The following is a 72,089-nucleotide window of genomic DNA, read 5'->3' as shown; positions in this document are numbered from 1 at the left end:
TATCAACAGTATTTTGTGATTTATTTTTACTTCGTTATCTTTCCCATCTTTTTTTTGTGTAACATATTTCTTTTCCTTTTCCTAACAATGCTTAATAAAGAAAAAAGAAAAAAGAGTGGAATGGGGTTGCAGGTTGTTAAATTATTCGTTTTTCCTTTTTAAGAGAAGCTGGCAGGCAAATTATGCATATTGGGAAAAAAAATCAACATTGGAATAAAATAAAGTTATGCATTCTAGGTTTGGTCTTCTATTGTATTAAATAGAAAGCATAATTTTAAAGGAAATGCTGAGAAAAGGGGAGAAACATCCCAAAAATATGTGCTTGCTGCATGAGAAATTGTCTAATCAGTGTCATTTTCTGATGCTGCAACAGTACCACAACAGCAATTTTGACAACTTATGATTTTTACTTTTTATCAGGTTATAATTTTCATGGATTTCTAAAAACTGAAAGATTGCTTGCCTCCCTATCCACATTTATTTCTCTGTTTGCTATGTGAATATTTCCAAACATATAAAACATTTATTTATTATTCCAAGTGAAAATATTAAGTATTATTTCATAACTTTTTCTTCCCTTGCCCTTCCAATTTTTGAAAGATAAAAATATCTATAGGTAGAGGAAGGAACCCCTTTTTCTCTTTAAAATTCAGGTTTTCTCCCCCAAGGCTTTCATATCTCCAGGCAAGATCTTAGCACAATAAAGACGGGGCCTAACAGGAAGTTGCTACTAGGCATTGGGTTGACCCCTTTGATTGCATGTCTAATTACTAACATAGCTGCTAATTAGATAAAAGGTTTGGGTAAGTTAGAAAGATCCAGAGATGCCTTCCAATCCAAAATAAGGGTGGGGAGAAAATAAGGTTTAGGTGTCTTCTACAATATGTTTAATATGGTTGATTTTGGATCTCAGTACACTGAGCTCTTAAAAAGACCCCCCCAAAGAGTTTGCTTGCAGAATGAGATCGATGAAAAATCTGTCAAGAGAAGATTGTTGGATAATAATCCACAGAGTTGAGAATGGGTGCAGAAGACAGCCTATTCAGGTTGGCTCAAAATGGGCTTGCCACAGGAGACTTATTTTCAAACATTGACAAAGTGCCACTTCCTCGCTCTTATCTGCGGCTGCCTTTTCCTTCACAATCTCTTCTGGGAATGGGTATGGGTCATTCCTTATTTGGAGATGAAAAGAGTCAATTTCTACAATTTCAGGGTCAGGTCTATTCAGAGTCTCCAGGCCTTAGTTTGGGGGCTGTCTTCCTATCTGTCTTCCTTAGTTTTTCTTCTTTGGCATTATCTTCCTGACAAAGTTTCTTGCCATTCAGAAGTAAATGAAGTCAAATAAAGGAGGGAATGCCTGATGCTTTTAGGAAGGAAAGGAATTCAGTTGTGGTGGGACTGGGAAGGAAGAAGACAATTAGTCTAGGGAAGGAGATATGACTGCTAACAGAATTTACCAACCCAGAGCCAGGGCAACTCTTTCATCAATATTAGGCTATTAATATTATTTATTCCTTTAAAACGTTTCTAAACTGCCTTCATTAAGGGTCAAATACAATGTAAAAAACATCAAATGATAAAAAGACAGAAAATGCATAAAATAATGTTCTTCTCAAACAGCTAAAGATAAAATAACCCTAAAGGCCCTGAATAAATTTGCTAACTGGAGGGATGTGAATAAGCACCTACAGACACACAAACCTGGGTAGATGATAGCACAAAGAGCCACAACCCAGCAGCTTCACGAAGTCTTGAAAGAAGAAATAGAGGTTTGTCTGGAGATTTGTGGAGTAACTTACTGGAAAGGCCAAAGTTGGCTATACTGTTATAGCTAAATGCAACTGGTGGGTGGTAAGAGCTTTTCATCATGCTAGGATGAACTCATATAACCATGAAAAAGCCCTGGGTGGCCAGATTCGCATATAATATTATGCCATAGACCATGCTGAAAACCCACAATGACTGATTTTATATATCCTGCTAAACAAAAGTAGACCAAAGCTTTAGAGTGCCTCGGGTTTGATTTCAATATGAATCAATGCATCTATTGCAGGGCTATCAAACTCCCGGCCAATGGACCGGATGCGTCATGTGCTGGCCACACCCAGTGCTGGTTTAGGGAAGGGGGAAAAAGTCTTGATACGTCACGTGATGCCACCGTGACGCCACAAGTTTGACACCCCTGATCAGTTGGCTATTGAAATAGTAGGAAATATATAAACTTCTCATGATTGAAAAGAAACAGGATTTGGTTTCAGTTTATTTCTTTTCTAGTTTTTTTCTCTGTGTTTGCTAGCACAAAATTATTAGTATCATCTATTGCCACAGTACATATTGAAACACCATGATCTCAAAGGTGGAAGCTTAGTCCTTCACATTCAGGAGCTCAGTAGGTATAAAAATATTTGTGGTAAACCTGATTGACTTTTTGAAATTGGCTTTCATCACCTGTCCTTGAGTTGGCCTATATTGCAACTATTGCCTTTGTTTCAAGTCACTGCTAGTCTCCTGACTTCCTTTTAAGGTTACAGTCTAACCAATTTTGCAGATCTATGGCTGTCCTTGCACAGTATCAGGATAAAAGAGAAAATACAATTTCACATCAGCCCAGCTTAGTATCAGCCCACCCATCATATTTTACTTATGATCATACGGACAAGTTGGACAAAGATAAATTACCAGGCCATGTTTGTGCCATGCTTGGGAAGAGGAGGAGGACCTTAGTTTGACTTCCATTTTGGGGGATTCAGTTCTGGGGAAGTCCCAAAAGTCTTTCATAATGTCCTATTCTGGCAAGCATTGGTCAGTGGGTGGGTGATATATTGTGTTTCATGGATTCCTGCTATTGATTAGAGTATGGCATCTTGGTGATTTACAGACATTCTGATGATAGAGTTTGCATCCGAAAAGTCTGATCCTATTTTGCCAGTAATATCCCAAGCCACATTTTGTTCTACTGTCCCAACATTGACTCATGTTTCAGCCTATCCAAGAAACAAAAAGAGAAACCATAGACTATTTTGAGAGAATTTTCTGGGAAGATTTAAGATTAATCAGGGAGTATGCCAAAACTTATTCTTGGACACAATCATTTACTTTATTCTCCATTAACAAAACATTATAATTCATTATTATAGAGAAAAGGCCAAGTGCCAATATGTCCTGAGACTAAAGTTCACAGAGCACCTGTGGAAAATTTAGTCTTGGTTAATTGAAACTTCTAAGTGTAACATGAAATTTCCTGGTGCACTGCTAGGGTCAAGAATGGGAAGCAAATAGATAGAAATCTGATAGATTGCAGGATAGTTGAATTAGAACAACAGGGGACTTTCTCTCTCCATTGTATAATGATCATAAATCATATTGTAGTCTATAATAAAAATAATGCTGGAACTTTGTACTTTGATATGGCCCAAGGGCTAATCAATAAAGATGACATTATTATTATTATTATTATTATTATTATTATTATTATTATTATTATTATTATTATTATTATATTGTAGTCTATAACTTGCATTATGTTGAGCCATAGTTTGATACCTTATAATTGGCTGATTACAGATATACTGAGTAGTAAATCACATCAGTAATGAGTGTGGGGATCCAGCAATTGTCTGCCATGACCTGTGTTGTATGTTATTCTTTAAACTTTAGCCACCACAATCTTAACTGTAAAATATAAAAATGATTTGTCTGGATTATCCGTTACTCATATTTGTCTTTCCACATACAGTTTCTTCCAATGTGTAGGGTTAGCAATGGCACAAGGCAGTTGCCTCTGACTTCTGGGATGTCACCATGTTATAATACCTCTTTATGTTGGGTGGAAACTTGCAGTTCCAGTTAAAAGAAGAAGGAAGTAGATCCTGTCAGCCTGAAGCCTTCTTATCCAGAATAGGGATCTCTCCCTCTCCCCCTCCCTCTCCCTCTCTCTCTGTATATATATATATATATATGTGTGTGTGTGTGTGTGTATGTGTGTGTGTGGGTGTGTGTGTATGTATGTATGTATGTATGTATGTATGTATGTATGTATGTATGTTTTATTAAGTACTTACATGTATGGCATTCAGCTTTGTTCGGGTATTTTCCCACATCATTGTAGTTGTGCATCTACCATCATCAGGCTTCTGTATAGTGTTCCTCTATACATATACATACATACATACATACATACATACATACATACATACATACATACATATATCAAGTATGATTAGACATACAAGGAATTTGTCTTGGTGCGTATGAAAAGAAAGGAAAGACCAGTTGGAAGTTGGGTTTCAGAAGAAACAAATGAGCAATACTGTGAAAGTGCCACTTATGTTCAAAGAAAGGACTCTGGAAAAATCCCAGGACCAAGGGAATGGGTAGGAAGTGCTCTTATGCCTCCTTTCAGATTTTCAAGGCTGAGGGAAAGGTATGTGTTTGTGTGGAGAACACAGATCAACATTTTGGCCAGAGCTTCAATATGCCTCAACCAATTTTTTCATTGACAAACCTGCTGTGGATACTTTTAGGTAGAGCATTTTATCTTCACAGCTAGGGTGAGGGATTTGGTGCATGTGTGCTCTATTCCAGAAGGAAAAAAGGACCCTGGGAGATTTCCACAGGAATCCCAGCTTCATCTCTGACTTGGTCAGGAGTGCAAGTTCTCCCCCTACTGTCTTGTCTTGAAACAATTTGGCCTTACCATTTCAGAGCTTATTCTCTCTCCCAGCAAAAAAACAAAAAACAAAAACCAGTCTGGAGTCCATCCACTAACAGATAAAGTCTCAGCACTGTCATTTCAGAATAGCAGGTAGCTATGCTTAGCCAATCTTGAGTGATGAAAAACTAAATTGAGTTGAACCTGGGGAGTAGCGTGAGAGACCATCAGGAAATTAGGGGTTGGTTTGGAAGGTTGGGGGAGTCAGTTTGGTGTGGTGATTAAGGTATTAGGCTAGAAACAGGAGACAGAATTCCCTGGATCCTCTTAGGCACAAAGCCAGTACTTTCTCTTAGCCCTGGGAAGGAGGCTGTTATGTCTGTGGAACTGGTTGGAGTTCCCAACCAGGTCCGCTGTTTGAGCGGGAGCACCAGCAGCTCCCATTGGTTGGCCCCGTTTGACAGCCGGCTATATAAGCCGGCTGTCGAGCAGAGCCAGCCCGTTGTCGCCCGCTGGTCTGCGAGTTAGCTAGCAGACGCGACAACTCTTTATTCATAGCAATAAAGCCTGTTACTTGTACGCTCTGGTCTCATGCCTCGTCCTTACCATCGCTCTACAACAGAGGCAATGGCAAACCACTTCAAGAAAATGCAGAGACTTCTTCAAGCATTGCCAGAAGTCAACACTTAGTCAAAGATTTCTACACACATACTGTGGAAGGTTGGGAGGAAAACTATTTCTGTCCTATAGTCAAATAAACCAGTTGCCTGCAAATCTGAGATGACTTAATATTTTCTATTCTTTGCTTTCAATAGAGTTATACCCTTCCTGGAATCTTTATGTACTGCCACCTTTCTGAGTGAGATAGGATCCCAGAAGACTCTGATAGCTCCTTGATAGCTTCTTTCAACCCAAGTGGCCTCTCTAAGCCCACCATTAATTTACCAGGAACTGTATTATTTATTTATTTATGAAATTGATTTGCTGCCTATCTACAAGAGAAATAAAAATGAAGTTAAAATGAAGCTTTATCAGAAATTAATAGAGTAATTAGCATTCCAATTGTAATTAAAGCTAATGGTAGTGATGGCTGTGGTGATTGTAACTATTTTCCTTTCATTGATCCACACTCTCTCTTTTGACAATTAGGATTCTGGCAGTCACCTTCTGGAGCTGTTTCTGGAGACCATCAAAATAGGAAGTCTAAAACCAGTTCTGCTCAGCTAAACTGTGAAATGAAGGGCCAAATGAAAAATGGCAGTCATGTAGGTGTGTCTCATCCCATGCAATGAGGTTGCTGCTTTTGCAAGAACTTTCCATGCAGTTGGCCTCTTCTTCTAGATATTTATCACTGATAAGTATCTACTTATCAGGGGCTTCTTTCCTATATACAAAATCACTAAACTTAATAAGATAAACTGAATGGGGAAAAGAAGGAAGAGACAGCACTCTGCAGCAGAGAGTTTATCCAAGCCTTTGAAGCAGCAGAAAATGGAAGATTATATTGCGAACAGACAGTCTGTTCCAGTGAGTAACTCATTCACAGGCACCTTGTCAGACAAACTTAATTTATGTGATTCATTGGAATGGGACTTACAAACCAACTGGAAGATAAGCAGTGTGTAGAGCTGTCCTCCTCCCTCTTGTTCTTGGAGCCCAGCAGCAGCCTTCTTTGCTCAGGGGGGAGATGTAACAAATTTAAAGAAGGAAAATGTGACAGACTTCCTCTCTAGACAATGTTTGCTTACAGCTCAAACTGTAAACTCAATATACAATCTTTTGTCAATTGTCATAAATAAGGTTGATTGCCTGAAAGAATCTTTTGCAGCGTTTGTTAGGAGCCACTCAAATACTGTAGAAGGACTTGGGAGGATAACCATGGATAGATATGGGACAGCTAACTCAGAAAATGAAACTAGCAAAGGACCTCATTTTCCTCCCCAAAATTTGAACACATATAGAGAAAACACTCAATCAGGTAAAGGCCTAAGAGATGACCAACATAACTACGGTCTGCAAACTAACCAGGTTACCTTGCAAATTTATGACACGAGAGTAAATAGAGGGCGTTGGAGTAATAGAAAAGCTATTAGGCTGTCCCTGAGCCAGCTGCTCCATTGTGAGCTAGCTGCTCCATAACTAGAACATACTGGTAGAAGGTAGAAGGATACAAACTATTCAAAAAAAAACCCAGACCCCATAAAAAGGAGGTGGACTTGCACTGTATGTAAAGGACCACTATATTGCTACAGAAATGCATGAAACCAAAGATGAAAACCTCCTAGAATGCATATGGGTCAATATAAAAGAAAAAAAGAATGACATGGCCATAGGTGTATATTATAGGCCACCCAATCAAGCAGAAAAAATAGATGTCCCTTTTGCCAGTCAAATAACAAACATATGCAGGAAAGACACAACAATAGTTATGAGAGACTTCAATTATCCTGATATCAATTGGAAAACTAATTTTGCACCAAGTGAGAAATCAAATAAGTTCCTAACCAACCTAGCTGACAACTTTGTTGTCCAAAAGGTAGAGGGTGAAACTAGAGGGACAGCCATACTGGACTTAATTCTTACAAACAGAGAAGAAGTGATAGAGGGAGTTGAAACTGAAGAAACCTTGGGTGAGAGTGCTGCTACAAAAAAAGCCCAAGTGGGTAGACCTCACTGGTTTGATTTGGGATGCCAGCAACTGAAAAAGAAATTGAAGGCAGCCATGAGGCTTGCCCAGAGGAGCCCTACTGCCTATATACAAGCTAAGAAGTTGCACACAAGAAGGGAATATAAAAAAACTATAACATTAAAGAAAAAAAGTTTTGCCATTTCAATCTTGTCAGAACTTGAGTTGGCTGCCAGAAGTCATAACTCAGTATTATTTTGGCATTCTGTAGCAGGTATCCTGAAGGAACGGAGATTTGCATTTGACATACCAATCTCTGCTGAGGATTGGGAGAATTATTATCAGTGCTTGTTTGCCTCCACTGAACTGGCAAAGAAATTATTTTTAAACAGTGATTTAATAAACCCTAAAACTCCCCCCACCCCCTGGCCACCAGTCTCAGAAAAGGAGATATAGTCCATCATTAAAAGTTTAAAGAGCAATAAAGCCCCAGGAGAGGATTTTCTACCAGCAGAACTATTTAAGAAATTTCCCAACTGGTGCGGCCCTATATTAGCAGGCCTTTTTACACACATAAATAACACCTGAAATATACCAGATGGGTGGAAGATGGCAATAGTTGTCCCCATATATAAAAAGGGAATAAAAAGGATCCTGGTAATTATAGGCCCATGAGCCTGATTGACATTGTAGCAAAAATATATGCTAGGTACCTTTTGAACAGAACTAAACTCTGGGTAGAGGAAAACAACATCCTCACAGAAGAACAAGCAGGTTTTAGACAAGGCAGATCTACTATTTATAACTGCTTTGTCTTGAATCATCTAATTGCCAAATATGCCTATAAGAGAAGACCCCTGTTTGCTGCTTTCATAGACCTTACAGCAGCATTTGATATGATAAATAGAGACGTACCATGGAGTAAACTGACATCTCTTAAAATAGAACCTAGACTCCTGGCTTTGATTAAAGCCCTTTATATAAGTACCTGTTTGAGGGTGCGGTATGGGGTTAACGGGCCCTGACTAACAGGATTTGCACAAATAAAGGGATAAGGCAAGGGTGTATCCTGGCCCCATTATTATTTAATTTATACATCAATGACTTGCCAGGGTTAATGAAGGATACCATGGTACACATGCTGATGATCTTAAAAACTTACTGTAACAGCTTGCTTTATGCTGATGATATGATTTTATTATCATACACACAAGTAGGATTACGTAGCCTATTAAGAAGATTTAGCTCTTATTGCCAGGATAACTCTCTAATCATTAGTAAATCTAAATCAAAAATAATGGTGTTTGGAAGAAGCCATCAGAGACATAGGTGGCAATTGGATGGTGAACCAATTGAACAGGTTAATTCCTTTTTATATTTGGGCGTAACTTTTTCCAAGACTGGATCTTGGGCCTGCCATCATCAACAGAGTACATTTAGAGCAAAAGCCTATTTGAATTTATTGCTCAAGCTAAAAAAACCATAGTTATCCAGGGTCCCTAGTCCCATTAATCAAGGTTTATAAGGCTAAGGTTACCACAATGCTCTTGTATGGAGCAGAAATTTGGAGTCTTTACTCAATCACAGTCCGAGAACAAACACAATCCCAGCATTTGAGATGTATTTTGGGTGTAGACCCAAGAACATCTGCTGCAGCAGTTAGAGCTGAATTGGGAATTTATACAATTCAGGCATTATCTAAAATTAGAGCTTATAACTACTGGTGCAAAGTTAATGAAATGAAGACTGATAGACTACCCAAATTATGCCTACTAGAGCAAATAAAACTACAATCACAAATCTCCTGGATCATTAAACTAACAAATTTTGTAAGAAGCTGTGGTCTTCCTATCTCTTGTGTAACAGGAGAACAATCTAAAAAAAAGAGTTGCCCAAAGAATTAAGGATATAGATGCAAAAACTGATATAGCTATCCTTAGTAAGGTAGGTAACTTGAAATGGTTGAGTAAATACAAATGTACTTTCCAAGTAGATAGCTACTTGAAGTCACAACTCCCAAAACATCTCAGGGAGCTATTCATGAGAGCGAGATTTGAACAGCTTGACACAATGGTTAGATATGGGAGATTTCATGCAATACCGTACAAAGAATGTTTCTGCATTTGCCAAGCGGCAGAGGTAGAGGACCTGCCTCACATCCTATTTGACTGTTGCCTGTATAAGAGAATGAGAGACAGGTATCTTGGTCTATATATCAGACAAATGACCTATTGGGATACTCATATCAAAATAACTTACCTTATGTCTAGCCAGAACTTGAAAATAACATTTAAAGTAGCACAGTATTTAAACAAAATGATTCAGTTGAGATCTGCATATGTAGGATTGATTGGGGTAGATTGCAAGAGTGACTCCGAAATATAATGTTATTATATTTTATCTATATTTTAAATTATTGTACATTATTACAATTTTATTTTGGATTGTATTTTATTACTATTTCATCTTAAATTGTATTTTGTCTAGATTCCATTTTAAATTGTATTTTATCAAGTTCCATTTTAAATAGTATTTTATCAAATTTCATTTTGAATTGCTTTTATTAAATTTTAGTAACAAATTGTTGCTGGAACTTTGCACTTTGATATGGCCCAAGGGCTAATCAATAAAGACTTATTATTATTATTATTATTATCACTTTACAATATACATGTGATACTGTCCCAGATGTCTTCTAGAATTGCTATTGAGAGAAATCACATGCTAAGGCTTTCCTTTTTTTATAATTGTTTTATTACTGTTTAATTTCAGTCAGTCCCTTGGATTTCAGTCTCTCAAGACTAATTAAGTTCATAGCTTTCTATTATTCCAAATATTTGTCAACTTCTTTCAGAAAGTTTTCTCATTAACTTCCTGATTGTTTTTCTAACATAATTGTCTGGCAAGAGAGTAGGTCACTTAGGAAATCTAATAACAAATGAGGTTGATTAAAGAGTAACTCCTTAAGGATCTAATTAATAGAGTCTACTGTAGTCCCAGCACCAAGAGATATTTTACTGTTTGCAGCAATTCTAGATAAAACAAAAATCATCTCTGAAGTTCATCTGGTCCTGTAAAATTTGTTGATCCAGAAATTCTAAAAAAAGCAATTAAAAAGTTCTACGCAAAAGTGTTCAGAAAAGAAAGTACCAAAATTCTATGTCGTTTTCTTGAGGACACTGACCATGGTTTCAGCAAGATGGTTATTCCTTCATCTCCCAGAGCTCTAAACCCATTGGGGACCACTGTCATGCAGTCTCCTCATGAGGAGCAACTGCTGGAGTGCTAGTGGGCCACTTCAAGTCCTCTCCTTGTCCAGAATGGGATTATATAGAGCTGGTCAATATGCTGGTTCTTCATTCTGCTAACTTTAACATTAACCTTAAACTGTCTACTGTGGATCTCACTCCATTCCTAAGAGGTCTGTAAGGGGGCGTGCATAAGCGTACCAGCACACCTATTGTCCCTGTCCTACTGTTCCCATTTATCCATATTCATTTATGATGTATATACTTACATCTGTTTATACTTATATGTTTATATGTTATGTTCATATACTTGTTTTCTCATACATGCTTGACAAAATAAATAAGTAAGTAGGTAAGTAAATAAGTAAGTAAGTGAGTAAGTAAGTGTTGGAGATGGAGCCATCTTCTGTTTGTCATTTCTTCCTCAGAAGTTCTGCTTAGCAAAATAAGTTTTAAATACAGGTTTAAGGCCCTAAAATTATTTTGGAATGAACAGCAAAAGGGTAATTAGAACTTTGATTTTGGAAAGTTCATTCAATTTATATTTGTCACCAATCTCAACAAGTGACTTTGAAAACTGTTTGAAAACTGACTAAGGGTTCTGATGAATGTGAAATAACAGTTTGGAATTAATTATAAGAATCCTTCTTGTGGGCAAATGCTTCTGTTTTGAATTCCCTTTTAAAAAAAGGATAGGATGAGACTCTGAAGGTTGGACACTAGAGGGAACCAAAAGGTACCAAATTACACTTAAAGGAGAATAACATTTAAATTTGACTTACAGATACAGAATGGAGAAATATATTTTAACACTGGGCATATTGAAGGATGTTTTTTGAACAATGGAACCACAGTTTAATTTTAAGAGTGCCTACCTCTATAGACAGGACAGAAATATCACTTTATGACAAAGTAACTATTCAATTGAGTTCAGCACCTAGTGACATCATATTTATGCAATTTTGTTGGCAACAATCAAAATTGTTCAACAATCAAAATTGTTCATTCAACCTGAAGTGATTCATTGTTGTTACTTTACAGCTTGTTGTTTTAACTTCCTGGTCTAGCATACAACCTTAACATGTTTTGGTGGTCTCTCATCAGTGGGTCAGCCAGGTCTGATCTGGCTTAGCTTTCTCAACTGGGTTAAGATCAACTAAATATTGCAGAACTCAGAGATGCTCTTGCCCAAACCTTTTTAAAAGTCAACATAAAACATTTTGAATTGATCCAGGGAATGGATTAGAAGTCAGAAACAAACTTTTTAAAAACATTTGTTTTGTTAAAAGAATCCAAGACAAAGAAAACATCCCATTTCCTAAAATATTTTGGAGTTTCAGCTAGTGCTGAAGAGTGTGAACCCCATATTATAATGGGTACTCCTTTTTCTGGACCAAATTAAATGTGCTGAATAGTTTCTTAGGATAAACTTATCTGGATAACCCCTTTATTCCATATAAACCAGCAACTCTTAACCCTGGTCTCTTAATTGGGACATATCGAGCATCTTGTTTAAGCAAGCCTTCGACTGATAGATCTGATTTGCCTTCTCTGCTCTGCTCTTCTGTTCTGTTTCTTTTTTCTTTTTTTAACAGATTGACAAACATTTTTTTAAATGCAAACAAAAGCAAAAGCCAAGCAACTTTTTAGCTGTCTTTTGTATTGAGCACCCATGATTAAGGAAAAGTTAGTTGAAAATTGTTTAAAAATTATAGAAACTGAGGTCTCATTTTCTTTATGGAGTATCAAGATTATTTCCAAAAATGGGATGAAAGCATCCACTTGGAGAATATCAATATCAATTTTAGCAATTCATACCTCCTTTGATATTCCAACCTCAAGCCAAACGTTGAAAATATCTTCCTTGGGATGTCAACACATTGAGGATTAATTCAGATTGTCACAGTGGGCTCTCCTGTCCCTTATCCGACTTCTGAGTGAGGAGAAAAAGTAGCACAATAAAGTGATTTTTCCTTTCTATTGCCAGGCATATTCTTTTTTTAGTCCTGCATTTCCATTTAGCTAGTGAACTCTCCATTTCTAATCCTATTCAGAAAATAAATTCCATGTCAGAAGATGCTTAAAATAGGAAGAGATCGTATTGTTTGAATATCAAAAGATTCATAGTATTGTATGCGCCCTTCAGTTTTATACTCACAAGTATCAAACGGAAGTTATTTAGGCTGAGAGACAATGGCAAGCTTCATACATCATGGTAAGACACCATTTGATTAGGTTTATGCTAAGCCAGAATCCACATTTTGGACAGCACATTTATCTTAGTCTCTCACCAGCTGACTAGGAGGTAGGGATTTCAGACAGTGTAATCTGATTCTGTGTATGGGCTGTGTGTGTATGTGTATTCACTTCTTGTCTGAATTATTCTCTCTTGACACTAAATTAAATCCCCAATTCAAATTGATCATATCACGGGGCTACCATATATGGAATGCAAGATGGGAAGGCTCTATTATTGCAATTTAAAAGCATTGTACAGCTGCTTCGTACCATGCTCTTCTCTACCTTCTATTAAAATCCAGGTCAGATTTCCCTATATATTACTGTTAAGCCACATATCCTGCATTCAGTGTATGGCAGAGAAGAAACTTCAGTTTAAATAGGTTACAGAGAACCATGCTGTGAAGTACTCCTCTACTCACAATAGAATCTATGCCTTCAGCCTCAAAATTTTGGGTTCGGACAATCTGGAACTGCGCTGCCTGGGGTCCAATCTAAGCATAGTATACAAAATTGTCTGCTACAATGGTTTGCCTGTCAACGACTTCTTCAGCTTCAACCACAATAATATACTGGCAAACAATCGATACAAACTCAAAGTAAACTGCTTCAAACTCGATTGCAGAAAATATGACTTCAGCAACAGAGTGGTCAATGCCTGGAAAGCTCTACCCGACTCCGTTGTTACAGCCTCAAACTCTCCCAGCTCCAACCTCAAACTGTCTACCGGGGACCTCGCCCCATTCCTAAGAGGTCCTTAAAGGGGGTGTGCATAAGTGCACCCCCTGTCTTACTGTCCCCATTTATCTGTATTTATTTCCTTTGTTCATGTTTATGTTCATATCTATACTTGTTATAATAAAATAAAACAAAGTTGGAATCCAAAAAATGTGGGAGTACCTTGAACCCTAAATCTGGATGGTTCTAAGAAGTCAACAAGATATCCTCTTTATTGTATAACAAGAATTTGAGTAGAAACAATGGCTTTTAGGGGAGACTGTCCAATGACGATATAAGGCCATTCCAATAATCTAGCTGAACAATCATAAATTAATTTAGAATCTTCTGAATCCATCTCCTTAACTGAGTTCCTCACATCTCTTCTGACGAAGGGATGAACATCTTTCAAAAATAAAGCAAAAACCCAGATTCATTTGAGAGAAGTTCTGTATACAGTATTGTTCTATACTGCAACTATAAAGCACATACACTCAAGGGGGCACTGTTGTTCTGTTCTGTTCAAATCTTGTTGAAATCTCATTTTGATTAAAATGGACCACTGCTAAGGGTTATTTGAATTTCAGAGGACAGAGAAGATAGAGATGAAAGGTCTGAGATATACTTGATTCTTTTAAAAAGTATTGCCCATGTCCAACAGAATTAGGGTTAACAAGATGGGCAGCACATGAATCTGATAAATAAATATTAAACAAGTCCCACTGGAGCTATGTCCCTTCTTGTATCCATGTGCAGTTTCATTGGGGAAAAAAAGAGATCTCTGAGCTGAGAGCTATTTCTTGAAGTGGGAGAAGCTCATTCAATGATCAAAGTATAGCTACATGGGGTCCAATTTTCCGTTTGCAGAATCAATCATTTGGAGCTTGAGATGGTGATGATGATTTGAAAAATGCTATTTGTATTACATAATACTGAATGAGATAAAGCATGCTGGGCTACTGTGAGCTATCCAGAAAGAATAGCCTGGCTCAGAAATTGAATTATAGTTCATTTAAAATGTGACTTATGGCCCTATTTTCATAGTTATGACCTTTGCAGCATCCCCATGATCATGTGATCAAAATTCAGATGCTGTTGTGGTTAGCCGCCAGCAGGTGTGGACGGCTGAGGAGAGTGAGGACTCAGATGAGGGACCTGTCAGGGCTCCAACAAATCCCCCTCATTCAAAGCAAAAGTCTCTAGCTGCATCTCAGAAAAAGTAAATTGGTTTATTAGAAATTGCCACGTTGGCGCGTGGCTGGGTGCAGCCGGTACCAAATCACATCATACATTTCCCCCTTGACCCTGGTCTTTCCCCCACCCCCTGGATGTGACTTGTCCAATAGGACACATCAGTCTCCAAGAGCCATCCATCACGCTCTCTAATAACCTTCTTACGCTCTGACACTTAGGGCTGCTGAGTTGATTATCTAGGCATCTCAAAAATGCCTTGTTTCCCCTCATTCCCTTTTTCTGGCAGCTAAATAGACCAAAGGAGTATCTTTTTAGTTGACAGGGCGAGGAGTGGACTGCTGCCTTTAGAGAGTATGGGGGCTAGCAGCAGTGATGAGGAGGTTCCTGAGGAGCCTGTGCCAAGTGCACGTGCGCGCAGGATTGCTCGTAGGAAAGAGTAGTTACAACAACATGGGTGACTCAGGAGAAAGGCTGCAAGGTAATGGCCCCTCCTTCAAGAAGATAAAAGCCGTGAAACTAACCTTTGCAGAAGGCAAAGACATTTTGAAACTACAGTCTCGTGGACCTTCCAGTATCCTGAGTTTGTATTTGAAGATTCTTATCTTGCAAATTATTTCTTGTTTGTTATCTTTTGGCAAGTCTCGCACAGTTTGACAAGGCTTGTGCTTATCACAGCTAATTATTTTGTAAAAGGTTTCTGTTCTTTTTGAATTGTGTTTGATTTGTTGGAAAAGGGTGTGGGTCAGAACAGATGCTTGGTGACTGGTTCATATTTATTTATTTTTAAATATATATTTTATTGATACATTTTGCTTTAATAAACATAAAAAACGCAATATCTATATGAAGATTGTGTTGTCTGAGTAGTTAGTTTTAAACAGCAAAAAGACGACAAGCATAATAATTAATATAATTATATATATAATTAATATTAATTATATATAATTAATAATTATATATAATATACATATATCATTGATAGTAATCACATAATAATAGTAGCACTGGCTTATCTATACAAGAAAACTTTCATTATATAATTAACCATTCTCTTAATCTTTTTAATTTCTAGCTTCTGTTTCTGTTAGCTAGTCATTGGTAAAACAGGTCCCATGTTAAAAAGTATTCCATTTCTTCTTTCTCCTTTATTTTTAATGTCAATCTGTCCATCTCTGCACATTCTAATATATATTTTTATAACACTTTCATCTAAAGGGATATCTTCATTTTTCCATCGTAGTGCAAAGACAATTCTTGCTGCTGTTAACACATGTAAAATTAGATAGGTATTCCTTTTATTATATTGTTCTGGTAAAATATCCAACAAGAATATTTCTGGTTTGGAGTTCCGGTTTGCAGTGCTTCGTGGTAGGCAGGAATCCGCGATCGTGCGCAGTTTCTGCCTGCGCTCACCACTGGAGTGTCCCGAGCCAGCCGGCTTCGGGGCTAAGCCACCCCCGTAGAGGTGGTGAAGATAGGGGAGACCTGGCAGGGGTCGAGTGGAATTGCATCTCTCCTCCTCAGCCAGCTAAACTTCCTTTTCCAAAGGCGGTAAGAGCGGCAGTCAGAAATTGCCGCCTCAAAGAAGCACGCAGCCGGAAAAGAAAGTGCAGGAGGAAGTTAAGGAGTGAAAGTTTTTGGCTGACCGGGACAAAAAAGCAACAACTAAGGTACCCTGGAATTTAAATTTTGCAAAAGATACATCGTTCCCAAAGAAGACTTGGAAGCAGCGAATGAAAGTAAAAGGGGAAAGTTTTTTTTTTAAACTCTCCTTCCCAATGTTGTCAGTGAATAGAAATGATTGAGAAATCGGAAAAACCCACTTTGGCATTAATAGGTAATTAAAGTGGATAATTAAATGTCAAGGGGATAATAAGGATTTCTGAACACTAAATATATATATATCTTTTTTGCTGTAAGTGGGAAGGGAGAGGAAAAGAAATAAGAGCAGGATTCAGAAGGAGGAGATTGCCTAGAACTTAAAAGAATCTGATTAAATACTAACAAGACTTCTAAAAGATACATTTTAACTGGAATTTTGTAACTAAGCAGTAACCCCAGGAAGAGAAAGTGAAAAAAGAAGAAAGTGTCAAAAGAAACAGCTTGTGTGTATTTGGATTGTTTGGTGACTTTGGGACTTTTGGAAATTATATTTGAATGACTAAAAACACTTGGGTGGTTGTTTGAAAAAAATTTTTTTTTTTAACAATGGCATCACTTGTGGATGAACTGAAAATGGAATTTAAAAAATACAAAGAGGAACAAGAAGGGAAGGGCTCTCTTGGCTCTCTTTTTCAATTCTTAGAAATGGCGATCTGTACCTATGAGAGACTACAAGAAAGGACTGCGCAACAAGAGGATTGGGACAAAGAAGAAGCCATCTTTAATGAACAAGTAACTTTACTTGGGGAAGAAAGGGGAAAGGAGGAAAAGAAAATGGAGACTTTAAGATCTAAAAAAAAACAACCAAAAAAGGAAAAAATAAGAGGAAAAGTGGAAATAATGTTAGAAAGCAACAGAAAGGCAGAATACAGAAGAGGGAAATGGAGGTGGAGAGAGAAGGGGGTAAAAAGGGCAGAGAGAAGAAACAAAAGAGGAAGGAAGGGACGAGAAGCTTCAAAGGTGTGGAGCAAGATGTAAAGAAACAGGATTTATTTAGAGATAATGGGTAAAAACTTAACTAAAAAAGTGATTCTGCAAAGGTACCTAAGATTGTATTGTTATATTTGTATTAGAAATAATGTTAGTTAAAAGAAGGGAGAAGCTATATAGAAAATGGAAAATAGCAATAAGATATGGAATGGTATATAAAATGAGCATGAATTTGAATTCGTGTCTGTACGAAGAGATGTAACCCGGGATCAAGCTGCTTTCAAAAAAGATGTTTTATGTTTTTATGTTTTGTTTGTTTGTGTTTGTTTTTGAAAATCAATAAAATTTGTCAAAAAAAAAAGAATATTTCTGGTTTAAAATCAACGTGTTGTTTTATCATTTGTTCTAACCATATATGTATTTTGGTCTAATATTTTCTTGTCTTTGGGCAAGTTCACCACATATGATTAATATGAACCTGATATCTGACGACATTTCCAACATTTGGCATATATCTTTGCCAGTCTTGCTGGTGGTAAATGCCACCTATAAAACATTTTACATAGATTTTCATTATAGTCAATTTATAATTTCTATCCCAAAATATCTGCCATTTATCTAACTCCATAGTATATTCAAAGTTTTTGACCCATACTATCATTGTTTCTTTCACTTATTCTTCCATTTTGATAAATAGCTATACATTTTTATTAGTTTTTCATCTGTCCCTAATAGTATCTGGTCTAATTCTGTTGGCTCTTTATAAAAAACATACATTTTTACATCTTTCTCATATCTTGATTGTATTTACACATGCAGCCACCATGCTAAATCAATCCCTTGATTATTCAACTCTTGCATTTATTTAAGTTCCCCTTGTTCATTCAGAATGTCTTTATATCTTATATGTTTTTTCCAAATTAGCCACATTCAGATGTATCAGTGCTTCCATTGTGGAGAGCAAGATTGGTATTTTCATATGTTTTTCTTTGATTTTTCCCAATACTAACAACAAAGCATTTCTAACATAATGTCTTTGAAAATATCTATGTATTTTATTTTTTATGTCACCCCAGTCAAAGATCATGTCCCTCCAAAGTTAATAATAGTTGAAGCCTCAAATTTATCCATTCTTTCACCCATTGCCAGAGGCCTGTAATATAGCTCCCAATCTGGCAACCCCAAAACCCCTTTGTTTTTAAAGTCTTGTAACAATTTCAATCTTATTCTTGCTCTTTTCCCTTGCCAAATGTATTTTACCATCATTTTAATTTAGCTCCTCAAAGTATTTTTTTCTAACTTTATCTGAATTGCTTGGAACAAGAATAATAATCTCGGCAAGATATTCATCTTTATTGTAGCTATTCTTCCTATATCATTTTTTAATTCCCATACCTTTTATTTCTGAGTCTTGTCTAATGTTTCTGTTTAATACTTCCATTGTTAATATAAATAGTAAAGGAAACAAAGGGCATCCTTATCTTGTGTCTTTCCTTATATTAACGTTCTCTGTCATGTCCCCATTAACCATCACCATTGCAGTTTGTTTAGAATATATTGCCTTGATCATACTAGTAAATTTTCCACCAAAGTCCATATGTTTTAACTGAAGTGACATAAGTTGCAAATTTACATTATCAAATGCTTTCTGTGCATCTAAAAAGATCAATGCCGTTTGTTTTTCGGAATGTGCAAGATACTTCTCATATTATTTTTAATTTGTCTTTTAGATAAAAATCCATTCTGGTCCAGGTGTATACATTCATTCAGGAATCTTTTTAGTCTCTCTGCTATTATTGTAGCATATATTTTATAGTCTACATTTAATAATGAAATTGGCTTATAATTTTTTATCTGCGTTAAGACTGAATCTTCTTTCGGTATTAGAGTAATATTGGCTTCCATCCAAGTATTTGGTATCTGGTTCTTATTTATGACCCTTGCTGTGTGTCCCAAAGTCATGCGACCTTCTCACAAGTAAAGTCAATAGGGAAACCAAATTCACTTAACAACCGAGTTACTAACTTATTAACTACACTGATTCACTTTAAAAAGTGTGGTGAGAAAGGTCATAAAATGGCCCAAAATTCACTTAACAAATGTCTCACTTAGCACCAGAAATTTTGGGCCCAAGTGTGTCATAAATGGAGGACTACCTGTATAACCCAACATCATTTTTTCATAGTAGCTTCACCTTCAAAATACGCTTTCAGTCAGGGCTGCCAGAATCTTTCTTTGCTACCTGACTGGTCTATTTTGCATAATGAGTTGTTTATCATGAGAGTTTGGATGTCAGAAGCCAGTTTCAGCCTTGGGTTGATCCTATATTCTTAAGGTTTGCAGTGATGAAGTAACTGATGAACAGAGTAACACTTTTGTGAATCAAGTTTAGATGAATGAAGAAGGGGAGATTTTTGCTTGTAGAAGCATGGCCATCACCAAAAACAGTCATTGAAGCATCATGGCCAAGGAAAGTTATTTGTGGATCCTCCTGATTTGCCAACCAGTGGGCCGGGGACCACTGGTGGTCTGCAAGAAAATTTTGGTGGTCCGCAGAGAAATATCACCCCCAAAGCATCCCCCAAAGCAATTAATCCAGGCTGCATGGGAACACAAGGTTATGCCGCCCACATGGCCCATGGGAACACAAGGCTTGCATCGCTTGCATTGCAAATAACACGAGGTGGTGACGGGAGGGGAGAAAGGGAGGGGGACAAACTTGCTTCACTTGCCCCAGTGCCTGGCCTGGCCACCGGCCTGCTTCTTTCTGCTTCTTTCTTCTGCTTTTGGCTGCATACAAGGAAAGCAGCAAAAGTCTTTCTCTCCCCCAAACTCCACCAGAAATGAATCTTTGGGACCCTGCAAGGCATCGCAGAAGCTGCGCCGGTGCAACAAGTCTCACAAAGACTCATTTCTGGCAGAATTTGGGGGAGAGAAAGAAAGACTTCTGCTGCTTTCCTTGCATGAAGCCAAAAGTCTCTCTCTCTCTTTCTCCCCCTGAGAACGGAGCTGGAGACAGTATCCGGTGATGCCAAATAAAGAATGATCGATCGGTAGGAAACAGGGTGGGGAATTTTCTTGCTGAGTTTTTTGGGGATTTTTCTGGGGTCTCTGGTGTGCAGGATTTAAAAATATGATTTTGGTGGTCCCTGAGGTCCAAAAGATTGGTGTTCTAGACTAACTTTTCTAGTCTGATTTTCTTGACTAAATCTAGTCAATCTAGATTTTCTAGACTGAAACTGGCTGAGGTCACTCTACATCTCAAGGGTGTGGAGCCCTGGGGAACTGCAAATGTTTTTCTATAGGATAACTAGAAGATACATAAACAATAATAATGGGGAAAGGAACTTTGGAATGTGAACGTATTGGGGATTCATGAAAGAATTGTTTGGAGACATTGTGCTTTCCAATACTCGCTGGTTAATAAGCTCCCCTGTTTACCAGCTGCAGTCTCATATGGAGACAATTTTCCAGTTTGCTGAATAGGTTGCAAGTTTACCCAAGCAATGTTGTCTTCACTACAGGGCATTTTGTAGGAATCTCTTCTTATGTGAAGCCTTTGATTCAGTGGTACGTGACAAACTACTACTAAAACTAAAATCTTATGGTATCTCTGGACACCTGCATAACTGGATAGAAGCATTCCTGTCAAACAGACAACAAATGGTCAAAATTGGGAGTGTCCTATCAAATTCTGTACCTGTCAATAGTGGTGTCCCCCAAGGCAGTGTTCTAGGACCAACTCTCCTCATACTCTACATAAATGACCTCTGTGATCATATTAAGAGCAACTGCGTTCTTTTCGCTGATGATGTAAAGCTATTCAACACCACAGACAAAAAAGACCTTGATTATGTATCAGAATGGTCAATCAAATGGCAATTTCAAATCTCAACAAATAAATGCTCTGTCTTACATATTGGCAAAAAAAAATCAGAAAATAAAATACAAGCTAAATAGTCAAGACCTTGTTGAGGATCCAAACTCTGTCAAGGACCTTGGAGTACTCATCTCTAATGATCTAAGTGCTAGAGCCCACTGTAACTACATAGCCAAAAAGGCATTAAGAGTTGATAATCTAATCCTATGTAGTTTCTTCTCTGGTAATATCACACTACTAACTAGAGCATACAAAATATTTGCTAGACCTATACTTGAATACATCTCATCAGTCTGGAACCCATATCACGTATCTGATATTAACACAATTGAAAAAGTCCAGAAATATTTCACAAGAAGAGTTGTCCGCTCCTCTACTCATTGCAGAATACCTTATGCCACCAGACTTGAAATTCTAGACCTAGAAAACCTTGAATTATGCCGTCTTCGGTCTGATCTAAGTATAGTATATAAAATCATACATTGTAATGTCCTACCTGCAATGAATACTTCAGCTTCAATCATAACAATATACAAGAGCACATCTGAATGTGCCTTCCCCAAATTCTCTTCTAACTGATTGAGAAAGTATTCTTTTCTGTTTTGAAAAGAATATGGAATTGGTACTTTTGGTGCAAAAGGAAAAAAACACAATGCATTCAAATAAAGACTAGTTTGATGCTTTCCTTTGGATTCTATTTCTGAACAGGAAGTGTGATGGCCTTCATGACCCCATGATTCATATATTCTCTTTTTTTTTCTATTAATTTATCTGTTAGAATGATAGAAAAAACCAACATGAGCAATAGGTAATTGTAGAGGTCCAGAGATTATTCTTGGGGGCAGAAGTTCCATTCAGTTCTAGAAATGCTTTTGGTTCCTTTTCTAGCGAAGGGCAGAAGCTCCCTCAATTCATAGAATTCAGATTACTCACAGTTTCTGAAATCCAGGAGGATAGAATGAAATAGTTGGGTCTTGCTGTGGAATCTTACATGCTAGGATCTGTATCATCACCTGTGAGTGAAAAATTAAAATTTCTTAGAGGAAGGTTTAAAAATATCCTGTTGAGTAATTGGGATAGAAGCTGTTTATGCTTTCTCATCTCAGCCAGTCCTTGAGTATTGAAGATTTGTCCTGAAATGAATACAAACTCCAGCTCCTTTGTAGTACAATGGTGATTTATTCGTTAGATCAGCAAACAATAAATACTCTTATTTGAGAAGAAAGGCTAGAAGCCAGGCAAGGTTAGCGTTGGGTTTGAGTTTGTTCCCTTTCCTTTTATTACCATTATCACGAGACACATTCTACCACACCCAGGCCTATATGCAATTCTAGTTCTGACCATGCCTAACCCATTATCCCTAAATGCTATTAACCCTATAACATGTCTACATCCCTAACCTATTCCAACGCTTACTCACCAATCCCCATCTGGTGCCACCTTCACCATGTTTTAACCTAAGGCTTAATTACCACCTATATATGCCCCAACCCCCTCTAACAATATGCATCACATCAATACATGAAAAGAGCCATTTCCAGCCCTGCAGTTGCTTCAGACTCCATCCTGCAGCCCCACTGCATACAAGGAGAAATACAGATCCGGCAGCATACAAGCAGAAATACAGATCTGGCAGCAGCAGAGATAAGGTGACATTCTCCATGGCCAGCTGACTTGCTGCGAGTCCTGAACTTATGACCATAATTGAACCTAAAATTTCTGTTGCTATGTCAGAACACTAGTGAGTTTTGCCCCATTTTTCAACCTTTCTTGCCACAGTTGTTGTTAAGTGAATCACTGCAATTGTTCAATTAGTAACATTATTGTTAAGTGAATCTGGCTTCACTGGTGGACTTTGTGTGATGACCTGTAGTCTCTCAAAATAACTCAAGACCCAAAACATACATTAAAGTCCGGTAATGCCTTCAACTTAACTTCACTGTTTTATTAGGCACAGTTCAAAGTCACAAAAGTAAATAATGAGGCAAAAAGAAAACCAAAACAAACTGCATTGATGAAAGTTCCGAAGCAAGCCAAGATAATTAATCATACATTCCAGAAGATAACCAAGGAGAGTCCATGGGAAAAACACCAGCAAAGATAAACCTCTTTCAAAGTAAACACTTAACTTTGACTCCAGCAATTCTGACTCTGCAGTTACAAACTTATATCCATAGCTCTCACCTGCAAGCCATGAGGAGGATCATGGTAATCTCCTCTTGAGTAGACCTCGCTTTTCCCTGTTCCTCTCCTCCCTGCGTGACCTAGGATGGATAGGGGATGGGCCTGGATCCTCCTCTGATTGCTCAGCTGGCCTCTGCCCTTCCCCAGCCTTCTCCACCACCTCTGGAGCCACACTCCCACTCCCTGTTGACTGTTCCTCCTCTTCGTCAGAGTCAGTCTCCACCAGGGGCATGACACTTTGCTTGTCAGAAGGTGCAAAAAATGATCGTGCGACCCCAGGACACTGAAACAGTCATAAATATGGGTCAATTGCCAAGCATCTGATCATGTGATCATGGAGATACTGCAGCAGTTGTAAATGCGAAAGCGGGTCATAAGTCATTTTTTTCAGTGCTGTTGTAACTCTGAATGATCACTAAATGAACTGTTGTAAGTTGTGAGTTATGTGTACATCAGAAATAGATTAAATATTACATGGTTTCATTTATTCAAACCTCGAAGTTGCTATATCTTCTTTCCTAATAGCAGAGATTTAGAAAAGCCTGACTTGGTTATCCATGCTATGATGATCTCCTAATTGTTAGAATGAGTTCTATCTGAGAATGTCCAAGTAGCCTCTACTGTCCCATCCCATGTCTGAAATTCAATAAGTTCCATCTATGTTGATTCATAATAAACCCCTGTAGCAATTCAAAAGGACCCCAAAGGCTAATTTTAATGCACAGTCCTGTCCTCCCAGCATGTATCATGTGGGACAATTTGCTTCTGAAATATTTTAATGCTATTGACCTGTAAAGATGACTAGACTTTGCAGCAAATAATTCATTATTAATAGGGGGATGTCAGCTTAGATATGCTGAGAAGAGGATAATGTCTAATAGTTTCTCTTTTGGGGAACCATAGTCTTATATTCAGAGTCATCTTCCTTATTGGTAAATATTTGTGTAAATATTTAGTTTGATATTGTGTAAATCACCTTGAGAATCAGGGAATGATAGCATTGAAGAGTATTTTTTTTAAAAAATAACCATGCATATAAACAAATGATGAGCAAATAAAATATATACCCAGCTTTCAAGGGAAGTGAGAACTCCATATTGTTGCATGCAAATTAATAAAGAAGATATTTCTGCTCAGAGGCATAGAGATACGATCAGAATTCTGGTCTCAGGCTGAGGGCAGAGCTGGCGTCATGGCGGTACGATGCGTGACCTTGACCCTCCGGTGCTGGATGGTCCTGATGGTCCTGATGGACCTAAACCGTCCCAAAGAGATGGTGATCGATAAGGGCATGTACTGCTGATCCCAGGGACATTGCAAAGTCCCTGGTTGATCCAGGAAATGCCCTTTTTGCTGGCGGCGGAGAGGCAGTCATTCAAGCTGCTGAAGCTGGGACAGCTCCAGAACGGAAGAGATCAGAAGAAAGTGTGTCAGTTTGGTGAGATGAACTTTTGCTTATTGTTTCTTGGAGAGAACACCCTGAAAGATTTAAAGAGGAATTAAAAGTGAAGAGGAAAAAGCTTAAGCAGAGAGATTAAGCTAGTTAAATTGAAAGTTTCTCCCCCCCCCTTTTTATTGGAACTTGGCAAAGCTTCTTAATTTTAAACTGGACTGGTGTTTTTAAACTTCCTAGTTTTATTCTTATTTTTTTAAAACAATTTTCTTGAAAGTCTGCTTTGGTTAACAATCTTCTTTCTGATTTGGGATTTATTTATTTTTTTAGAAAACAAAAGAGGAAAGAAAAGAAAATATTTTATTTTTTCTTTTGTTCCTGACTTTGGATACATGAGGGGGAAGTGAAAGTGAAGAAAAATAAGTAGCATGGCCATCTAGAGGCTTGGATATACTGTTTTCTTTTTTCTTTTACTTGTTTATGTATACTCAAGGACTCTGAGCTCTGCACTGAAAAAGATAGTGGGATGAGCATGGTAGATTGTTTATACAGGTGCTCATCTGTGAAACTATAGATAGCTGGAGTCTGGAGTTGAAGTTGAAAGAAAGAAGACTGAAGTGACCTTGAAAATATTGGAACTGGAAAGTCTGAGTTGATTTACCAAAGAGCCTTGATATTCATTGGCAGTGGCTTGTTTTCTATTAGAATTGTTTGTTATTTCTTACCTTCTTTTTTACTTCCCCTCTAGTTGGATTTTTACATTTGGAATTTAACTTTTTAATCCAGGAACTAGAATGTAAATTTTTTCTTTTGCTCTTTTATATTAAGAGAAACACATAGACAATTATTTCCTTTTCCCCCCTTCCCCCTACCCCCTTTTTCCCCCCAAAAGAATCTTTTTTATTCTTTTTTCCATATCTTCTCTTTTTTTTTGCATATTACTGCAACTAATTGGATTAAGGTATATAAGTGCCTGAATATTTTTTTTCTTCTCTTTTTATTTTTTGGAGTGGCAGTTGTCTGCCTTTGTTCTTTTTTTTCCTTTTCCCTTTTTTCTTTCTCTTTTTTCTTTTTACAGATAGGTACCATAAGATGAGCAGAAAGACAACAGCCTCAGTTTCCTCAATACCAATAGCCTTCTCTTCACCATCTGGAGGACAACGATCAATACAGAGAATATTACAACAGGAGAAAGGGAAGGAAGTGATACTGCAAATGATTATGCAAGGAATCCAGAAGATTGAAAAGAAAATAGAAAATATTGAGCAAAGAGCTGAGAATATTGAGCAAAGAACTGAAAAGGCAGATGAGAAAGTAGAGAACATTCAACAGATTATGATGAAATATGAGGACAGATTTAAGAAAATTGAAGAAGAAGATATACAAATGGATAAGAAAATTGGAGATATTGATACTCAATTGAGCGATGTTGAAAAATGCAGGAGTGGACCATTAGGCTGGGAAATTGATAGATCAGAATTCTATCTGAGATTTCAAAATGTAGAAGGAAAAGGTGAAAATCTTGCTGAAATCATGACAGAAATACTGGCAGAAGTGCTAGAGAAGAGAAGATGATGGATGGGATGGATGAAGTGTTCCATGTCTATACAACATATGCAATGAGAAATAGGTTACCAAGAGAAGTTCACATCAGATTTACCAAGAAGATTATTAAAACACAGATACTGCAGGTGGCAAGAGAGAAAATATTAAGTACAAAGACAAAGAAATTATGGTGCTGAAACAGGTACCAAGAAGAGCAAGAGTGATGAGAAGAGAATATTTATTTTTGACTAAAAAGTTACTTAAAAGAGGAATAAACTACTGATGGCTGATTCCAGAAGGCCTCTTGTTCACCTGGCAGGAACAAAGACACAGAATTGATACAATCGAAAAAGCTGAGCTATTTTATTTAGAATATTTCCGAGGAAAGGAGGAAGACACAAGAAAAGAAGAGTCGTTAATTGAATTTCAAAAGGAGCGTATAGCAGTAATTGAAAAAGAAAAAGAAGAAGGCGCAGTAGGTGGTACACCCAAAGAGCAATGAGAACTAAGATCTACTAGAGCAATAAAACCCTCTAAAAAAGTTTAACATGGATGAAGGAAAATTGATTATGATTAACATAAATGGACTCAATTTGGCTACGAAAAGAAGAAAATTATTCCATAAATTAGAGAAATTAAAATTTGACATAATTTGCCTACAAGAAGTACATATTAAAAAACAACACAAATATATATTGAAACAAAAAAAAATAGGGAAATTATTCATGTCGTTGACACAATGTAAAAAAAGAGGCGTGGATAGAGATACAATCTTGGCAGAATTAATTATTACAGATGACGATGGAAGGATTTTGATGGTAGAAGTAATGGACAATAATGTTAAAACATTTTTAATTGCAATTTATGCTCCAAATGACAACCAAGAAGAATTTTACAGGAAATTACATATGAAAATAATTGAACTGGACTATGCTAATATTTGTATGATGGAAGATTTCAATGGAATAATTAATGATCAGCTGGACTATAAAATGCAGAAATCAACTAAGAAAACTAGAAAAATACTACCAAAATCTTTCTTTTGAATGATAGAAGAAGTAAACTTAAAAGATGCACGGAGAGAGAGAAATGTGGAAAACAAGCAATTTACTTTTTACTCAGACAGACATACATCATGGTCTAGAATAGATATGATATGGATGTCAGCAGAACTACTTACTAACATACGAGAAATTGCAATAGAAACAAGCACTTGGGCAGACCACAACCCAATGACAATCATTTGAAAAGGACAAAAGATGAGATCTAGATGGACTTTAAATAATATGATATTAAAGGAAAAAGATTTTAAACAGAAAATAGAGAAAGAATTGGTTTTCTTTTTTAAAGAAAATAGAAAAGAGGATACATCTTTACAGAATCTTTGGGACACGATGAAGGTCTACACAAGAGGCCTGATAATAGACTATACAAGGAAAAGAAACAGAAAACAGAAAAAGACTTTCAAAACATTGGAATATGACTATAAAAGACTGGAAAAAGAGTAACAGAAGTCCCTGCAAAAAAAGGCATTAAAGCTAAAATGGATATAACTAAACATAAAATGGGACTAATGGAAAAAGAGGAACTAGTACAAAAAAAATTAAAACTGCTAAACAAAATTACTTTGAAGATGCAAATAAACCAGGCAGATGGTTAGCCTACAAATTGAGAAAGGAAAGAGAATCAAGAAGGATTAGTAAATTAATAAATGAAGAAGGACATGTTTGCTATGGAAATGAGGAGAAGAAAAAAATTATACAAGATTACTATGGAAAATTGTATTATCAAGAGAATATTCAAGAAGAAAAAGTTAAGCAATATTTACAGAAGGCAAATCTACCCCAGATAATCCAAAGATATTGAAACAATGCTAGAAGGGAACATAATGATGATGGAATTAACAGAAGCTTTAAAAAAACAGAATTTTGGAAAAGCACCAGGTCCGGATGGATTGCCAGTGGAATTTTATAAGACTTTTCAGGAAATATTGAATCTTCACCTATTAGAAGTCATGAACGAACAAAGAAGAGAATACCCAAACATGGTCAGAAGCATATATTACACTTATATTGAAGGAGGACACAGATCTGCAGCAAGTTAAAAATTATAGACCCATATCCCTATTAAATTCAGATTATAAAATTTTTGCTTCAATCTTGGCAGAAAGATTGAAAAAATATTTAAATAATTTTATCCATGCTGATCAAAATGGATTTCTGCCAAAGAGACAAATCAAAGACAATGTGAGAATAATTCTGGACACTTTGGAATACTATGAGGCACATCCTGAAAAGCAAATGGCCTTGATGTTTCTAGATGCACAAAAAGCCTTTGACAATGTGAGTTGGTGATTCATCTGCAATTGACACAAATGGGCTTTGGTAAAAAAATTTATTCAAGCCATGAAAACAATATATCATAAACAAACTGCAAAGGTTATGGTAAATGGAGAATTAACAGAATCCATAGATATAAGAAAAGAGACAAGACAAAGTTGTCCACTGTCACCTTTGCTGTTTGTGTTAACATTGAAAGTGTTGAATAGGAATATTAGAGAAGAAAAAGAAATAAAAGGAATGAAAATTAAAAAGGAGGAGTATAAATTACAAGACTTTGCAGATGACCTGGTATTTATATTAGAGGATCCACTGGAAACAGCACCAAAATTAATAGAAAAGATAGAAGAATATTGAAAAGTAGCAGGTTTGAAAATAAATAAAGATAAAACAAAGACATTAACAAAGAACATGTTAGCAAGACAAAAGAAAGAATTGGAAGATGTTTTAGAAATACAGATCACAAATAAGGTTACGTATTTAGGGATATACATTACACCAAGATGTAGCACACTGAAGGAGGATAACTATCTTAAACTCAAACAGCAGATTGCGATAGATTTGGCAAAGTGGGAAAATTTACAACTATCACTGATTGGGAGAATATCCACAATTAAGATGAATGTATTGCCTAGAATTTTATATTTATTCCAGACAATTCCAATTCGACTAGGGAAAGAGTTTTTTGAAGACTTAAATAGAATTGTGCTGAAATATATTTGGCAGGGTATGAAAGCAAGAATAAAACTTAAACTGTTACAAGATGCAAGAATAAGAGGAGGGTTTGTCTTGCCCAACTGGGAGTTATATTATCAAGCGACAAATTTGATGTGGGTAAAGGAATGGATAACATTAAGGAACAGTAGATTATTGACTTTAGAAGGGCATGACTTACTGCTGAGATGGCATGCTTTCCTCTGGTATAAGGGAACTAAAACACAGGGGTATTTTAGAAGACATTACATTAGAGAAGCACTGTTTTTGAACTGGGAGAAGATAAAAAGACAATACTACTTAAAAATTCCATTATGGATATCTAGTATTGAAGCTTTTTCTTATCCAATAATATATAAAAAGGAACAAACAGTTAGGTATGGTGAGATATTGAATGAAAAGGGTGAAAAGTCTATGCAAGCATTGGAAGAACAAGGTGTAAAAATGAATTGATTTTCATATTTGCAAATATAATCTAGATTTGATAAAGATTTCAAAACAGAAGGTATTTATGGTAAGTTGACTGATTTAGATAAAATTCTGATGGGTACTGATGAAAAGGTAATTAAAAAACTCTATGGGCATTTACTAGAATTTAAGTTGGAGGAAGAACAAGTTCAAGAAACAATGATTGCTTGGGGGAAAAATTTTGGATATGGGATTGATTTAGAGAAATGGCAAAAATTGTGGTCTCAAAATTATAAAATGACAATGTCAACTGCATATAAAGAAAATTTGTATAAGATGTTTTACAGGTGGCACCTACCCTGTCGAGAATTGCGAGAATGTTTAAGAACAAATTGGACAAATGTTGGAAATGTCATCAGATACCTGGTTCATATTACCATATGTGGTGGACATGCTCGGATGCAAAAAGATATTGGACTAAAATCCACACATGGTTGGAAAAAATGATAAAACAACACATAGACTTTAAACCAGAGAATTTTTTTATTGGGGATTATACCAGAAATATACAACAAAGAGCTGAAATATTTGATTGTAAATGTTTTGACAGCGGCTAGAATTGTATTTGCTAAGAATTGGAAAAATGAAAAAATACCTATGCAGGAGGAAGTTATTAAGAAAATTATGGACTGTGCTGAAATGAGTAGTCATTTGAAATTAGAGAGCAAGAAGATAAGCAATTTTATATGATATGGGATTTGTTTTATCAATGGTTGGACAAAAGACATGGTAATGTAATAGATTAGATAATTTTGTAATGGAAATTTAATAGATTGATATATAATATAATATAGACATATATAACCACTGGATGAAAGTACAATATAAATCTCAAAATAAAATCTGGAATATCTCATATAAAATAATGGAATAAATAGTTTAGTCATGGATGATTAATAACTGATAAATATATAAGCACATGTTTGTTTGACAATGTGAAAATTTCTATAAACTGTGCGTAATGACTATGAAAGAATAGCACAAAAGATTTGTAATCAACTGACACACTGTACATATATAAAATGGAAGATGGTTTCATGTTTTTATGTTTTGTTTGTATATGTTTGTCTTAAAAATAAAAACTTTTTTTTAAAAAAAAGAATTCTGGTCTCATAGCCTATTTAAAGAATTCTGGGAGAAAAGATATGTTCTATTGGGAGAATAATAGTAGTTATCACTCTACACCTTTTCCAATCCCCTTCTATATGAACATGGCATTGATTTATACTCCAGAATTAGATATTCCAACAGCTGAAAATGCATTTCTGGCGTACATGAATCTTCCCTATTGGAAATGAAGGCCTTGCAGATAGGTATGAGATTTCCTTGGATCACACAAGAAATGGAAGGGAAAGTTTGAGCAGAGGAAATGGGGAACAACCTTTTAAAAAAGCCTAATCTATTAATTAACCAAATCCTCGTTGTCCCAAATGGCTAGCCTCATCAAATGACTGACAGCATTGTCTAAAGCAAGAGCCTTCAAACTTGGCAAGTTTAAGACTTGTGGAGTTCAACTTCCAGAATTCTTGAGTTAACATGACTGGAAGAGGGATTCTGGGAGTTGAAGTCCACAAGTCTTAAAGCTGTCATGTTTGAAGACCCCTGGTCTAAAGGATGAGCCTATGTCATGTCTATGTCTAATTAGACTAACCTCTTCCATCTGGTACCCTTCAAAATTGGTGTGCTGACCTCTACCTCTACTGGTCATATGTGCCTGGAAATTTCTGCTGATTGATATTTGAAACAATGTCTCTATTGTATTCTCCCATTTTTGCTTCAAGGTTACCCTTCTGTCCCAGCTACAGTACAGTATATGCTTTCAGGTTGGGAATTCAGCTAATGGTTGCACAGTGGGTCTGGGGATTTCATACTACAGAACCTCAACCACCTGTAGATGTTTCTTTAACAAGATCCCTGCAGATCTTGCTCTTTTCTTCCATGGAAACCAAAGCTCATACCACTGACATTGTCACCTGGTTTCATACCACTTTTATATTCTCTTCTGTTTGCTTTTCTGGGCAATGAATGAAACCGAGGTTCAATTGTGCAAGAAGTTCCTGTCTACTGAACACCTCCATGGTTGTTGAGGTCTTTATGACAATTTTGCATGACTTTCTCCATCCTTAGATTTTCTGACCTGGCATGCTTTTCTCTTTCTCTTGTCTTTTACAGATAGCAAGAAACTCTCCTTTCTGTTTGACCATTTACTACAGATTGAAACCAAAATCCTCTTCTCTCACCATTTCCACCATCTCTTGATGTTTTGCCTCCATGTTGGAGAGCACTAGTGATTTTGCTTTTTCTGCCCTTCATTTGGCCATCCAGCAAGCATCGAGGCTTGGCTTTGTCAGACTGCTGAGATTCAACAAAGTGAGACTAAATCTTTCATGTAATTTTCTCAGATGTGTTGGCTGTTTAATGACACAAAATGAAAGCTTTGCAGCAAATGAACAAAATTCCCAACCAGATATTATATTTCAGAAACCAATGATTAATTTTCATGAACTGAGATCCAGGGAGTGTTATCTTTAGTCAAGATTGCCCATGAAGTTAACAATCCCCAAGTTTTTTTTTTTCCCAATAAATCCCTTAATGTTTGTCCTTCTCAGGATGCGCAAGCTCCTTCGGTATTTTAGGGATATCATGCTGAGTTAATTTGGTATTGTATCTTTGAAAATCTCTGCATGTACTACAGTCTTAAATGTGAGCTTTTAGTTTTCAGGAAATAAAATAGCTGTTTATATTTGGAATATGCTCCTTATTTGGATAGAAACTTCACACTGATTTTCTTAAAATCCACATCTTACTGCATTGATAAAGATGGGGTTTGAAACGGGTAGAAAAAACATTTTATACCAACTGTAAGGAGGAAACTTGGCATGCTTTCCCCTCTGCTGTGGAACAGAAACACCATCCTGCTTGGGGCAAAATCTGCACCTGATTTTCTGTGAAACTGAAAATGCCCCATTTAAAAATGTGAAGAATATTATATGGAGTTAGATCAATCAGACATATGGGGAAATAGAGGTCATTCACCAAAACTGAAATATTTAACTTCATATATTGAGTTCCAAATATGAATATTGATTTTAGTAACCCATTGATGGAATATATAGTTTATTTCAGGGGACTGAATCCTCTGTTATCTACCTGATTCCAATTTGCCCTTGTTCTCCTTTAAAGTCATCATGCAAGCCAGAGTTGTCCTCCTTAAGAACCTAATAATGGACAACTTCTTCCATTTCATATCATGCGTTCATTGAGATCTATGAAAGGTCATCTCATAGGAATGTGATAGGTTTAGAATTCAATGCCAAGCCTGTCTCCAAAAATGTTCTACTAACTTTTTTCCATCTCCAGCCATTCCAGCAGGATCATCCTGGCTCAGACCGAGTTACCTATAGAAAGACTAAATTAAAAGGACATTAGCTCACTGTTCTACATAGAAATGTTACAGAACCTGTATTACAGGGCACTAGTGTTTGTGCAGGACTAGCAGGAATCTAACCTGAATGATGTTAGTGATGTAACTGAGATTTAAAGAGGTCAGTGATAAGGGTGGGCAAAACCCAGTACCTTACTAACTGTACCATATCAGGAGAAGAGTCATAGAGCAAGTACATGCATGCCTGAAAGCAAAAGCAGAAGGATTTAACCTGACATTACAGCCTCATAGACAAAAAGCCAGTAGACAAAAAAGGAACTCAAATTGTTAATGTCCTGCTCCTTGGAATCAGCAGGTTGTGAGATGCTGAACAGTCAGTGCCATTTCCAGCAATATCCAGTGAGGGATGATAGCCCATGAGATCATTTAGTTTTATGTTCATGAAACGGAAGGAGCAATGATATAATCCCGATTATTCTCATTTTCAGATGAGCCATGGAAACAGAACAGGAGAACAACACCAACTTGGCGGGATTCATTCTCCTGGGTTTCTCCAGCTCCCCAGAGTTCAGGGGACTCCTCGTCCCCTTCTTCCTCTGCATGTATTTGCTTAGCGTACTGGGGAACCTCTTGATCATGCTGCTGATCTTCTTCAATAGTGAGCTTTTTCATGCCCCCATGTATTTCTTCCTCAGTCATCTATCATTGGCTGACCTGGGTTTTAGTTCCAATGCTGTACCCAAGATGTTGCAAATCTTGGTCTCCCAGAAGAACACCATATCCTATAGTGGATGCCTCAGCCAAATGTATTTCTTTGTGGTCTTTTGCACCAGCGATAACTTCCTCCTTGCTTCCATGGCGTATGACCGCTATGTGGCTATCTGCCGACCACTTCATTATTCTATAATCATGAGCTACAAGCATTGCCTGATCTTGGCTGTTGGTTCTTGGCTCCTCTCTTTTTCCCAAGGCTTATTATATGTATTTACAATAGCTAATTTTTCTTTCTGTGGCTCCCGGGAGATTCATCATTTCTTCTGTGACCTCCATCCTTTGCTCAAACTTTCCTGCACAGATACCTCTTCTGCAGAAAAACTGCTCATGATTGAAGGTACTGCAACCATGCTTGGGCCCCTTATACTCATCCTTGTCTCCTACATATTGATTATCTTGAAGGTGTTGAAAGTTCCTTCAGCTTCTGGGAAGTACAAAGCCTTCTCCACTTGCACTGCACACATCACTACTGTGGCCTTGTTCTATGGGACTCTGATTAGCACTTACATCCGCCCGTCCTCCACTTATTCTGGTTCTAGGATGAGAACAGCTTCAATATTCTACACTGTGGTGATCCCCATGCTCAATCCTTTTATATACAGCCTGAGGAACAGTGGGATTCATGTGGCCATGAGGAAATTACTAAGGATCTGGGTGCAGAAGAGGGAAATCGGAGCAGAAGTGAGAGTGCCTCATAAGAAATCTGGAGCCAGTTTGGAAAACAAGGGCTGCCAATAAAATGATATATGATGTTCTTTAACCTCCATTACATTCCACACTATTTACTATGTCATGCGCGTAAAGTAATAACACAATGGTTATAATCTCCCAAAGATGTGTGCCATTATAAAATCTTGAAACTCTAAAAGTTCAGCTTCATGGCCTTAATATAATTTATGTACAATATGGGTTATTTTAAGTAGTTTGTACTTCTATGCCTTTTCCCAGCATTGCCCTTTTAGATTTAAATGGATTAATCATGTAAGTCATTATGAGTGTAGAAATAAGCTACTGTTATATTTTGAAGCCCCGGGAAGAAGGTTTGAGTAATATTTAAAATAAGATTTGATTAAGTGTGTATTTTTCTTTTCTTTTTTTAAAGCACTTATTTGCCATATTAGTAAATTTGCCATATTTCCACCCAGATCTTTGGTCCTGTTCCCACACTAATATCTATGCTGGACAGCTTAGCCAATTTATTTTTAGCTCAGCCACAACTTTAGATAAATCAGAAATAGCGGAGCTTTGCAGTACTTTTGAAATGGCTTGTGTGTACTTTGACTGGACTGCCATCTGTCAGAAATTCGGCAGGTGGTTGAACTAGATGACCTCAAGGTCCCTTCCAACTCTGTTATTCTGTTATCTGTTATTCTGTTGTCTATTCTCCCCTCTGGACCTGAGATGTCATGGCTCCTCGTTCACTTGCCTGCTTAAAATGTGAAGAGGTTGGCTTTGCACCTTCTCTCTACAGTTGCCAGTTTTTCTGTTTGTATTTGCTTTGAAAATTCTCATCTTGCAAAGTGGAAATGATGGTATGTGGTGATTTTCTGGCTCCTGACTTTTACATACCCCCACCTGGAGAATGATGCAGTGAGACAATTGCAGGTTGCTGATGTTAGATCTGTTTAAATCTTTATGGAGCCATCCAGGGGTGGGATTCAAATTTTAACAACTGGCTCTGTGGGTGTGGCTTAGGTGGTGGGAGTGGCTTGGTGGTCATGTGACTGGATGGACATGGCTTGGTGGTCATGTTATTGGCTGGGTATGGCCAACTCAATATCACATCGAGGCACACATCTCTTCGCCTGGCCTCTCATGACTGTGGGGATGCTGCAACAGTCGTAAGTGTGAAAAATTGTCATAAGTTACTTTTTTCAGTGCCATTGTAACTTGGAATAGTCACTCCACACAAGCAAAGAACCAGCAAAGGAGGGGAAAAAAACTCCAGAGAAGTTCCAGAGACAGGAAGTCTAGTCCTGCCAAAAGTGTAATAAGGGTTAATGGAGGGGCAGTTTCTGTAAGCAACACCAGAATGTTTCCTTCCTGCCTTCCTTACAGGATTAGGCCAGTAATTTCTTTTAACAACTGGTTCTCCGAACTGCTTAGAATGTTAACAACCGGTTGTAGCGAATAGGTGTGAACTGGTAGAATCCTACCCCTGGATGTAGAGTTGTAATTGCAGGAATGTTCCAATCTTGGATGGCAAACCTCAGATAAAGAACGTTTCCAAGCAAATGCAACTCAGGTAAACAAAGTTTCTAAAGGAGGATTAGAGAGAGGAAGTAAACATATGTTAGACTTTAACTAGAGATAATTAATTACTGTGCTAAACAGTAACAAAAGTTAAGCAGTAACAAAAGTTAACCAATGATGGAGGATAATTAAAAATGTGTATAAATGCAAGACTAGACTCCAATAAAGATCATCATGATTCAGTTGTTCATGACCAAACAACTCGACTGCCTCGTCATTACAACACCTGGAGCCATCTTTATTCTTGCTAAAGGAGCAGATATTCACACATTAATAGTGTGCACCATAAACAGGCATAGTTGCAAAATAACAAATAGGAAATAATTCTTTTCATGCTTCTGGCAGATCAGTTTGAAAAATGAAGCCTAATTGGGAAATAAAATAAAATAATTTACTAAAACACTTCATCATACCAAACTGTTTGGCTTCTTATTCACCATGCTTGAGATTAATTTTGAAGGTCATCCACGGTCAAGTTCTTCCTTGGTGTGTTCTCCATCACAATTGAGATTGTCACATTTCCAGAAATGGGAATTTTTTCATTGTATTTGGAAATGTAATGACCTTTATAAGGCATTTTATATTTACATATTCGGGTACATATTCTAGTATGTCTGGGAGTGTCAACGTCAGGTAGAATTTACACATCTTACATGATCACATTGAGAGCAAATGCTCCTGGCCTCCCCCACATCCTGAAAGAGTTTGGATGAAATGCACATGGATAATTCTCTTTTCAGCAGTAGTCCTCCCAAACTCCTTGCCCTTTATATCTGATGTTTCTTAACGCTGATGGCATTTTTCAAAACTTTGGACTTCAAAAATAATTAAATAATAAAAATAATAGTAAGTGGTGGAGTAAAATTCAAGCACAAAAGCTTGAACATTTTGGACACATAATGTAAAGGGTAGAAAAAATCCTGGAGAAGACACTGATCTCAGAAAAACTGCAGGCAACTGAAAGAGATACCAACAGATGAAGTGATTAGATTCTATTTATTACTGACCTCAGGCATTGTACAAAAAGACTAGAACTACAGGACCCTGGACAGCTCCATTCTTTTGCTGAACTGGAGATCTTGCCCTGGAATTATTTTTATTACCTTCTCCATATTATTTTTCTGCTAAAAGGGCTGTATACAACAAACAAAGCAAATAACAAAAACAGAAATAGCTCTAAAAGATGGAGGATAAAGGGATATTATAAAGGAGAGACTGATCGTTGCATTACCAAATTTTTGAAAAAGAAATGCAAATACTTTTGCATTTCTTGTTTTTTTTTAAAGAAAGCCTTTGCCCATTTTAGCAATGTCCATACACATTGCAGAATCTCATAAAAACATACCTTATTTCAACTTTGACCAAATAATCAATTTTATATTCCTTACTTGAAAATTTTAATCTTTAAAGTTCATCAGTCATTCTCTCTCATCCCAACTCACCTCACAGGGTTGTTGTTATGGGGAAAATAGTAGTAGGAAGGTGTGTTGGATATATTCACTGCCTTGAGTTATTTGTGAAAATTATAGAGGTGGAATGCAAATAAAATAAGTAAATAAATAAATATTGCTGTAAAATTTAATCCCTCTTCCATTATTCTTTATTCCATTGCATAGATTTCTTCAAGCCTCTGTTGTAAATCCAATTAAAAGACATTATTCAGATAATTCTTTTGGTGTAATTTTGTAAATCCCAATCCTAATCACAATTCTAGGCAGTGATTTTTCTTCTTCTTTTCCCCAAAATGTTAGTCCCTTCTAGTGTATAATTTAAATCATAAAGTCTCTAATCTCTGTTATAACCTATAATAGACAAAATAATTCTGATTCCCCCCAAAAGCTGTTAATTTTATATAATTACTTCCAAAATCTTGAGATAAAAGTTTCAATATTCCAAATTTGTCTGGATACTTAATTCATTCATAACTTTCTTGAATCATAATCTTATTTATCTTTTTGCCATTTATTTCAACTTTTTAAGTTCATAAATATATAGTTATTTTCTTTGGTTTAGAAGTGATGATAAACTCATTAGCAGAGTTTCAAACATCTTTTTGAACATCTTCAATACTTTTAAGATAATTAAATAGGCAATATCTAGAAATGATTAGGTTAGTGAACCAAGTGCCTTTAAAAGGCTATGCCATGGTTATGAGCTTGTTGATTGAGCCTTTCATTTTCCAGCACTGAAACCCATGGGAAGAGTAGCCATTCAAGGCACAGATTCTCCCATCTTCTCCATGTCCAGATGGAAGGAAGACTAGCCTTTTCTGAAGAATCAGTGTATTGCCAGTTTTTCAGTCTTTGACATGTTTATCATATCCATTCTCCGTGGAGATGTGTTTGCTTGCCATGTGTCCACTCAGATTTCACACCAGATTTGAATGAGGAAGTGCAATTCTTTCCAAAGACAGAGATTAAAGACAAAGAATCCTAGGATTTAGGGGCCCTAATATCTACAACCATTCAATCTTGGAATAATTAAGACAAGACATCAACTACATCACTTCAACATTACAGAGTTGAGATATGAGGGGCTGAGGGTGCAGCCTCTAACCCTCTGTCAATACTAACTGGAAATTGCCATGAAGGAAAGAGAAGAACCAATCTGACATGGTGCTCCCATTCTCTCATTCCCCATGTGACTGATAGTATCCAAAGCTGCTGAGATATCAAGGAGAGGTCATTGAACAACACAATCTCCTCCCAACAACATCAAAAGTCATTGACAAGCATAATTATTACTGACTCCATACTAAATCCCTGAACTCTGACTGGAACAGATACAAATAATTTTCTTCCTCCAAACTTCTTTGTAACTGGAATCTGGCCATCTTCTCAATAACAAAGAAGGTTCCATTTTTAAATGGAAAGTTGAAGACATGACAATAATTATAAATAATTGTTAGTTCCAGTCTCATTGCCTCCTCCTTCAAGGCTAAAGACATTACTCAATCCCCAAAACAGGCCAACTCCACAGCATGGACCCAACTGCAGGACACCTCTTGAGTGGTCTCAACAACCTGGAAGGGACCTAGATGTAGACAGCTTGGAGAATACTGCCCACTTCCTGAAGACTCACCAGCATTCAATTCAAACTCATCCCAGATTACAATGCAAGACCTAGATTTTTTTTTCTGGAGCTTCCTAGCTGAAGTCCACCTCTGAGTGGATCTGCATTACTTATTATAACCCAAGTAGCTAAAATATTCCTCACAGTAGCCCTTCAGATGACCCTGTGGCCCACCCTTCCTCAAGCAACACAGGGTGGCTGGATGGCTATTGGCAGACACAAAAAGACTGGAGAAATATTGACATTTCACTGCTCTTATCATGAGTAATCTAGTAGGTGGGATCTGTTGTTAATCTACCAACCACTTCCATTGTGATGCTCTCCCATTGGAGTCTTGAGCTAACTGTCAGAGTCAGGTGGTTAGGCTCTTATGGAAGGTTGAGAGGGTTGGAGTCAACCTTTTCTCAAGGAGCAAGATATTCCAGAGGGCAGGTGCAATGACAGAGAAGGCCCTTCTCCTGGACCCCGCCAGTCAGAATACTTGGGACAATGGGGCTCACAGCATGCCTCCCCTGCTGGAACAAGTGGAGTGGACCAACTCTAGTGAGATAAATTGGTCCCTCAAGTAACTGGACCCATGCCATGAAGGACTTTAAAGAGGATAACCAATACCTTGAATTACACTCAGAAGCAAAATGTAGCTCATGGTGTAGTGGTGTTACATGGGACATTCTTTGGGCCTCAATAACTGCCCATGCTGCCACATTCTGCACCAGCTATAGCTTCTGAATGCTCTTCAAGGTAGCCTCATGTAGAGCACATTACAAAAGTCCAATCGTGAGACGACTGGGGTGTGAACGACTGGGTGCAGACATTCTTAATCCAGAAAAGACTGTAACAGGTGCACAACCCAAAGTTGTGCAAAGGCTCTCTTAACAACGACTGCCACCTGCTCTTTGTGCAAGTGTTGTGAGTCCAGAATTCATGCCAGGATTGATTTTACAACACGTTTCTGTGTAGTTAAGAGAGATGGTATCCCCCAAATCCTCCCCCCCAAATTGTAATGATTTTTCAGATTTGAGACATTATTTATCAGCTTTCTCCCTATTTCAGCATGTAATTTGGACATGGAAGGGAACATCAGAGTCCCCAGGAGTAGTTTCCAACTTATTCTCTTTGTTCCCTGATAAAACATCATTCTACACAGAAAATGCAATAGAAATAAAACAGAGATCAACAGATAAGTGGAAGTAAATCCTGTTGAGTTACAACCTGAGAATGGCCTTCAAGGGGAATTGAGTCATAAGGAGGTCATAAGACTTTTTGCAATATAGCCATAGATATTGATAACCCATGCCTATCAAATGAGAAAAAGCAAGGTCTACTCTGGGTCATAACTTTACTGTAACATAACATAACATAAGACTGCACACTGCAACCAGTGACATTTGCCACTGGGAAGTAGATTTCTGGAGATCCAACACATTGTGAGAAATACTGTTTATTCCAATAAAGTATTATTTGGTTTTTTAAACAAGTTATACTCGGCATCTACAACTGGCCAATTTTAGATTGTTGAGTATTCCTGCTGCAAATTTTATTTTTGATTAACAAGCTCCCTGAAGAATGTCCTTGCAACTTGTACTTCCTTTCCTTGGGGAGCACAATGAAGCTGAATTATCTTCATCTAATTACAATAAGGGTTCTATTTATGCCATTGCCAAAGCACTTCTGCTTCAGGAAGGAAGAGGTTACACCGCAAAGACGGTGAACGATGGCATAATGAAAGAGTTCCATTTTTAATGAAAACACCAAAACTTCTGGTTCCAGTAGAGAGATGGTAGAGTATCCAATGATATATTATGAGCAAAGGATATGATCTTCTTAGTGCTTTATTCAGCTTTATTCCCCCCTTTCCTTTGTGTCTGTATATATAACAACATATAACTGTGCACACCTTGCTATCCCATTCTTTGAACTCAGTGCATTCTCAGCACATTGCATCTGAATGAACCATAGAAAAATGCTGTTACATAGTTCTTCTCTCTGTCATTGTTGTGGTTCTATTATCCCCATGCAAACCGCCTTTTTGCAAATGAGGAGATACATATGGGGTGGTATAACAGAGGTACTGGTGAAAAAGAAGCATGGAGAATGAGACTTTGAGTTGGAAAAGGATTGTTATCTCTTTGTTCAGAGTGTAGACAAAATGGGGAAACAGTCTGAGAGAAAAATGACATAATTAAAAGGGCTATTGCTTATTGGAAACTTGCACATAATATGTCACAAAAGCAGCCTTTAAACTTTGACAGAGGCAAAAAAAAGTGTGCCTGAAAAATATGGGTTTGGTGCCTGCCTGTTAATGTACACAGTAATGGGTGAGATGGATAAATGTTCTGCACAGAAGAAGATAGTCTGCTGTATTCTCCTAAATTAAGCCATTTCAGCTTAACTACAGTAGTTACCATTTCATAGGAAGAAGAAACTGGGTTACTGGCAAAGGAATTGTGGAGCCCTTTTGTCATTTTTTAAAATAACACCCTTAACGGATCAGTCCAATTGCCAGAACTTTTTCTTTTACTGTCCTTTCCCCTATTTTAACACTCATAAGTAATTTATCATTGTACATTCCACCATCTATCTGAAAACAAACAAAACTAGCCCTAGCCTATCAAAAAGATTCTCAGTTTCTTGGAAAAAGTGAAAGAGGAGAGAATTATGCAGAGATTAATGACCCTATTTGAAGAGAGTGGCTTTTTCAGTTGTTGGAATGCAAATTAAAATAAGCTGTATGTCGGTCACAAGAGAAATTCCTATGAATATTTTTAACAGCTGTAAATATATTTCTTCCTCTCAAACTAGTTTAGTATTTTTGGATCCAGCTGAAATACAGAGCAGAGAAGCAGACCAGAATTGGATCCTAAATGCCTGAGCTACATGATGAACGCAGAAGAGAAGAATCAAACCATCTCTGCTGGATTCATCCTCCTGGGTTTCTCCTCTTCACCAGACCACCAAGGGGTTCTCTTTCCCCTCTTCCTCTGTATGTACCTGCTTTGTCTCCTAGGAAACCTCTTGATAATCTTGCTGATCTTCTCCAGTACCAATCTCCTCCACGCTCCCATGTATTTCTTCCTCTGTCACTTGTCACTGGCTGACCTTGGATTTAGTTCGGCTGCAATACCTAAATTGCTATACAACTTAGCGACCCAAACAAAAGCAATATCCTATATTGGTTGCCTGACACAGATGTATTTTTTTGTGAGTTTTGCTGCCACAGATAACTTTCTCCTGGCCTCCATGGCATATGACCGCTATGTAGCCATCTGCCACCCCTTGCACTACTCCAGAGTCATGAGCTTCAAGTGCTGCCTTCTGTTAGCTGCTGGCTGCTGGCTCCTGGCTCATTCCCATGCCTTGTTATACATCCTGTTGGTATCTAATTTTACCTTCTGTGCTTCCCGAGAAATCCCCCATTTTTTCTGTGACGTCCACCCTTTATTGAAAATCACTTGTTCGGACATCTCCATCGTTGATAAGCTTCTTGTCAGCGAAGGGACAGCAATTGTCCTTGGGCCTCTGCTTCTCATTCTTTTCTCTTATGTCTTCATTGTCCTGAAGGTGGTGAAGCTTCCATCTAAGGCCAAAAAGTACAAAGCTTTCTCCACTTGCAGTGCCCATTTCACCACCATGGCTTTGTTCTATGGCACGGTGATAGGCACCTACCTCCGCCCATCATCTTCCTATTCTGGTTTGAGGCTGAGAGTGGCATCAATCTTCTATACAGTAGTCACTCCTATGCTCAATCCTTTCATCTACAGCCTGAGGAACAGTGAGATACATGCAGCCATAAAGAGGCTAGTAAGGAACTGGTTTTAGCAAAGCCAGCATCCTCAGCCATGGGTACAAATAAGCATGGCTATTAATGTCCAATGTTCTCTAGCATTTAGAGCATTACCAGATTTTCTGTTATTCTCTTGTCTGTAAAAGCATAGCAAAGTGCAACCAAGCTTCCTTTTTATATTAGCTGTTTCTCAACATTAAAAGGTGCCTGCAGATCTGTCAATAGCACTATAAGCCACTCTGTTCCATGAAATAAAATTCAACTGTCAGAAAATACTCTACTTTTGGACAGCTTCTTATCTGAAAGAACTTCTGTAATGACTTTTCACACTGGTAGTTTTCTGCAGGCTATCAGAGGTGTTGCTGTCATCACAAGGCAGCGTTTTATAAGTTGTGTTTGTTCAAAAATAAAGATTATTTATTTTACTGGGAATATTTTGGCTGAAGCATATGAAGTAACAGGTGTTTATTATTGCTTTTAAGGAACTGATTCTTCTGAAATATAACATCTAGAGATCTCAGTGTGCTTAAAGTACTGTGTATGTTTGTGTGTCTCTTTGGGTGTTCAATTGATTATTGGCTACCATAGATTTCTTGGCTATATATTTTTTGCCTTTCTCCTACAGAGAGTGACCAGTTCAGTGTCACCCTGCTACCTTTGGGCCTAAGGCAGGATTAGAGCTCATTGACTCCTGGCTTCCAGTCTAGTGCCTTCAACCACTACACTAAATCCCTAAATTTCCATTATTTTCTCCTTACAAAAATTAGCAGGAAATGTCTATTCTTATTACAGGGGAAATTAGAGAGTATGCATCTTCAGTTGATATTTCTACAAGTTTACCAAGTTGGCTCAATTTTGCTGATTAATTTTGTTTGATTTTATCCTGCCCTTAAATAAGTCTCTTTAAAAAAAACACACCATGGCAGTTATGCATAGGTGTGAAATACTCGATTGGCAGCTTCAATTCTAGGTTACAAGAGTCTGAAATAAACTACAATGAATCGTCAACTTCTCTTCTGCCAGATGTCTGTCTTCCTGAATCACAGCACTTGCTTTTCTTGCTGTCAATCAGATCCATCTCCCAGTGTCAAATATTTGCTGGTGAAATCAGGAATTTTTAAAGGCTATCTTTGATTTGCTTGCCATATAGTGGGAATTAAATCTCAGAATTTAAAACTGTCATTTGCTAACTCGTATTTTTGGGGCCAGAAGTTCTCTCTTCATCTAACCTACCTCACAGGGATGTTGTGGGGAAAAATGGGAGGGTGGAGCATTATTTATGTTGCCTTGAGTTCTTGTATGAAACAAATGATATAAGTCAAGGAAACAAATTATTATCTTTCTCTATCCCTATCTTATATCAGTATGGTTATTCCAAAAACAGCAGAAGCAGTAAATCATATTATTCCTATTTTGTTAAAGCCTATGGTTGAAAACAATTTTTTCAATATAAATACAAATAAAATATAATACAAATCAGTAACTGTACCATCATTTGGCCTTATTGCATCTGTCATAATTAAGAATAGAATAGAATAGAATAGAATAGAATAGAATAGAATAGAATAGAATAGAATAGAATAGAATTCTTTATTGACCAAGTGTGATTGGACACAGAAGGAATCTGTCTTTAGTGCATAAGCTCTCAGTGTACATAAAAATAAAAAATAAAATACATTCATCAAGAATCATAAGATACAACACTTAGTGACAGTCATAGGTTACTAATAAGCAATCAAGTCATACTAGGAAACAAATAAAACAATATAAATTGTAAAGATACAAGCAACATGGTTATAATCATAAGTGGGAAGAGATAGGTAATAGGAAGGATGAGAAGAATAATAGAAATTACAGTCTTACTAAATAGTTTGACAGTTTTATGGAAATTAGTTGTTTAGCAGAGCGATTGCATTTGGGAAAAAAACTGTCCTTGTGTCTAGTTGTTCTGGTGTGCAGTGCCCTATAGCGTCATTTTGAGGGTAGAAGTTGAAACAATTTATGTCCAGGATGTGAGGGGTCTGTAGATATTTTCAAGCCCTCTTTTTGACTCAGGCAGGATATAGGTCCTCAATGGAAGGCAGGTTGGTAGCAATCATTTTTTTCTGCAGTCCTAATTGCCTGTTGAAGTCTGCATCTGCCTTGTTGGGTTGCAGAGCCAAACCAGACCATTATAGAGGTGCAGATGACAGACTCAATAATTCTTATGTAGAACTGAATCAGCAGTTCTACAGATGGGATGAAGGTACCCATAAAAGCAGTTGATTATTGCTTATTGCAAATCAAATATTTACTATGATCAGAGACCAGTACAAGAAGGATGGGATACAGCTAACTAAAAAGTATAGAAAATACATCAGAATAATTATAAAAAAGTTAAAAATATAAAACAAGCATAAAAACAAAAGTCCAAAATGTATCTAAAAAGAGGAGCATTGAATGGGTATAAGGGAGCATGAAGTTTAGTATGTGACACATTAAATCTATTCCAGTGCAGAGTCCTCTTGAATTTCCAAACTAGATGTTCATTCAAGTTTCTGGGTGTGCAGCTAATGAATAGGCTGGCTTGGTCATTTAACATTGAGACACTGGTGAAGTGGGCAGAGCAGTGCCTGCATTTTCTGTGTCACACAAAAAAAGTACACCTTCCTTCCTCTGTCCTTAACACTTTGTATAGAAGGACGATCTAGAGCATATGGCATCACTGACTGGTTTGGAAGCATTACTGCTTCAGACAGGAAGGTAGTGCAGAGAGTGGTGAGGATGGGAGAGAAGGTGACTGGCCGTTCACTTCCTTCCTATCTAGGACATAGTATATAAGCGATGATTGACCAAGGTCTGCAGTATTGTCTGGGACATTACATATCCTCTTCATGATCTGTTTTCCTTGTTACCTTCTGGGAGGAGGGTTTGTGGTATCAGAAGCAGAACATCTAGATTCACAGTTTTGTTCCACACAGTATCAACCTTGAGAACTCATAACTCCGCCATGTATTCAAGATTGACCATGATATATATCTATATCTAGATAGATATCTAGATAGATAGATAGATAGATAGATGTACTTTTGAGAGCAGACAATAGAATTTCATTTTTCATGTCAGCCAGTGTGCCCACAGTAAAAAAATTATTATAAAGGTTATCTATCTATCTATCTTAATTAAGAATAATTTATGGGACAAGTCATCGTCTGATAAATTTTATGCTCTGTTGTGCAGAACATGATGACATTATATCAGTGGTGGGATTCAAATTTTTTTACTACCGGTTCTGTGGGAGTGGCTTGGTGGATGTGGCTACTACTCAAAATTTCCAGTACTGGTTCTCCAGAACTGGTCAGAACCAGCTGAATACCACCTCTACATTATGTGTTGTAGCAGAATTAGTATCTTAAAGCAGCAGGAGGGGTAAAATTGGGCTGTTTATCCTGGGTATTAATACACCTATCAGGCTAGTATGAATGTCCCTCTAATACCGGCACTGGAGAAGCACAGTTTTTTGTTTCTGTGTGTCCAGAGTCACAGGACCATTGACCTCCCCCTAGGGAATTTTCCTGCATTAGCTTTCAAGGGAAGTTGAGGGGAGGGATGGGACATCAGTGGTAGTATGCTACTGGTTTGGCCTGGTTTGGCTGAACTGGTAGTAAAAAAACCCACTCTGATGATCAGCTGAGAGGATAAAAGAAGTGACAAGTGCATGGGTGGGTGGGAGGCTCACTCCTAGCTTTTTGTTTCTTCATCCTCTCAGGTGATTGGTGAGTTAGGGGCGTGCACACACACATGTTAGGAGCGCACATGCAATCACCCGCCGAACCAGTAGCGACCAAGATAGGAACCCACTATTGAGGGGCATGGCATTGTGTCATAGTAAAGGCCCTTTGGTGTTAGGTATTTTGAGATTAGTGAGATAAAGAAGGCAGAGTACCTGTTGGGATTCACTGGCATCAAAGACTGTGTCCTGGCTAGATCCAGTTGGTGCTGTTATGTTTGCCATATGCTGTTTAATGAGTGTTTTGGCCCAATTATATCCCATGCTAAGTAGACTGCTGGATAGAAGCTCAAGGATTAATTGTTACTGCCAGTCATTCCCTGACAAGCATCCTTTATAGTTGACAGGGATTACTTATTGCAGCTTTTCCCAACATTGTGTCCTCTTTTTCCCAATAATTTTATTGAATATTACAGTTGTAGGGATATGTAGTTATAAAAGATAAAGAGGAAAAAATATAAAGAAGAAAAAAGAAGAAAATGTGAAAGAAAAAATAATATAAAGAAAAAACAAATATAAAGTAACTTCTCCCTTGTCTCAACAAGTGTAAACAATATTAACAAATTATTTTCACTTAAAATACAACAATCTCTTCCCTCTATGTCCTATCTATAGACAAATCCTTAAAACCTCATTGTTCAATCCCTTCAAATAATGTCCTAAAAGTTTTCAATTTCTTTTCTTTTTTTCCCTTGTCTTTTCTTACCAAGTCTTGCAAAAAGTCAAAAAGTCTCTTTTGTAAATCTAATATTGGAAAATTATCCAAACCATTCTCCTCGTTATTTGTCTATATGTCTCTTTTAATTATTAAAACATCAGATGGTTTCCTGTAGATCTAATATTTCAAATTCTATTATCATCAGCCGGCATAAAGATTGGCTTAAATTCATCACTTGCATGCTTCAAATGGATTTTACGGCATGTTTCTGTGAAGTCAAGAAAAACGGTGTCCTTCACATCTCTCCTCCAAACAAGATTATAATAATTTAGCAGATTTGGGAAATCTTTCAGATATACAGAAATGTTGCTAGTTTTGAATATCTTATTTGGCTCTCAGACTGATAGTTTCCACTAGATGGAAAATAATTACATTACAAGAAAATGTTACACTAAACACTTCAACTCTGAATTTCATTCGTCGGTTCTGTCCTCTCTTCGGGTCTTTCAAGTTTTTATTCCTGAAAATTTAATCAGCATTTATTTCACTGAGCATAGTTTTCATTGGGCTTTTTTCAAAATGTTGGAGTAATAAACCCACTCAAATGTTTCCACTGATTTTTAAGGGCAGTTCTCATTTTCTTCCATTTTACAAGCTAAATATTTCTAGATGTTCTGTGAATGATAGATCTTACCCTCCTGAGGTGATCATAAGCAAGCACCTGAAAGGAGTTATGGAAGGCAGAGGGATGTCTAATAGGTCAGGTTTTCAGGACCTTGGATAGTTCCATATTTAGACCCAATTTTAATTGAGACCACAAAGGTATCTGTTATGTTCCTGATAACATATTAAAATGAAACAAATTGCCTTTAAAATAAAGTAACTGGACTGTTTGTTTTAGAATGAATATATCTTTTTCCATGCTTATCGTGAGTAGAAGAGACAGTAACACATTGCTTAATTTCTTTATATATCCAGTATTCTTTCATCATTTTAGCCATTGTCTATCCACTGCAGGTTGCATGTTTCCAAGCAACATGGTCCTGAGCTTTCTTTTGCCAATTGTGCCCACAATACTTGCTGATGTCATTGATCCATCCTGTTTTAGGTCTCTTTTGTGGATGGTTTTTATCAAGTGGGATCCATTCTATGACTGCCTTGGTCCACCTGCCATCAATTCTTCTGGCTATGTGATCAGCCCATTTCCATTTCAATTCTTCTACTCTCTTGATGATATCTATACTTTCATTTGTTCTCTAATCCCTGTGCAGGTCTTTCTAACTTGTCTTGTAATGCCCAGCATGTATCTTTTCATGGCTCTTTGAGCCAAATATAGCTTTTGTATCGATTATGAAGTTAGTGTCCATGTTTCACTGACATATGTTAGAGCAGGTAACTTTTCTCTTCAGTATTTTTTACATACTCCAATTTTCCCATAGTACGGTACAATGTAATACAAATTTGATGGAGTATACTTTGTTAAATTCCTACTTAGCAGAGCTGCAAGATCAATATTCCCCAGGAGAGAGATATAATCTCCCCTAAGTTATAATTTTACTTTCCTGCAGTCATTCTTTGAAATTGATGACTATGAGGCAGCCTCTGACTTCCTTTTATAGCTGCTTCTAAACTTCACATTAGATTAATCTTCATTTCTATAACAATTTTTGCCTGGCATTCTTTCTAATTGGCAACATTTTCCGTTACCTTTTTATTAAAATTGATTGTGTGCTGTGTCATTTATTTTCTAACAATGGCATTACCAAAACATTACGCTTATCTTGACCAATTACTTCTTACTTAAAACATTACTCCGGAGGTGAGTATGCTGAAAGGATTTGATTGGGTTTCCAATCGTAGGGCCTCAGCGGTTTGTAAGAACTGGCTCTTAGCCTGATGAAAGTTCAGATGATTCTTATGTTGCCTGTTATCAATGGAGAAACATGCTGAATTATAGAGAAGTTATTAGAGAGAAAATCAGAAAGTCTCTATCCTAAAAATATATATGATGATATATTGATTACAAACTGGAAACTTTTCAGTTGCTAGAATTCTTGTAACTCTATCCCATTCAACTCAATAAATCTTGCTAAAGAAAACTCCATGGAAGTTGAATTCCACTTACTGGAACTAGATCCTCCTGATTTAGCCTGAAAACAGCAAAACAAAGGGAGAGGAATGAGCTTTAGAATTGTTTTTCCATATTAATTTATTCAATTAGCCTCTGTCTACATGGCCTAATGTTCATAGTAGAAAATTGATCAATCACAAAAACAGGTATACCTGGAAAAGCAACTCATGGGCTGAACCTGCCTTGAATCACCTTCAATCTATATGCTTTAAGTGCCTGAATAAAAAAGATCAGGAAAAAAGACTGCTTGTTTGCCAGTAATGCAATTGCTATGGGGCATTTTTGCTTAAACATAAAGCAACTAGTTTGGCCCTTCATGAACTAATTTTTTCCCTTTCCTTTCCTTCCCTTTCCTTTCCTTTGCCTTGCCTTCTTTCCTCTGCAACCAAGAACGTACAGTCATGATTCTAAGCAACATAAAAGCAATAGCAAATCAGAAGAAGCTAGGATTAAATGGTAAGCAATGATGAAATCTGTTTAATAGACTTAATGCAATAAAACATTGGCTTTTTTCTTGGGAGGCATAACAATGGCATAGCAATGACCAGGAAAAAAAATGCACTGAAGCCACAGGGTTGTATGTGATTGCATTTGCCCAATTAATATATGGAAAACTGAGCTCTAAAAAGCTTACACGTGACAAGATGTTCATGAGGACCATCAGGGTGGGGGAAATGAATCCTAATCCTGACATATCTTCAATACAGGAGTGGTAAACAGATGTTAATATAATGCACTTGAACCTGTCATGCCCCTGATGGAGACTGACTCTGAGGGAGAGGAAGAACAGCCGACAGGGAGTGGAAGTGTGGCTCTGGAGGTTGCGGAGGAGGGTGGGGAAGGGCAGAGGCCGGCTGAGCAGTCAGAGGAGGTCCCAGGCCCATCCCCTCTCCATCCTTGGGCATGCAGGGAGGAGAGGTTAAGGGAGAGATGTGGTCTACTTGGGAGGAGAGGGCCTTGATCCTCTTCATGGGCTGCAGCTGTGACAACTGAATAAGAGTTTGGACCTGCGTATGGGCAAATGCTGGAAACAAAGTGTGGAAATATCTCTAGTTTATGATTCTTCTCTGAGTTTGGTATCCTTCCCAGTGTGTGTTGTCTGTGGACACCCACCAGCCCTTATCTTGCCTGGTTTGTGTTGCTTTTTCCTTTCTTCTTGTAACTGTTTGTGTGGGAGTTTTTTGGTTTCTGTCAAGAATATTCAGAGCTTGGAAGCAAAGTGAAGGAATAGAAGGGGCTTCACCTGTTTTCTGTGACTGTGTTTGTTTTGTAACCCACCCTGGGTCATCACAGAATCAGTCTCAGATGCCTCCATGAAGTAGATTTTTGGAGGTCTGACCAATACAGATACAGTTTTATGTTTCTTTTTTGACCAGATTGACGACATTTTTCCCTTCAGAAATCTGTGCTTGACATCAACTTTTCAACCCAATCTTACATCACTTGTTATTGTTGTTGAATGTTCTAGCCGTGGTTAACAAATTCCCCAAAGAGCCTTGTTTTTGCGTTAATGTTTCTTCCTTGGGGTGCCACAAACTAGAAATTATCCCTGCCTCCTTCCCACAGGTGTGCTTGTTCCCACCATTGTATGCGCTCATCATTTTGAGAAAGAAAATGCTCCCCCATGAAGCTTGAGTCCTTGTTCAGAATTGAAAAAGTTATAAAAATCTCTTCACAAAAAAAAAGAAAAAGAAACTGGACCTCAGTGGAGACATCAAAGCTTTTTGCCAGAGGTACAGTATAATATTTAGTGATTTTTTTTGTTAATGGACACAAACCAGTAAGCTTTTTATTTAAGAGTTTTCTCTTTCTCCCTCTACATCAAAATTGTATAGAATTGCACTTCATCCTTCCACCCTATTGCTACCCAGCATACTGTAGTTGGATGAAACGAAGAAGAAAGATAATTCCTTGTTCAGCTTTTCTCTCCTCCCCTTCCTTCATAGACATATGAAGTCATCTTCATAGACACTGCACTTTTGCAAAGTTGTAGTACATATAGAGGTCATGACATAATAAGGTGATGCTGCAATGAGAAGACAATTGTAATGGAAGGGTTAAGTTCTTTCATTTAGATTCCTCAGCTAAATAGCATAGGAGGCAAAGGCTGAGCCTCAGCCAGGGAAAAGAGGCTGTATGTCACATGAGAATTCCTCCTCCCTCTTCAGATTTGGGCTGGGAAAAGTGTTGTCAGAAGGAGTCCATCCATGACATTAAGGATTGGGGGCAATGGATGAAAGTTCTGCCTCAGCAGGAGACTTTCATATGATCATTTACAAAGAACTTAGGGACCATATACAAAGGATTCTCAATATATCGTATTGTGAAAATGGAAAAAGGACAGTTTGTTGTGTGGCTCCTCTATCTGCCATTATTGCTCAAATTATCCTCATCAAATGGCCTTTTTTTTTTTTGCAAACTGGAAGATAGAGATAGGAATGCTATACAAAAGTGTTGATGAGAAAGCAGTCCAGAAAAGGAAGTTGAAAAGGACTATTAGGGTTAGAATTTGGTTTGTCCTACAGTAGTTAAATAGCACAGGAAACAATCAGAGAATCTGGAGAAAGGCTGTTGTGTCACTGCTTTGCATACAGAATTTCCCAAAGACAATTCTTGGTCATCAACAAAGAGCCACAATGCTATTGCCGGTTACGATACACAAGGACAGATGAAATAGATGAATGATCCAGGGCAGTAGAAGACAGCTTACTATAGCCTCAATGCTATTAAATGGGCCATTTCAGTCTGAGTCCACTTCAGAGGAAGAAGGGGCTATCTTATATGCAAGGAACAATGAAAGAATTTCATTTGTAATACCCAACGTCATCACAATTAGATTTTTGAATAGGAATTTATAAAAGTACATTCTAAGTTTCAGCTTCTTTAGTCAGGCACATCCTGATTCAGAAAAGCCATTTATCATTCATTTCAACTATCTCTAAATCAGACCTCAGGAGTTGAATAAAGAAAGTAGGTTTTTTCTTTCTAAAGTGAATATACATCACTTTAGAATAGAACCTTAAAATACCATCCCCAATTTGAAATGTCATTCCTCCAAACTGGAAAAGCCACACAAAACTCTTTTGTTTTAACTGTCCGAAATAATTAAGCAACATCTGTCATTTAGACACCTGACTCACCACAACACATGCCTAAGCCATAAATAAAGTATCATAACACCAACTTATATTCAGTGAGTCTAAGAGCAATCACAATAGAATACTAAATGTCCAATATCAATCTTCTTTATTACAAGCTTGTGGTCTGTAAAGTGAATTCAAAGAAATTTATGTATGCCTTTACCATTTTCAGACATATACAGAAATAAATGTGCCTCCCATGCCCCATTTTTGGAATACAAATCACAATAATTCAGTTGGCTTAAAGACTAGTCATTTTCCCCATGTCCTCAAGTGCTGTACTTCTTTTCCTTCATGTCTAGGTGAAATACTGTACAAAGCAGATATATAAATAAAACGATGAAAAAATCCATATTTTCAGCTGACTTATGGAAAAGAATCTGGAGAACCAAACCAACTTTATTGGATTCATCCTCCTGGGTTTTTCTTCCTCTCCAGAGTTTCAAGGACTCCTTTTTCCTGTTTTCCTTTGTATGTACCTGCTTTGTCTGCTAGGAAACCTCATGATAATCTTGCTGATCTTCTCCAGGGCCAGCCTCCTCCATGCTCCCATGTATTTCTTCCTCTGTCACTTGTCATTGGCTGATCTTGGATTGAGCTCCACCATTGTACCCCAAATGCTGCAGAACCTGCTGTCCTGCACAAACTCCATATCCTTTAGTGGTTGTCTGACACAGGTGTATTTCTTTGTGAGCTTCTGCGCAGCAGATAACTTTCTCCTGGCCTCTATGGCATACGACCGCTATGTGGCCATTTGCCGTCCATTGCATTATGCAACAACCATGAGCTACAGATTCTGCATACAACTGGCTGCTGCATCTTGGCTCCTGGCTTGTGCCCACTCCCTACTGTATGTTCTTTCAATGTGCAACTTTAAGTTTTGTGCTTCCCGAGAGATTCCCCATTTCTTCTGCGACCTCCATCCTTTACTGAAGCTCTCCTGCTCTGACACCTCATTGGTTGAAATGCTGCTTGTCAGTGAAGGCACTGCCATTCTCCTTGGACCCCTCTTGCTGATCATTTTGTCCTACCTTTTCATTGTATTCAAAGTTTTGAAAATACCATCAGGCCTCAGCAAATACAAGGCCTTCTCCACCTGCATTTCCCATCTCACTACTGTTGCTTTGTTTTATGGGACTCTGTTAGGCATCTATATCCGCCCATCCTCCACTTACGCTGGGTCAAAATTTAAAATTGCATCAATATTGTACACGGTGGTGACTCCCATGCTCAACCCTTTCATATACACCCTGAGGAACAGTACAATGCATGAGGCAATGAAAAGAATATTAAGAGGCTGGTTTCAGAAGAGATGAACTGTGATAAAACTGAGGCTACCCCAGAAGAAGCTGCAGGTCAACTGTGAAACCAGTAAACAAGGCACTCAGATAAAAAGATGAGATATTTTACATAGCTTTTGTTGTTCCAGATTGAAAATAGAAGCCCTATCTTTTTTTTTTCCTTCAACTATTTCTTCAAAGATTCTCTAAGAAAGCCAACTGTTATAAACTCCATATATTATGTCTTCCATTCTGAAATGCAAAGTGAATTCTTACTGTGATTCTGAAAGATGACATTTCAATACTACTGTATATTGTTCCTGTGAGGGATACTATTACACTCACTTAGCAACAAAAATTTGGGTTCCATTGTGGTGATAAACCGAGGACTACCTGTAATTTCAGTATATCCTGTATAATCTCTAAATTGCCTGAATTTCCAGAATGTTCATTTTACATTTTGACTTTCAATGTTCATATCTGAATGAAAAAAATAAGCCTGAATTACTTAATAGCATGGGATTACACCCCGGCCAATATGAATTTATTTTATCGATTTGTATGTTATGAAGCCAATTTTGTCTCAGATGCTTATGAAAAATGAATCTTCATATCATGAAGATATGGGTTCTAGGAAGACAGATTTCCACCAAGTTCTGGAAATACTTTCCTCCAGATCTCTTGCCTCTCTTTAAAACTTTTTAAACTCCTTTGCAGTCTTCCCGATCTTTCTGCTGGTGAGAAATTCTCATCAAATGGTGATGGTTGGCCAAGGGGACAACTGCCCGAAATCCATCACTTCTGGATTTTACCGCTCCACCTTATTTTTCTACCTGTCATTTTTGGATTTCAATATGCCTAATAAGGACTTGATGAATCAGTGAGGATCATTGTAGGAAAAAAAAACTAGACTTTTTTTGGCGAGTTTTCTATTATGTAAACATATGAAATATTAAGTAGGCATCTAGTTTCTAGTGAAATGGTGCCAGTCCCACATAGAATGAGTTCCAGATTCCAGTGGTTTTTCTCTTCCTCAATCAAACTTCCATGCAGGCTTTCAGATCTACCTCCCAGTATCATTCCAGATTAATGCATTTTCAAATGATATGTCTGGTGTTGGATCTATTTATTTTTTGCTATTTTTTGCTTTATTTTTTGCTACTGTTATTTCTTCTCCTTGCCACGTATCAGTACAGGTATTCCAAACACGGGAGGGAGAGAGAAAGAATACTTAATCCGTAATCATTGTTGAAATGTGTCAAAATCAGCATGGAATAACAGTTAAACTTTTCACTCTGTAGTACATGTTAAAGTGTTGAAGGCATTTTGTTGAAAGTGATGATATGTCTACTACTTATTTCAGCTAGTGATCACAGCTGTGGAACATTCTGTTTTTGTGTGTGTGTATGTGTGTGTGTGTGTGTGTGTGTGTATGTATGATGTATGTATCAATCTTTTCAGAAATAAATATTTTTGTCCTATTTCTTCTTTTGTGTTTGTTGGCTTCCTTCAAATTCCTGATGCCTATAATAAGGGCTTGATGAAAAGGAATTAGCCTTTAGTACATTTTCCTTCTGGTGAATTTAAAGACAGAAAAAAGATGCCCATTTGTCTCTTCTAAAGCAAACCAGGGCAGAGGGAGATTTTTGGAATAGCTGATTGGCAGCATTACCAAGTTCATTTTTCCCCAGAATTGTGGATATTGGTGTTGTGGGTAGTGAGTTCTCAGTTGTGGGAGCCAGTGGGTATTAACCTACCACAACTCATGTGAGATTGTATATGCACCTCATTACGGACTTGAAGTTTGATTGATCTGTTTTGTTTCTCAATGGATAGTTATCAGGGCCTTAAATATTCTAGTCCAAGGAAGACGTTATAATTAAAAAAAAATATTGCACAGAAGACCATCCTGTAAATGACCATCTGACAGTCTTCTTCAACCATCAGGTTGGAAAATCAACTGATAAAAATAGCAATGCTTCTTATATATTTGGTATTACCACTTACATACATCTCTGCCACCTAATTCAAAGCTTTTCAGACTTACAACTCTTATAACTCCCTACAAGGATTAAGGAATTTCACATGAATAAAATTGTTGATTTCTTTGGGATTCTCTGTGCAAGAAAAGTAGGGATCAAAGCCTGGAGGTGGTTTGACTACACAGCTACTTCGCCCATGCAAGGTCGATCAGCTTAAAAATAAAATTGTGCCCCCCACTCCCCGCAAATGGGGACACATACCCATAGCTTAAACAATATTTGTTTTTCTGTTGAAAGCCAGAGGTTCCCGGAAGAAATCAATTTCAGCTTCCTTTGAAATAATACCTCCCTGTGCTTAGAAGAGTTAAATGCTTCACAAGATATGATACAAAGTAAACTGCAATTAAAATAATTAATATTAATAACAGATATGAGAAAGTAGTCACCATACCCATTCTTAATATAGTTTTTTTTCTCTCTTTCTTTCTGCCATTGTCAATTTAACTCCTGGAAATGGCCGGGACAAGTTGGTGCATTTTCTTTGAAACATCTTTTTTAAACAGCAATTGGCTTGCTATTACCATCTTCTGAGATCAGAGAGAGAGTAACTAGCCAAAAAAATCACCCACATGGCTGTGTGCCTAATGCGGAACTAGAAGCCATGGTCCCCTGGTTTTTAGCCTCTTAAAATATACTATAAGTAACTTCAGTTAGACAGCATGTAAAAGGAAAGAAAAAGGAGGAGGAGGAGGAGGAGGAGGAGGAGGAGGAGGAGGAGGAGGCGGCGGCGGCAGAGGCTAAAAAGGACCATTACAGTTTATCAATTTTTCCAAAGTTAAATTAAACATTAAAGGAGATGGAGAATCCTCATCACGTTCCACTTCTCACTTTAATTGCTGATGGCATAATCCCATTAGTGATTACTTTAGCAGAAGGGCTAGAAGAAGAAATGGTAATCCAAGATATGCATTCAGCAGGAAATTCATTTTTTGTGTGTGATCACTTATTCTAAAAACTTTATTTGCACCATATCAATGGTTTTTTTTATGAATCTAATAAAGCCAGAACAGCTATTTCATCTTTATTAGTTTACAATGCTAATATGCCTACCAGTAATCTAATATTATCGGTAGCGTGACATCTTTTCATAAAAGCTGACTTTGATGGATGAATTTTTGAAGCTGGCTTTCTGTAAACTTTGTGATAAAATGGCTCTTGAAATCTTGGCATCAAGATTTAACAAAAATAATGATAGCTTACAGAATTATAAGGTCCTTTCCCAGTTGAGATACAAAATATCTCAAATAAATTAAATGCCAAGTTTTTCTTTTTATATCACTTCGTAAGTATCTCATCCAGCCAAGAGGCTTTTCTAGATTTCATTGGTTTACTAGTGTTTTTAAAAAAATTCTAGTAGTTAAAGTGTGCCTAAACTTTTAAATGAGTATCCAACATTTCTGGAAAATTTATTCCATTTTAGAAAGCATTATCTGTTCAATGGATACATTAGCAGAATATAGGTATATGTAAAATTCTGCAAATTGGGGATTAATTTCATGTAATTTAAATATGAGATACTCCAAAGCATATCTTTTGTAAATATTATACCACTATTATACTATTTCAACACAGTGGCATCCATGAAGGAACAAGTTCAACAAATTCAAGTCCATGTCCTACTGCTTCAAATGAGAAGTCGATAGTTTAAAAGATTTTTCTCCTTTTCCAAATACAATTTAGCATTCAAGACATATAATTGATCTGTCTTTTATATAAAAGCATAAAATAAACTGTGTTTTCTAGCATATGCATTCAAAGCATCATTTACTTCTTATTCTTACTTTCTACAAAATGAGTCTCATTTTTTTTTTTGCTTCAAGAAGCAAAAGATGAATTTTCATCTTAGCCTGTATACAGGCTTTAAATGAATCCCAAAATGATCTCATATGGTCAGTGACAGTCACCTGTTTGTTATTGGTGATTGACAAACCAATAACATGTTCAAATATTAGCTTCCAGCCTGATTCTTTTCCCTTAACTTCTATGGCATTACACTACAATCATTGATTGATCAATCAATCAGAATACAGCTGGAAGAGACCTTGGACGTCTTCTAACCCAACCTCCATAGGAGATCCTATACCATTTCAGATAGGTGGCTCTCTAGTCTTTTTTAAAAAACCTCCAGTGATGAAGCCCCTACAACTTCTGAAGGCAAACTCTTCCATCGGTTAATTGTCCTCACTGTTAGGAAGTTTCTCCTTAATTCCAGGTTGCTTCTTTCCTTGAATAATTTTCATCCATTGTTGTTGTTTTTTCCTTGCCTTCTGGTGCTTTGGAAAATAAGTTGACCCTCCCCTCTTCTTTGTGGCAGCCCCTCAAATACTGGAATACTGCTATCATGTCACCCCTAGTCCTTCTTTTCTCCAGACAGACCATATCCAACAACAAACTGCAATTTAGCAAGTATAACATTCCTCAGCTAATTTAACTATTGATCAAGATATTAAGGATAGTCTGATTTTATACTGCCATGTTGGGATAATAAAAATATTTTCTTGCTTATTTAGACTTCATTGTTTTCATTTCATTACATTCAATTCGTAAATGCTTCCATAGCTAGATCGAAAAATTTTATCCATGTAAAAATCCTCAATTACAGTTATTTGTTTATAAATGAAATGAGAATCGTAAAACTGTTATGCAAAGTTTCAGGTAAATCTAAAATTGGAATATAATCATTTATGCAGGGCATTCTGCATAAATCTAAATTTTGTTGAAGATCCATATCTAATGGCACTGCTTCTTCAGCAGCTCTGGGCTACTGTCATAAGGAGGAAGTAAAGCTCAGTGCCTAAGGATTCACTCAGTGCTAGTTTTTACTGTCACTCTGCATTCTCTTTATCTAAGAGTTCCTAATGTGAGGTCACTTACTTTTGCCTTTGTCCTCAGATAAACAAGCAGGGTCTATGCTCTTCGACTTTGCTTGTTTAGAGCATTTCAATCAAATGCAATAGGCCAGTGATTACTAACCTTTTCAGCACCAAGTGCCCAAAGTACGTGTGTGTGTGTGTGCACACCACCAAAATGCAATGCTTGTGCAACCCACCCCTATGCATGCATGCTGTCCCTGCACATGCACCCCACCCCTTATGCATGTGCCCCACCCTCATATGCACCCCGCCCCCCCATGCATGCACGGCAGAGACCTGAAGACCAGCTGGACGGTGGGAGGTGTGCGTGCATGTGTAGTGGAGCTGAGCTCGGACGATGGGTTGTGTGCCCTCAGAGAGGGCTCTGCGTGCCATCTGGGGCATGCATGTCATAGGTTCACCATCACAGCAATAGGCATTTGTAAATGTCCTTTCTATACTAAAACCTGCTTTACTGATCATTGCTCAGATTAGATTCTAGTTTTCGGGAGCTCTTACATGTGCACATATAACATTTTAATCTCTAACTCCAGCCATTTCCATGATTAACTATCAAAATTATGTAATACTGTATACCAGTATCAAAAATTTCTAGTTCAGTTATGATAATTTAAGTTTAAAAAAATAAATAAAAATCACTACCTCTCTGGCAGCTTTCAAATTTCCATTTTTTGTGTAAATCTGCTAAAATCCTGCAGGCTAAAGGATATTTTTCATCAGGGAGAATATGAGTTTCTTGTAAAATAAAACTGAGGCATAAAGAGCTTCAATTTATCAAAAATCTGTCTCCACTTATTTAAGCCTTTGTAGCTTTTAATATCCCATACAATGTAAGTTGATGTCTTTTTTTTTTTAATATGTAATTTTTCAGAGTGAAACTCGGGCTTGCTCTTGTGTCCTGGAATAAGGTTACAGATGCTCAAAAGATATGAAACTTTGTCTAAATCAACCTAATGTTGATTGTTTTTTTAAAGAACCTCTGTCAATAGATATGATATAAAAACATATAGCAATATAGAAAAAAATGAAATTCCATGATAAGCACCATATCATAAGTATAGAGAAATCTTCTTACTACATGTTTAACTAAAAAAGAGTCTTTATGGCTAAAGAATCAAGCTTCCAGTCAAACAAATAATTTCTCAGTAGGCTGTAGTGGTGTTCCTACCTATGAATCCTTTAGATGAAATAATGACCAACCATTTCTGGATTACAGAATTTTCTCATACCACAATCCAGCTAGACCTAAAATCACAGGACATAGCAGTAACAATAACAACAAATGTTATATCTTTTCATCTGTTCAAGATACCTGTTAAAGTTAACTTCTTAATGCCCCTTTACCATTCTTAGAGGCAGCTCTGGAAATCACATTACTGTGGATTTTTGCCTTCCTATTTCAAAACATTTGCTTTCCTGGAAGGCTGCAAATTGTTACTGCATACAGAACTTGCAAAAGTAAAATCACAACAACAGGATTTAGACTTTGTAAAGATTTATACTTGGAAGTTGCCAAACCTTCTGTATTATTTAAATTATTACAATATAGTCTAATCGGATCAGCTCTTAAGAATATTTTTGATGTTTCAGGTATAGAAAATTCATAACACACAACCCCCACACCTGCTTGCTTTATCCTTGAATCTAATCCATCTTTTCTTGCTAAGCCAACAACTCTTTTCATGTTAGGTCTAGTTATTCCAGGTTATTCCAAGCTTTTAATTAGTTTCTCAAATAATTCAACAACTTTTATCTCCTTTATCTTAAAAAATCTCTCTCTCTGTGTATATATTATATCATCCATCATCCATCCATCCATCTCTGTATAATTATTTTTGCAGCATATTCCAAGAAAGATCTATTAGCAGCCAGTGTCATAATCATTTTATTCAAATACATTACATTTCAGACTATTATATTAGAAGAAATCTCTCTGCTCTGGAGTGGCTTTCTATGTATCTTTCATTTGAGCTGGAGTTCTATCCCATGCCCCTACCTCATAGAGTATCATTAATCTGCTCACTTTTGCAGCTATACTATAAAGTCCTAGCTGAGGTAGATACGTCAAGAGTAATTAGCTGCTTAATAGTGGTAGAAAGATGTTTGTCATATCAACGAACAATTTTATCTCCCAAGACATTTCTAAAGTGACAGACAGAGAATTTTCTAGATATGAGGAGCTGAGGTGGTACAGTGGTTAGACTACATCAAACCAGCTCAATTTGTATCATGTGTGTCTACCCCGATTTAACAGCAGCTTATGAGAATTGATTCAATCTGCCCATGAACTTGGCTTCTCTTATCTGTATATAATGTATAGTTCTCGAAAGCTGCAGCTGCACCAACGTATAGAAATGCGCTGGCTGGCGAGAGGCAGATGTATGCAGGGAAAGTGGAAGGGTTGACTAAGCATGTAAAAGTATTGCAGAATACTTGTGCCCACTGCCAGGAGTTTGATCCTGACTGGCTCAAGGTTGATTCAGCCTCCCATCCTTCCGAGGTTGGTAAAACGAGGACCCAGTTTGTTGGGGGGCAATATGCTGACTCTGTACACTGCTTAAAGAGGGCTATAAAACACTATGAAGCAGTACTGTATATAATTCTAAGTGTTTTTGCTAATTAACCATTTCCACCACAATTTGCACCACAAACAGTCCAAGTACTAGTTTCCCATCTCACAGAGGTAGAAAGAAATTACTGTGATAACTAGTGTCATAAGTCACAATGAAAAAAATTTAGGGAGGTTCCCCCCAGTTGCTGGAGACATTGTTTGTGTTATTCCTTGGGCGAAATTAAATACTATTTGTCTCAAGATCTATGCTTTGCATTAATCCTCCAATCTTATGTCATTTGGGTTTGTGAAATATACTATCAAGTTCCCTGTTGGTTCTCAGTGGATCCATCGGAGGTGCAGTATAGCTTTCTGTTTTATGGATGGAAGGCAGGATCTCACTGAACATTTTATTCAATATTCAGCATTTTATTCTATACCTACAATGGCATGGAACTTCTTTCTTCTACAAAATTTATACCCCAGAGCATCCTCTGCATGATGTATTTGAGTGAAACTTAGGGTAAATGTAATTCCTTGTTTAACCTTCCTTCCCCCTCCAATTACTCCCATTCAAACTGTCTTTGTGTAAAGTAGGATAGCCACAAAGGCTTGTTATGGGAGAAGGAAGGTGATTCAGCAGTGAAAAGATAGTGCTACGAAAAGGGTTAGGTTCCTCCATTTGGAGTTCCTGGGAAGGAGCCCTTAGATGAGAAGGGTTGATTCTCAGTTGGGTAGAAGAGGCTGTAGATACGGAATATCACAATGGAACTCTTTGGCCATCTTCAAATAGAGTTGGGAGAAGAGCTTGTCAGAAGAAGCCACTCCATGGCCAGTTGGGGTATTAAGGACTAGGTGAGATGGATGAATACTTTCCTTCAGTAGAAGGCACTCAATATGATCATTCACACAGGACTTCAAACTCTTTCAGACTTCCTTCTACTCATATGCCCTCAGTATATATTGTCATACAAATGGAATATGAATGATGTTGCATAGTTCCTCTTTCTGCAGCTGTTATTTTTTAAGTATCCCTCTACAAACCTTCTGTTCTATATTAACATTCTTGTAAACTCACATTCTGATTGGTCTCGCGTCGCCCTTTGGCATCGGAGCAGTCCTCAGTCACACCCTACCTGATGGGAAGGAAGCACCCATCGCCTTCTTCTCAAGAACGCTGTCCAAACCGGAGAGGAATTACAGCCAGCTGGACAAAGAAGCCCTCGCCATCATCTCCGGAGTGAAAAGGTTCCACGAATACCTTTACGGTAGGACCTTTTCAATCATTACAGACCACAAACCCCTGCTTGGGATACTGGCAGGGAACAAGGCCACCCCGAGCATCCTGTCACCCTGGATGACGAGGTGGTCCGAGTTCCTTGCCGCTTACTCGTACAAACTGTCACACTGACCCGGCAAGAATATCCCGCACGCAGACCCGCTAAGCCGATCACCCCTACCAGACCTGGATGATGACCCAGCGCCCACAACAGCAACCCTGCAAATAGAGACTTTACCCAGCCTGCTCTTAACCACGCCAGACATTGCCTGGGAAACAAATAAAAGACATGTGGCTGGCGCGGGTATTGAGCTGGGTAGAGCGGGGGTGGCCGGAAAATGATGGCAGTGAACAGTTCAAAGCCTTCAGGAACTGGCAAACCGAGCTGTTCACACAGAAAGGATGCATACTTTGGGGAGATCGGGTAGTCATACCAGAGACACTACAGAGAAGAGTACTGACTATGCTACACGAGGGGCACCTGGGCATTGTCAAGATGAAAGCCCTGGCCAGAAGTTACACTTGGTGGCCAGGGATTGACAAGCAAATCGAGACATGGGTCGCCGGGTGCAACAGATGCCAAGAGACGAGGTCCACCCCCCCCTGCCGCTCCAGTCCTGGAATGGGAAACCCCCAGGGGACCATGGTCGCGAATACATATAGACTTCACCGGACTGACCAAGGGGCATACATTCCTCATCACCGTGGACACCTACTCCAACTGGCTGGAGGTAAGCACTATGAGGACAACAACAACAGAAGCCGTCATTGATAAACTTAAGAGACTCTTTGCGACGCATGGGTTGCCAGAAGTCTTAGTGTCGGACAACGGCCCGCAGTTCACGGCACTGGCATTTGAAAAATATCTGGCCGAATGGGGCATCAGACACGCCTTAACCTCGATGGCTCACCCGGCGGCGAATGGACGGGCGGAACGGATGGTTCAGTACATGAAGAAAACCATACAGAAAATTGAAAGCGGCGACATTCAAGAAAAAAATAAACAGAATGCTACTCATACAGCATATTACGCCCAACATGACCACAAACAAAAGCCCAGTAGAACTACTGATGGGCAGGAAATTGAGGTCCCCGCTGGACTGGCTACACCCTACCTACAACCCGGAGAAACCCCCAGATTCCTCCAGCCGGCACCAGGCATTCAACATCGGGGACACGGTCTACGCAAAGAACTTCACGGGAGATCCACTCTGGGTACCAGCGCAAATAACACAAGTAACTGGTCCCCGGTCATACAGACTCCAAACCACTGATGGAAGAAGCTGGAAGCGGCACATCGACCAGCTACGGTCCAGGCTAGCCGCCAACACCCCCGAGGCCCCGACAACAACAACCACAGAAAACAGAGGGGGGGGGGCAACCACAACAACCAAGCAGGGGGACAACAAAAGGTCAGAAACACCAGCAGAATACCCCCAAACGCAAGCCGAACACCCCCCACCTAGAGATAGCAACACCCAAATAAACCAGCCATACTTACCAGCAGATCTCGAGCTGTTGCAGACGGGAGCTTCACCTGGAAGGTACAGCCAAGCCAGCTCAACCAGCCCAGAAAGACCAGGCGGGAACAGCAGGGACTGCAGCTTGACCGACCCAGGTAGACCGGGCGGGAGCTGCAGCGACAGGCCCGGCTCACCCTTCCAGGCGGTTCCATCAGCGACGTGGAGCCCGTCTGAACCGCCAATGATCACACACAGACTGAGCCGTCAAGTCAACTAGGCAGGTACAGAGCCCGCCTACTTGCGTGACTATGTCACCACGCTACATCGGACAAAACCATGAGGGGAGGGTGTTCTATATTAACATTCTTGTAAACTTGCATTCTGATTGGTCCACACGGACCGCGACGTGATTGGCTGACTGAACTCCTGTGATTGGTGCGCTAAGAACCTACCGCGATTGGCCGAGCCGATCGCGGGAGATTCGAAGTGCTGCCGTTGGCCGCCGAGCCACCGGCCGGCTGTATAAAGCCAAGCGGCTCGCAAGTCTTGAACTGTTCCATTCTATACATGCAATATACAGCAATAAAGAGCTGAATGTACACTTTTGAGTCTCGCCTCTCAATGTGAACCGATCTGCCAGATCTAACACCTTCATTTTGCAAGTAGGGAGATAAATACAGGGATGTATAGGCTTGGTTGGTGAAATTGCAGCCTGAAGAAGGAGACTTTGAACTGAGAATTTATAAGGAACTGAGTTCTGCTTGTGGTGTAAACTCACTGGCTAAATAACATGGAAGATTCACCCATTCGTCTTCTGTGACAGTCAGGAGATGGGCTGTTGCTTAGGGGAAATGAATCATTTTGCATACAGAATTCTCCAGACATAATCCATGGCTATCAACAAAGAGGCTTGGAAATGCATGTTGGAAACTCTTCTACTGTCACCACCCAGTGTATACAAAGATGGATAAATGGTTTCTGCCAGTATAAGGCAGCTTGCTCATTTTCCAGTGCCAGAGAACAGTCCACTTCAGAGAAAGAGGGAAATGTGCTATTGGCAAGGGAATTTTGAAGTCAACTCTGTAGGATCTTGTGACATCACAATTAGTAGGTAAGTTTTTTTTTTTTACACATGCATGCTTATGCATGTGAAGTGGTAGCATGAAGCTAGGGAGACCCATCAGGCAGGTAGATCTAGAAATCCTCACATTCTACCTCTTGACAATCATTACCAACTGTATCTCTTTCTAGTTATCATTCTGGACATCTCAGAATCTCTAAGTTCTCTGGATTCTTGTTTCATATTCTCATGCTGCTGAAATCTCTGAAGTTGAAATGGAGAGCATCATTGGGTGTTCAGAATGGCTGGTGGCAAAGACAGAAAATGGTGCAGAGGCATTTTTTCTCCATCTTAGTTGCCTGACCTTTCTTGGTGCTCAAATTTGGGAAGTTTATAGAATAGCTTTCAGAATGAATTAAGAATTTAGGGAGAGTTATGTGTGTCCATTTAATTATTAAAGCCAGCATTCTGGGTTAGCAGGAATCAGCCACATGCTTATGGGAAGTCAACAAGCAAGAAATGAATAGCATAACAATCTTACAGTCATATTCCCCAATAAGAGGAAATGAGAATATTCTGGCATATTATCATCACAAGGAAAAGCTATTAATAGCCTCTTCTTCCATAAAGTTGTAGAGGCAAAATGTTTCCTTCAACTTTAGAAAATTAGAAAACCAAGGGTCACCTCATTGAACCTAGTTTTTCTATTTTTAAAAAAAGATATTCAACCCATTTTTTTTTTACATTGCATAGCATTGTATCCAATTTTTCGTCCCCATTCATACCCCAATTTTTCTAAGTTCAAAAGCTGTAACCCTTCACAAGAGAAATTTGCTTCAGCTTCCTTTTCAGTTCTAAATATCCTTCTCATATGTAGTGTTCAGAATGGCGCTGTACTATAAACACAACTGCAATAAAATCACTTTGATATTGACTGTTATATATTTTCATTCCTTTCCTAATAAGCTCCAACATGGAATGTGCTGTTTTTCACAGCAGCTTTTCATCACTACTCAAAATTTTATTTTCCTTGCCACTATCCTTAGAGCAAATTGCAACTGTGAACAAAAGAAATTAAACTGGTTTTTGCCCCAAAGTTCCTTATTATAGGATTGAATGACTTTTACATTAAGCACAACAGAATACCAAATGCCCAACTTAAATTTTCGCCATTACAACTTCTTCCTTATGAAGTAAATTTTATGTAGGTCTTGATCATTCCCAGGCATATAATGAGACAAATACCCCCCCGATTTTTGGAATGTTCCTCTATTTGATGAGTCAAATATTGTCTTAAAGAAGAGAAATTACTGTAGCAGTTACTGTTGTGTCTAAAGTATGTTTTTCTCCTTCTCTTTGTCTAGGTGAAATACAGGCCAGAGATGTAAACATAAACATATTTTTATCCAATCTGATTCCATTTTCAGATGAATCATGAAAAAACATCAGGAGAATCAAATCAACTTTGCAGGATTCATACTCCTGGGTTTCTCCTCCTCACCAGATCTCTGAGGATTTCTCTTTATCATCTTTCTCTTATGTATTTGCTTTGTGTGTTAGGAAACAAGCTCAATTTCAGGCTAAGGTCATCCTATTGATCTTCTCTCATGCCAGTCCCCTCTATGCACCCATGTATTTGTTTCTTTTTCACTTGTCATTGGCTGACATTGGATGTACTTCTTCAATTGTACCTAAAATGCTGCAGAACTTGGTGCCTCAGTCAAATAGCATATCCTTTAGTGGCTGTTTAACATAGTTGTATTTCTTTGTGATATTCTGTATGACAGATAACCTTCTCATGACCTCCATTGCATATGACCGCTATGTAGCAATCTGCCACCCCTTGTATTATGCCAGAATCATGAACTATAAATGTGCTTTACGATTAGCTGCTACATCTTGGCTCCCTGGCTCATGCCCATTCTTTGCTGTATGTACTGGTGGTTTTACAATTTACATTTTGTAATTCCCAGGAAATTCCTCATTTTGTTCTGTGATGTCCATCCATTATTGAAGCTCACCTGCTCTGATAGCTCATTAGTTGAAATGGTTTTAATCAGTGAAGGTTCAGCTGCTCTTCTTGGATCCCTCTTAATCATTTTCTTCTCCTTTATCTTCATCATATTCAATGTGATGAAGATTCCATCTAGACCTGGGAAGTACAAGGCCTTCTCCACTTGCAGTGCCACCTTACTACTGTGACCTTGTTCTGTGGTTCTCTGATGGGCACCTACCTTCACCCAACCCATACCTATTCTGAGCCCCAGGTGAGAGTGGCATCAATAGCATACACAGTGGTCATCCCATCACTCAATCCTTTCATATACAGCCTGATAAACAGTGAGATACATACGGCCAGAAAGAAGTTATTTAGGAGTTGGTTTCATAAGAACTGAGTCAAAGAAAAACTGGAGTTGCCACCAGAGAAGCTCTGAATTGGGGTGAAAAAATGATAATGACAGCAATCAGTAGAAAGATGTCTGATGTTCACTAACCTTTCATCTTTTTCATGCTTTTATTATTTCCATATGCATAAAATTACAGAACATGGCAACCAGCTTCATTTGTTGTTTAAAGTCATTTAAAACTATTTGTCAGTATAAAAAACCCATGACTGAAAATTATTAAAATTACTAAAATAATATAGTGTAAAAATTACGTAAATGCTTTTGGGAACTCTTGTTTTTAAATTTAAAAGGATAGAGGCAGAATTTTCATTTTGTTCTGGCCACATTCTTAATGTCCGCATGTCTCTGTAAGTCAGTTTTACAAAAAATGGACTAGAAAATGTCATGATGCCCAAGGAGAAATCTCTTTATTTTCTAGTATGACCTTTTTTAATGATTTTTTTTCTGCTCTCAAACAGATCTCCAGGTTATTTCCACAGGGAAAATATATAATTTTCATACAAGCTCAATTTCAGGCTAAGGTCATGCTAAACACTTTCCCCCATGTTTAATTATCAAGGTTTCCTCTTTTTGAATAACAACTTTTTGAAACAAACTTGGCATCTTTCACATGTCTCTGCCTGTGCCAAATCCCCATCAAAGCTTTTCTGTATGTCCAAATTTGTCTGTGACAGCTCTTGTTGACTGTTCTTTCTGTTCTTTTCTTCCCAGAGCTAAAGCTGAGCAATTTAAAAAGAGTTCTTCCTTGCATCTTCTTTTGTGAAATAAAATTTGAATCTAAACATTTCTCCTTTCTCAATAATTTAACTCTTTCATTTCTTTCAATGTGATGTCTAAAAGCAATATAGTACAAGGGACCAATGTAATTTTTCAAATCAGTCAAAATAAATTTAAAATTACCTGATGCCTGTTTCTGTCATACTTAATACAGTTTAAAACATTTATTAAAAATGACTCTTTTCTTTTCTATCTGCCCTCATATCTGTGTATGTTTCTATTCCTTTGTCAGAGCTGCCCTCTTATCTGTCTACACTTTGTTGGTGTAGATTTTCTCACCTTGGTTCTCTGCAGATGGACTGAACTTCAACTCCCACCATCCTTAACCACAATGATTCACTCACTGACCCCAGGATTATGTCCATGTGGGAGGGAGTGGATAGTAGGTTTTCTTTTCCAAGATTGTAATAATTTTGCAGAGCTGGGGAATCTCTCAAATATATAGAAATTACTACTTTAATTTTAATCATTCTATTATAGTTCTGGGTTAATAGACATAAGGCTATTGGGTTTAGATTTATCTGACCCCTCCCGCTTCTCTCATACACATCTATATCTATCTATCTATCTATCTATCTATCTATCTATCTATCTATCTATCTATCTATCTATCTATCTATCTATCTAATTTGTACAGACAATCTATTTCATAAAAGGTGACTGGGCAGAGTACAACAATCAAGTAACAACAGGTATAAAACCAAGAAATATAAAAATGTAAAATCCAAATTAAAAAAATATTACCATAGAAACAAATATACTAAATCCTGTGCAAAGGGGTCACCTTAGCAATGGAGCCATCTAAGCATTTCTCTAGTTCCCTGGCAGTATAAGGATTGATTACATAACTCGGTCTTGACGGACTTCTGTAATGTCAGAAGAAATGGAGTTAATCTATTTTTGGGGGGCGGGGGAGTTTCATCAGGAGGGGACCATGGCAGAGAAGGCACATCTCCTGGGACCCATCACTTTAGGCCCCTAACTGATGGTACCCACAATGTGCTCTTTCTTCTGGAGTGGAGATGGTACAGGACAGGGGTGTTAAACTTGAGGCCTGTGGGCCGGATGCATCACACATTAGCCATGCCCACCCAGGTTTAGCGAAGGGGGGAAAATGTTGCAATACACCACATGATGACAATGTGTTGTTGCAAGTTTGATACCCTTGGTATAAGAGAAGGAGTGGTAGCACCTAGGGATCAGTGTTGGGATTCAAATTTTTTCACTACCGGTTCTGTGGGCGTGGCTTGGTGGGCGTGGCAGGGGAAGGATACTGTAAAATCTCCAGTCACAGGTGGTATTTGCTGATTCTCTGAACTACTCAGAATTTCCACTACCGGTTCTCCAGAACTGGTCAGAACCTGCTGAATTCCACCTCTGCTGGGGATGTAGTTAAAAGAGGGATCAGCCTAGAATCTCTACATTGTTTCAAAAGAGTCCAACTTCTCTTGAATTTTGTTGACCCTTATTTAACACCAAGCATGTGTTAAGTGTTGGCTGGGACAATTATTGTGCTTAGGTACAATTAACGATAAATCAGTTCAATTGAACCTTCACCTATGGACCTGATCTTTCACACCTGACAGAAATTTACACCTGACAGAAATTCCTGTGTAATCCAGGAAGTTACAGTAGTTTTAGAAACTAAATACAATTAGCATGAAGCAAATTGTTTATACTGTACCAGATTTGTACCTGGAAGATGTTAAGTGGAGGAAATTGGATCCTTGAATATGCATAGGTAAATAGGAAGAGAGATCAAACACAGGTCAGACAACATGATCCCACAAGAAAAGAGTAATGGATTTCTAATCATTTATCATCCATAAACCAACAGTTCATTTTCTCCCCCTTTTCAGCAAAAAGTCCAGTTTCTAGTCATTGATAAATGTTCTTATATTATGTTTATTATTGTGTAATGAATGGTAATTGATAGTCTTCTCCCTAAAGCAACTCAATTTTGCCATTTCTGCATATTCTGTCATCTTCACCAACCATTCCTCCATTGTGGGTAGAATAAATAAAATTATTTTATGTACTAATAATGATATAATTTTATTTCAATTTGTTGTTACTACTACTGATATTAATTTCATCGTTATATTATAGTTTACTATAATTATTTTATCATAATTATAGTATTATATTTTATATCACAACATTGCCCTTCCCTTCCATCAATAGGCTGACTTTTAATGCAATACATAGAAAATTAAAACAATAACATAATATATACTATGTAAACTAATCTATAAAAACAGCAGAAACATAAATTATACCCAGACAAAAGACCCTCAAATTTGTCAGTAAAAATATAAGGTGGTGGTGGGCGATACTACTACTATTACTACTAGTAGTAGTAGCACCAGGAACAGCAACAGCAAGGATAGTTGATTCCCTATGAATCCCGAACTGTTTGTTTTTCCCGTTTTATTCAATTCACCATGCTGCCTCTGTGTGCACTTTTTGAGTAGCTCCTATTTGTGTAGCAGAGTTTATGACACATCCCATCTCCTTTTTCACTGCTTCATTGGTCATTCAGTTTCACATCTATCTATACATTACAGTATGTGCTTTTCAGACATGTGGGAACCTCACTAACTCATCAATCACTATTTATGGCCATACCACAAGTAGTGAATAGCAAAAGAAATATCATTTCTTCCCTTTTTGCATTCTGAAAGGCTTTCTCGTTGGGCATGGAGATAAAGTAAAAATGGAGATTATCATGAATGCAACTGATGATTCCCATTAATACCTTGATTGATTGATTGATTGATTGATTGATTGATTGCCATCAACTTGGTGGTGACTTTTCGGAACCACAAGGATGGATTTTCTCCAACCTGGCCTGGTCCTTCAAGTCTTCCAGTGGTGAATCCATCACCATTGTAATTGAGCCCATTTATTTTATTATTGATTGTCCTCTTCTTTTTCCTTTGATCTTTTCCAGGATTATAGACTTTTCCAGAGAGTTAGATCTTTGCAAAAACATTTTGAAGTATAAAAATTTGAGCTTGATCGTTTTTGTTTTGAGTAAGAACTCTGGGTTTATTTGTTTGATGGCCCATTTGTTTTTTTATGACTATGATTGATCGATTGTTTAAGTCAACTCATTGTCCATTGTTAGTAACCACATAGATAAATGTACATTGTCCATCAAGTCATTGTCCATTATTAGTAACTACATAGATAAATGTTCTCCATTACAATCTATCCCAAATTTTCAGGTTTTCCAATCGTGCACTCATCAATGCTATAAACGGAATCTATCCCTATTTTCCTCCTTTTCGCTTTCCTTCTACCTTTCCAGCATTATAGCCTTTTCCAGAAAGCTAGGACTGAAATAGAATAACATAAACCTGGTCATTTGTGCCTCAAGTGAGAACTACAATTTGTTTCATCAACCATTTGTTTATTCTTAGGAATTAGATATTCTCAAGATTTTTTGCTAGCTTCAAACCCCAATATTTTAGAGGTTTGGGAGGTTAAGTATGAATGCAACTAGAGTGGAACCTCTGGTCATGACCGTAATCCATTCTGTAACTTTGGTCGGAACTCGATTTGGCCCTGACCAGAAGCAAGATTGACTGCACATGCA

At 37.7% G+C, this 72,089-nt stretch overlaps 3 protein-coding genes and 1 pseudogene across 3 annotated transcripts; all 4 read left to right on the top strand.

Moving 5' to 3' along the window:
* The first annotated feature begins 33,669 nt into the window (after positions 1-33,669).
* LOC113443424 (olfactory receptor 1L4-like) lies at positions 33,670-34,686 on the top strand. Its single transcript, XM_026711628.1, has one exon. It carries the CDS (start codon positions 33,670-33,672, stop codon positions 34,684-34,686), a length of 1,017 nt encoding a protein of 338 aa, XP_026567413.1.
* Positions 34,687-42,150: 7,464 nt separating this feature from the next.
* On the top strand, positions 42,151-43,092 carry LOC113443330 (olfactory receptor 1L4-like). Its single transcript, XM_026711479.2, has one exon. It carries the CDS (start codon positions 42,151-42,153, stop codon positions 43,090-43,092), a length of 942 nt encoding a protein of 313 aa, XP_026567264.2.
* Positions 43,093-53,123: 10,031 nt separating this feature from the next.
* LOC113443265 (olfactory receptor 1f45-like) lies at positions 53,124-54,071 on the top strand. The gene has a single exon (XM_026711352.1). It carries the CDS (start codon positions 53,124-53,126, stop codon positions 54,069-54,071), a length of 948 nt encoding a protein of 315 aa, XP_026567137.1.
* Positions 54,072-66,737: 12,666 nt separating this feature from the next.
* Positions 66,738-67,699, top strand: LOC113443425 (olfactory receptor 1S1-like; annotated as a pseudogene).
* The last annotated feature ends 4,390 nt before the right edge of the window (positions 67,700-72,089 follow it).

Source organism: Pseudonaja textilis, chromosome 2, assembly GCF_049901715.1.
Source record: "Pseudonaja textilis isolate UNSWEBS1 chromosome 2, rPseTex1.2, whole genome shotgun sequence".
NCBI classification, from domain to species: Eukaryota; Metazoa; Chordata; class Lepidosauria; order Squamata; family Elapidae; genus Pseudonaja; species Pseudonaja textilis.
This window is presented reverse-complemented; position numbering and strand designations above follow the sequence as displayed.

Coding starts and splice junctions, on each gene's coding strand:
- LOC113443330 (XM_026711479.2), top strand. CDS start 42,151: ATGATGAACGCAGAAGAGAAGAATCAAACCATCTCTGCTGGATTCATC.
- LOC113443424 (XM_026711628.1), top strand. CDS start 33,670: ATGGAAACAGAACAGGAGAACAACACCAACTTGGCGGGATTCATTCTC.
- LOC113443265 (XM_026711352.1), top strand. CDS start 53,124: ATGGAAAAGAATCTGGAGAACCAAACCAACTTTATTGGATTCATCCTC.